Here is a 72,089-nt window from a genome sequence, read left to right as displayed (position 1 = left end):
TCTGTAGTCACTCACGTTGTCACTAGTGAACCCCCCCCCCCCCCCTGTAAATTTATTAGGAGCAGATTTGTTACAGAGGCTCAGGGCCAGTATAGAATATCTAGAAGATGGGACAGTGCAGCTGACAGGACACTGGGGAGAGGAAGAATTATGTCTTATTGCCTCGTGTGATCTTAACCCTTGGGGTGAATGGCCGTCGTCTCAAGTGTTATATCTGTCCCCATCAGAGGTGGAGACACTCCTTAGCGTGATACCAGTCAGCTTATGGGCATCTGGTCCTACGGATGTAGCAGTTCTTCCAGTCCCACCAGTGAATGTAAGTCTCAAACCTGGCCACCCACTCCCACAGAAGACACAATACCCTTTGAGCATGGCTCAGTCAGAAGCCATTTCTGCTAGTGTTCAGGATTTTCTGCGGGCAGGAATCCTCACTGAAATAGTGTCCCCATGTAATACCCCATTGTACCCAGTCAAAAAGAAGACGGATAAGGGGGAACCAGTCCAATATCGTATGGTACATGATCTTAGAGCTGTTAATACTGCTATTGTATTTAATAACCCGATTGTGCCAAATCCCCAGACCTTGTTGGCCCAAATTCCTCACAATGCCACACATTTTACTGTGATTGATTTGGCAAATGCTTTCTTTTCTGTGCCATTACATCCTGACTGCTGGTACTTGTTTTCCTTCACCCATTTCAGCAAACGTAAAAAGTATGCATGGAAGGTGCTCCCACAAGGCACCTAGAATTCCCCCAGCATGTATACGGCTGCAATGGGCCTAGTTCTTGAAGATTGGGATCTCGCCCCCGATGTGCTCCTTCTTCAAAATATAGTTGATCTTTTATTATGTTGTCCCAATCAAGATCAGTGGATCCAAACATCCCTGTCATTACTGCAGTTTTTGACGACAAGAGGCTGCAAGGTTTCACAAGCGACACTTCATTGTACCACGGTGATATTTTTGGGCCACTGTGTGTCACAAGGGATTAGACACCTAACACCTGAAAAGGTGCAAGTAGTTTCAAGAATATCCCCACCACAAACTTTTAGTGCCCTACGTACCTTTTTAGGGCTAGTATCATATTGTCGACCCTGGGTCTGCAATGCTTCCGCTCTTATGCAACCACTTTATGATTGTCTCAAATCTGAACCTTTTTTCTCTCACAGGAGAGGCACTGGACAATTTTTATTCTTTTAAAATAGCCATACAAATAACTCCAGATTATGCCAAACCCTTCAGGCTTTATTGCACTTAATTACAAGGACATGCCAGCGCTGTCCTTACACAGTCACATGGTCAATAACATCGTCTTGTTGCCTACTACTCTGTCAGACTGGACCTGGTAGCAAGAAGGGCCCATCTTGTGTCAGGGCAATAGTAGCAGTGCAGGCAGTACTGGACAAGGCAGCAGATCTTGTACTCCACCACCCTGTGACTGTTTATGCCCCCCATGACATTTCAGCAGTACTTACACAGGTTCAGCCGAAACAAACGTCTACTTCTCGACATCTGAGATTACAATGTGCTTTGCTTCTTCCTGAGCAGATGACCATCCAGAGATGTACCACCCTGAATCCAGCTACCTTACTGCCTCTGGAGCAAGGGGGAGAAGATACAGGTATTTGGTCTAAATTTCTTCCTTCCATGGAAGATCATGATTGCATGGCTCTTATGTCCCAGGAGACTGTGGGCTTTTCACATGTCAAGGATTCACCATTACATAACCCTGACTTTATTCTCTCTGTGGATGGTTCAAGGTACTTTGAGGATGGTAATTTCCATACAGGATATGCAGTAGTAGATACACATGTCAGCACAGGAAGTCGAGGCACTACCATCACACATGTCAGCACTACCATCACACATGTCAGCACAGGAAGCCAAGTTGAGAAGCCTGTAGGTTAGCAAAAGATAAGACAGCTAACATATATAAGGACTCAAGGTATGCTTTTCGGGATTGCTCATGATTATGGTCCTATATGGAAAGCTAGAGCATTCCTCACGTCAGCAGGCACACCTATCAAAAACTCAGACCTGGTAAAAGTCTTAATGGAAGCCCTAATGGAACCTACTCAGGTAGCCATCATAAAAATAAAAGCACACACTAAGGTGAACAGCATGGAAACCAAGGGTAATGACTTAGCAGATAGAGCAGCCAAAGAAGCAGCCAAAACATCTGCCCCCTGTGCTACCACAATGATTGTACTACACCCGGAGGACGTGCGTGACTTTGTTAACCATAAAATGTTACAAGTTCCACAGAAACAAGCCAGCCCAGAGGAACAGCGGACATGGCAGGAAAAAGGCGCCATCCAAAGAAGAGATGGGTTATGGACTTTGAAAGACAGGCTCTGCCTACCCAGAACGTTACACCCTATGATGGCCCAGGTAACTCACGGTAAGACACATCAGTCAAAAACAGCCATGAGCGACTTGGTAAATAGACATTGGTTCGCTCCTGGTTTCAACTTGATAGCCTCAAAATACACCCAGGGATGTATGATATGCGCTCACAATAATGTGGGAAGAACTGTAAAAGTACCTTAGAAACAGACCCCAAGACCTTTGTATCCTTTTCAGAGACTACAGATCGATTACATCCAATAACCAAAGGTTGGAATTTATGAGTACATACTTGAGCGCATTGACTTGTTTTCAGGTTGGCCAGAAGCTTTCCCATTGGCCAAAGCGACTGCAATATCCACTGCCAAGAAAATAATAGCTGAAGTGGTATTCCGGTATGGAGTACCCGAGGTATTGAGTGTAACAGAGGTTCTCACGTTACAGGAGAGGTAATGACTCAGATCATGACACCTTTAGGAATAGATCAAGCATTCCATACACCAGACCATCCACAAAGTAGTGGGAAGGTCCAGAGGTTAAATGGGACTCTAAAATTAAAAATCCAAAAGGCAATGGTGGAAACCGGGAAACCATGGCCCGAGTGTTTACCATTAGCCCTCTTTTCGGTGAGATATATACCCAACAAAAGGACAGGGTTGAGTCCCTATGAAGTTTTATTTGGCACGGTTCCTAGGCTAGGATATTATTTTCCACAGTTGCTCCAAATGCAGTATGGTAGGTTAACCGATTATGTACAAACTTTACATGGGCACCTCACTAAAATACATTCTCCAGTTTTCTCTTCCATTCCAGATCCAGACAATTGTGAAGGCTTCATAAGCTTCAGCCTGGAGAGTGAGTTGTGATAAAGAGACACGTGAGGAAAAGTCTTGACCCCAGATACGATGGTCCTTTCCAGGTGTTGCTAATCACAAGTACCTCGGTGAAACTTGAAGGAAAACCCATTTTTCTTCTCTTTTTAATGTGATCCTAAAATTATTGGTTACCATGGAATTTTCAGTTTCTCCAGGAACTTTCCCAAATGATACAGCATCTGTCACAGTCTCCAGTACAGATAAAGTGTTCTTAAGCACGTCCACAGATGGAAGAGGTATTTCAGCTGCAAATCTGTCCAAGTCTTTATGTTTTCGTCTTCGCTTGTTTTTGCTTGCTCTTCTGATCTAGGAATACAGAAAAATGCAACAGGGTTATTTGTGATATTATCCCCAATGTGAAGTGAAATATCAAAGATGATGTTTTCTGTATAAAAAAACTGCACAAACCACTCTGCCTCCGATGTTTGGTCAACTTCAAAACAAAATATCCCACTTGTTGTTTTCTGAACATCTGGTGAAACCCAAATATCAAAAACGGGAGGTATATTCTTTCTTTTCATAATAACATCAACTTGAGTAGGATTTAAATTCATTAACCTTCCTGTATCATCTGGAGCTACCATATAAAACCCAGTTATCACCACATCAATATCTCTCCATTTTTTAACCACGGCAGAGGATCCTCCAGGAATTCATAAAACGCGTATGTTACAATAGCATCAACAGGTACAGTCGATTCATTATCATGTAATTTTAGGAAAAAAGATGGGAACGTATTCTCTGTTTTTCTATGTGAGCCAGAAAGATCCCACTTTTCTTCTCGTTTTAATGGTGATCCTAAAATTATTGGTTACCATGGAAGTTTCCGTTTCTCCAGGAACTTTCCCAAATGTCACAGCATCTGTCACAGTCTCCAGTACAGATAAAGTGTTCTTAAGCACGTCCACAGATGGAAGAGGTATTTCAGCTGCAAATCTGTCCAAGTCTTTATGTTTTCGTCTTCGCTTGTTTTTGCTTGCTCTTCTGATCTAGGAATACAGAAAAATGCAACAGGGTTATTTGTGATATTATCCCCAATGTGAAGTAAAATATCAAAGATTATGTTTTCTGTATTCAACTTATGTATTAATGAGATAGAGGATGGGATTAATAGCACTAATTCTATTTTTGCAGATGACACCAAGCTATGTAGTAATGTTCAGTCTACGGAAGATGTTCGTGAATTGCAAGCGGATTTAAACAAACTAAGTGTTTGGGCATCCAGTTGGCAAATGAAGTTTAATGTAGATAAATGTAAAGTTATGCATCTGGGTACCAACAAACTGCATGCATCATATGTCCTAGGGGGAGCTACACTGGGGGAGTCACTTGTTGAGAATGATCTGGGTGTACTTGTAAATCATAAAATAAATAACAGCATGCAGTGTCAATCAGCTGCTTCAAAGGCCAGCAGGATATTGTCGTGTATTAACAGAGGCATGGACTCGCGGGACAGGGATGTAATATTGCCACTTTACAAAGCATTAGTGAGGCCTCATCTAGAATATGCAGTTCAGGGCTCCACTTCATAGAAAGGATGCCCTGGAGTTGGAAAAACTACAAAGAAGAGCAACGAAGCTAATAAGGGGCATGGAGAATTTAAGTTATGAGGAAAGATTAAAAGAATTAAACCTATTTAGCCTTGAATAAAGACGACTAAGGGGGGACATGATTAATTTATATAAATATATGAATGGCACATACAAAAAATATGGTGAAATCCCGTTCCATGTAAAACCCCCTCAAAAAACAAGGGGGCACTCCCTCCGTCTGGAGAAAAAAAGGTTCAACCTGCAGAGGCGACAAGCCTTCTTTACTGTAAGAACTGTGAATCTATGGAATAGTCACCGCAGGAGCCGTCACAGCAGGGACAGTAGATGGCTTTAATAAAGGGTTAGATAATTTCCTAGAACAAAAAAATATTAGCTCCTATGTGTAGAAATTTTTCCCGACCCTTGGTGATGGGCATGTGTCTTTTTTCAGCCGTACTAACTATGTATAAAAAAAACTGCACAAACCACTCTGCCTCCGATGTTTGGTCAACTTCAAAACAAAATATTCCACTTGTTGTTTTCTGAACATCTGGTGAAACCCAAATATAAAAAACGGGAGGTATATTCTTTCTTTTCATAATAACATCAACTTGAGTAGGATGTAAATTCATTAACCTTCCTGTATCATCTGGAGCTACCATATAAAACCCAGTTATCACAGTATCAATATCTCTTCCATTTTTTAACCACGGCAGAGGATCCTCCAGGAATTCATAAAAAGCATATGTCACAATAGCATCAACAGGTACAGTCGATTCATTATCATGGAATTTAGGAAAAAAGATGGGAACGTTTTCTCTGTTTTTCTATGTGAGCCAGAAAGATCCCACTTTTCTTCTCTTTTTAATGGTGATCCTAAAATTATTGGTTACCATGGAAGTTTCCGTTTCTCCAGGAACTTTCCCAAATGTCACAGCATCTGTCACAGTCTCCAGTACAGATAAAGTGTTCTTAACCCCTTCCCGCTCCTGGACGTACTATTAGGTCATGGTAGCTGTATCGTTCGCGCTCTATTACCTAATAGTACGTCACGGGAGTGACGGCCGTTTCGGCCGTCCTCCCGGCACATACAGGAGTTGTGATAGCTGCTGCCTCGTACAGCAGCTGCCGCAGCTTCTACAGCTGGGACCGATCGCGGTATCCCCGCTGATTAACCCCTTAAAAGCCGCGTTCAATAGGGATCACAGCTTTTTAGGGGTTAAGCTACCATCGCTGGCCTGCTACACGAGCAGGCCGGCGATGGTGACTTTGGCAACCGGACACCTAACAATGGCGTCCGGCTATGCCATCGACGGAAGCCTAGTGGGTCCTGACAAAGTCAGGACCCACTACGCTTGCTGTCAGTGAGTAGTTGACAGCTCTAATACACTGCACTACGCATGTAGTGCAGTGTATTAGAATAGCGATCAGAGCCTCCTGCCCTCAAGTCCCCTAGTGGGACAAAGTAATAAAGTAAAAAAAAGATGTGTAAAAATAAGAAAATAAACGTTTTAAAAGTGATAAAAGTAAAAATCACCCCTTTTCCCTTATCAGTCCTTTATTATTATTAAAAATATATAAACAAACAAATAAACTACATAATTGGTATCGCCGCGTCCGTAACGGCCTGAACTACAAAATTATTTCGTTATTTATCCCGTGTGGTGAACGCCGTTAAACACAATAATAATAAACCGTACCACAATCACAATTGGTTGGTCACTTCACCTCCCAAAAAATGGATTAAAAAGAGATCAAAAAGTCGCATGTACCTAAAAATGGTAATGATTGAAACTACAGTTTGTTAAGCAAAAAATAAGCCCTCGCACGACTTTCTTGATGGAAAAATAAAAAAGTTCTGGCTCTTAGAATAAGGTAACACAAAAAAAAAGATTTTTTACAACAAGTATTTTATTGTGCAAACGCCATAAGACATACAAAAACTATAAACATCTGGTATCACCGTAATCGTTTCGCCCCGCAGAATAAAGTGAATGTGTCATTTATAGCGCACGGTGAACGCTGTAAAAAAAATAGACTAAAAAAAAATAGTAGAATTGCTGTTTTTTAGTCACGACGCCACTTAAAAATAGAATAAAAACTGATCAAAATGTCGCATGCACCCCAAGAAAACTGCAATGAATTCCTCAAGGTGTCTAGTTTCCAAAATCGGGTCACTTTTGGGGGGTTTCCACTGTTTTGGCACCACAAGACCTGTTCAAAACGGACATGGTGTCTAATAAAAAGGAGGGCTCAAAATCCTCTAGGTGCTCCTTTGCTTGAGGCCGGTGCTTCAGTCCATTACCGCACTAGGGCCACAAGTGGGATATTTCTCTAAACTGCAGAATCTGGGCAATAAGTATTGAGTTGCGTTTCTCTGATAAATCCTTTTGTGTTATAAAAAAAATGGTATAAAAAGGATTTTCTGACAAAAAAAAAAAGTTAATTTCACCTCTACTTTGCTCTAAATTCCCGTGAAACACCTAAAGGGTTCATAAACTTTCTAAATGCTGTTGTGAATACTTTGATGGGTCTAGTTTCTAAAATGGGGTGTTTCATAGGGGTTTCTAATATATGGGCCCCTCAAAGCAACTCCAGAACTGAACTGGAACCTAAAAAAATTAATAAATTAGGCAATGCTTCGCTTCTTACATTATACTGATAAAGAGCCGTGCCCACCCCGAGATGACCCCAGTTTTGACCGTTTTTATAAACGGAGACCTCCTATTAGATCGTTTCAGTGCCCGGTTTTCCCAAGCATACACCCCCGAGAATTGTATTTCTATTTATGAGTCCTTGGTAAATTTTAAAGGGAGGCTTCAATTCCGCCAGTACCTGCCGGGTAAGAGGGCAAGGTATTGCGTGACGATGTATAAGCTGTGCGAGAGTGCATCAGGGTATACCTACAAATTTAGGATATATGAAGGGAAGGACACCAGTGCTCAGCCCCCAGAATGCCCCCCCCTTACTCGGAGTTAATGCAAATATTGTGTGGGATTTGGTGCACCCACTGCTGGACCAGGGTTACCACCTCTACCTGGATAATTTTTATACCAGCGTCCCACTCTTCAACTGCCTCGCTGCCAGAAGTATTGCGGCATGCGGCACTGCTAGAAGAGATCTAAGAGGCCTCCCTAAGACTCTGCTTGGGCAAACAAGTAGGGGTGAGAGCAAGGCACATTCTAGCAGCAACATATTGTGTGTCACGTACAAGGACAAGAGAGATGCCACACCCATGTACCTGTACGAGGTACCAGTACAGAGACCCCCAAACCAGACTGCATCATGGACTACAATAGGTACATGGGAGGGGTGGACTGAAGCCCTACAGCGCCATGCGGTGTGGTATAAGAAGCAGGCCGGGCACATCATACAGATGGCATTGTACAATGCGTATGTGCTACGTCAATTTACAGGCCAGAGGGGAACATTCCTGGAATTTCAAGAGGTGGTTATCAAGAACCTAATCTTTAGGGACCAAGAAGGGGGGTCACCCAGTACTTCTGGAAGCGAGGCCACACGCATCGTACCAGGGCAACACTTTCCAGGAGAAGTTCCCCAAACTGGCAAGAAGGGAAAAAGTCAAAAGAGGTGCAAAGTCTGCTATAAGAGGGGGATAAGGGAGGACACAATATATCAATGTGACACGTGTCCCGAAAAACCAGAGCTCTGTATGAAAGTGTTTTAAAATGTATCATACATCCCTTGATTTTTAATCTAACCCAGTTTTACTTACCCTGATGCCCTCCGCACAGCTTACCCCCCTCATCTTTCCCTTCTGAGCCCTGCTGCGTGCCCAGGCAGCTGATAACAGCCACATTGAGGGTATTGCCGTACCCGTGAGAACCCACATTACAGTTTATGGGGTATATGTCTGCGGTCAAATTGCTCACTACACCTCTAGATGAATGCCTTAAGGGTGTAGTTTTTAAAACGGGGTTACTTCTTGCGGGATTCAACTGTACCGGTACCTCATGGGCTTCTGCATACATGACAGCACCAGAAAATCTGCAGTAGGCCAAATGGTGGCCCTTTCCTTCTGAGCCCTCCCATGGGCCCAAACGGCAGTTTATCACCAAAAATGGGGTATTGCTGCACTCAGGACAAATTGGGCAACAAAATTGAGTATTTTATTTCTTGAGAAAATAAGAACTTTTGAGCAAAAACTACATAATATTGGAAAAAATATATATTTTTTTAATTCCCAGCCCAATTCAAATAAGTTCTGTGAAGAAACTATGGGGTCTAAATGGTCACATTACCCATAAATGAATTCCTTGAGGGGTGTAGTTTGCAAAATAGGGTCACTTCTGGTGGGTTTCCATTGCTTTGATACCTCTGGGGCTCTGCAAATGCGACATGGCACCCGAAAACCAATCCAGCAAAATCTGGACTCCAACAAACACATAGCGCTCCTTTCCTTCTGAGCCCTCCCATGGGCCCAAACGGCAGTTTATCACCACAAATGGGTAGTGACACACTAAGGACAAATTGGGCAACAAAATGGGGTATTTTGGTCCCTGTGAAAATAAGAAATTTTGATCACAAATGACATCTTATTGGAAAAAATTTCATTTTTTTAATTTCACAGCCCAATTCAAATAGGTGCTGTGAAAAAACTGCGGTCAAAATGATAACAACAACCATAAATTAATTCCTTATGGGGTGTAGTTTCCAAAATGGGGTCACTATTGGGGGATTCCTACTGTTTTTGCACCTCAACACCTCTTCAAACCTGGCATGCTGCAATATATTCTAATAAAAAAAAAGGCCTCAAAATGCACTAGGTGCTTCTTTGCTTCTAGGGCTTGTGTTTTAGTCCACGAGCACACTAGAGCCACATGTGGGACATTTATAAAAACTGCAGAATCTGGACAATACATATTTAGTAGTATTTCTCTGGTAAAACCTTCTGTGTTACAGAAAAAAAATTTGAATAAAATTGAAATTCAGCAAGAAAAATGAAATTTGCAAATTTCACCTCCACTTTGCTTTAATTCCTGTGAAATGCCTGAAGGGTTAAAAAACTTTCTAAATGCTGTTTTGAATACTTTGAGGGGTCTAGTTTTTTAAAATAGAGTGTTTTATCGGGGTTTCCAATACATAGGCCCCTCAAAGTCACTTCAGAACCGAACAGGTACCTTAAAAAAAGGCTTTTGAAATTTTCTTAAAAATATGAGAAATTGCTGTTCATGTTTCTTGTAACGTCCAAGAAAAATAAAAGAATGTTCAAAAAACGATGCCAATCTAAAGTAGACATATGGGAAATGTGAACTAGTAACTATTTTGGGTGGTATAACCGTCTGTTTTACAAGCAGATGCATTTCAATTCTGAAAAATGCTATTTTTTCAAAATTTTCTCTAAATTTTGAAATTTCTCACCAATAAACACTGAATATATCGACCAAATTTTACCACGAACATGAAGCCCAATGTGTCACAAGAAAACAATCTCAGAATCGCTTGAATAGGTTTAAGCATTCCAAAGTTATTACCACATAAAGTTAAATATGTCAGATTTGAAAAACGGGCTCCGAGCCTTAAGGCCAAAACTAGGCTGCGTCCTTAAGGGGTTAAGCACGAACACAGATGGAAGAGGTATTTCAGCTGCAAATCTGTCCAAGTCTTTATGTTTTCGTCTTCGCTTGTTTTTGCTTGCTCTTCTGATTTAGGAATACGGAAAAATGCAACAGGGTTATTTGTGATATTATCCCCAATGTGAAGTGAAATATCAAAGATGATGTTTTCTGCATAAAAAAACTGCACAAACCACTCTGCCTCCGATGTTTGGTCAACTTCAAAACAAAATATTCCACTTGTTGTTTTCTGAACATCTGGTGAAACCCAAATATCAAAAACGGGAGGTATATTCTTTCTTTTCATAATAACATCAACTTGAGTAGGATGTAAATTCATTAACCTTCCTGTATCATCTGGAGCTACCATATAAAACCCAGTTATCACCACATCAATATCTCTCCATTTTTTAACCACGGCAGAGGATCCTCCAGGAATTCATAAAACGCATATGTCACAATAGCATCAACAGGTACAGTCGATTCATTATCATGTAATTTTAGGAAAAAAGATGGGAACGTATTCTCTGTTTTTCTATGTGAGCCAGAAAGATCCCATTTTTCTTCTCTTTTTAATGTGATCCTAAAATTATTGGTTACCATGGAAGTTTCCGTTTCTCCAGGAACTTTCCCAAATGATACAGCATCTGTCACAGTCTCCAGTACAGATAAAGTGTTCTTAAAGAGGCTCTGTCACCAGATTTTGCAGCCCCTATCTTCTATACACAACGCCCAGCTAGTAAAAGTAGTAAACACGCCCCGATGTACACACATAATACACGCCCAGTTGTACTTTTACTTTTCAACACGCCCAGTTGTACTTTTGCAAGCCTCATTTGCATAAATACGAAAATGGTCATAACTTGGCCAAAAATGCTCGTTTTTTAAAAATAAAAACGTTACTGTAATCTACATTGCAGCGCCTATCTGCTGCAATAGCAGATAGGGGTTGCAAAATCTGGTGACAGAGCCTCTTTAACTTCTCACTCTCTACGGAACCAATGATTCCTTTCCTATACTTGGTTAAGGCGACACTAACTTCTCTTAACTTTGTCAATGCAATGTGTTGAGATTTTGTATTCACTTCTTTGGCCTCTTCTGTAAGTTGGCTGATACTTGTGATTATTTGGTTGACAGCCATGATATTTGTGATCATTATACTAGATGACATGTTCAGAAGACTTTCTCTCAATTCACTTCTCTTATCCATCAAAGCTTGTACAAAGGTGTCGGTCTTAAAACTGTTTAAAACAGAGGCTATCATGTATATAAAATGCCCTGTTTTTAAAAAGTCTCCAGTGTCAAGAAAAAATCTCATTGTGGGGTCATGGGCATGGGAAATAAGCTCTTGAATGGATGATTCTTCTGGCTGATCCTCATATGAATTGACCACAGTTACACTTAGGGCTATTTGTGTGTATGAAGAAAGAGCATCGGACACTTGAACATATACGGTCAAAATATAGGAATTATCAGGAGCTCCGATTGGCAGCAACAATGGTTACGTGGAACTGTTATAGCCATCATAAATAATTACACCTAATGAGTTTTGCTGCAATGAACTTATGTAACTTACTTTATCTAAAGCTGTTAGAACTTTATAACGTAACGGTAAATTTTTGCCGAGAATCCTTTACAACTAACAATGAATTTAGTCTGCAAAGCGATGCCAATAGACGGCTCAATATTACAGCTGCCAGCTTTTGGAGGGGAATTAACATAAAATGTGTATTTATAAACCGATGGTGCACCAGTCCAAGTCGTAACTGTTAGATCAAGACTATACCACATATCTGCAATATCTATAAATGCTGAAGCCATGAAGGACATGTAGGCAATAGACCTTCCAGTAGTGGTCTTTGCCTTCCAGTCAAAGCTCAATTCTGTTGAACTCTGACGTATAAACCATTCATACTGGGGCCGGCTTGTTTTACTACAATCAGTACATTTTCCTGACAAAGAAAATCGTTCTGTTGGAAGTAAAATTCTACGGCAATTCTCTATACATTTAACACTGACAGCAGGTGGAGACCCGGGAGCAATGAAAATGGTCTGATCAATATAGGCTGTCCTGTTTGCTTTACTAACAGACAGTCTAAAATGGTAATGTCTGTTGCCTTGTAAGGTTTCAGGCTCCACAGACTGGCTGACAGCACTCGGGTTCACCCATAATAAGCTTATTTGTTCTGACTGACAGCTTTCTCCTGTACTTAGAGTCATAGTCTGGTAATCAGATGCAGTTTTTGAGCAATACCATGAAAATGTCAGCCCTTCAAATGGATCTAGTGAATCTGTGTCATATGAAGAATGCCCGTCAAGAGCCCACTTTTCACTGAAGCCAACAGTCCTATAAGAGATCCCTGAAATGACAGCTATCAAGTCACTCTCCCTTACCTCCACAACAACAGAATCCGTATTGGCACGTGAGGACTCTTCATCATCATCAGCAGTAGCAATGTCAATGGAGACGTTAAAAACATAAAACCCATAATTTAAAGTAAACTTTGGAATTTCAATATTGTTTTGATTTACTGCTAATACTTGTGGCAATTGTAAATAGTTATCCCAGACTGGTGTGTCAGATTCTGAGGAAACGCTATAGATTCTCCACAAGATATTTACCCCTTGCATGGCAGAGCAATTTACTTGTATGGCTACAAAAATGGAAAGATGTGCTCCTCTTGTTGACACTATAATTGCTGGATGTGCAGGTCTTTCTATGTGGAATTCATCTATCTGACAGAAGACTTTGTAGCAGTATACCGAGGTCTCTAATACTTTACTGTCATGTCTGCCATACACAGCTTTTAGGACAACAGGCTTCACTCCACTTCTAGTAAAGTTCACCTTGGCTACAAAGCCTGCATAATACCTGGGGTTGAATGGTAGGACAATGCCTGGTATGAATGATGCTGCATTGGAAACCTTATCTGTATAGGTGTATTTTGTATTTCTAAACAGGTGGCTTTTTTTAGACCCATATAGTTCTAGTATAAAGGTCCATTCACACTGTAAAGATGGATGTTGAAATGGTATAAACCAAACTATGTATATGGATGTATACAGTGATGAAGATCCACTACTGAACAGATGAACCTCCAGACCCGTATAATTTAAAGACTTATACAAAAAGTTTTTTCTGTTTAACCCCTTAATGACGTGGCCTACCTTGGGCCTTAAGGCCCATAAGCCCATTTTTCATATCTGACATGTGTCACTTTATGGGGTAATAACTCTAAAATGCTTATACCTATCCAAGCGATTCTGATACTCTTTTTTCGTGACACATTGGACTTTATGTTAGTGGTAACATTTGGTAAATATATTCTGTCTTTATTTATGAAAAATAGCAAAATGTACAGAAAATTTGGAAAAATTAGATTAAAGAATTAGAAAAATTAGATAAAAGACAGATAGTAATACCATGCAAAATAGGTACTAGTTAACATTTCCCATGTCTACTTTATGTTTTCATAATTTTTTTGAACATTCTTTTATTTTTCTAGGACGTTACAAGGCTTAGAACATAAGCAACAATTTCTCATATTTTGTATACAATTTCAGAAGCCTTTTTTTTAGGTACCAGTTCAGTTCTGAAGTGGTTTTGAGTGTCTTGTATATTAGAAACCCCCATAAAACACCTCATTTTAAAAACTAAACCACTCAAAGTATTCAGAACAGCATTCAGAACGTTTCTTAACCCTTTCGGTGTTTCAGAGTAATTTAAAGCAAAGTAGAGGTGAGATTTACAAATTTCTAGGCTTTCCTAGATGGCATAGCCGTAGGCCACTGTAAGAATGTTTCTGTATCCACAAATTTGAACTGGAAGAAATGTCAAAACGGCAGTGTAAAAATACGCCTTGTCGGAACAGAACACAGTTTTTCCCAACATCATTGGGCAGATGTTTGGAGGCGTTCTGCTTTCGATTTTTCGGCCGTTAATAGCCCGAAAAACTGCCAAAATAAGCCGTGTGAACATACAATAACACTGCATGGTTACACACACATAGTAATGTATGTATCTTCCAAGATTATAAAATGCCTATTACTGTATCCTCCATTAATGTAAAGGGACTTAATTGTCCTTACAAATGACATCTCATGTGGAAAGAAGCCATAGCGTTAAAGTTTGATATCTTATTTACTCAGGAGATTTATTTCCATAGCGAGAAAACTCCTAAATGCACACATCCTAAATTCCCACATATACACCTGGCTTTTTTATCTAGTAAAAAAAGAGGGGTTATCATTGCCATAAAATCTGATGTAACACTTTACAACGTTCCATTCCGGACAAACAAGGGAGGTAGCTTATGTTACTGTGCGAAATCAATCATGTTAAATTTACCCTAGTCAATGTATATGCCCCAAATACGAAACAACATGAATTCCTGGCCAAGGTGTTCGCGAAGATTAGGAAGGTGTCAGAGGGCTTTGTCTTGATAGGTAGTGACTTTAATGACGTCATGTTTCCTTATCTAGACTCCTCGGTCAGGACTAGGCTCTCTTCATCTATTCATGGATTAATAGTCAAAGAAGGTTATCTGGATATGTGGAGATGCTTGCATGGTAACGAAAAATACTTCAAGTTTTTTTCGCTTAGACATATGTCATACTCCAGAATAGATATGTTTTTGAAAGGACGGCATGACCTTATTAAAGCCTCCAAGGCCAAGATAAGTTTAATTACTTGGTCGGACCATGCGCCTAATTCGATAAATATTTCAGATGCCCTCGACATTTCTCTGGCGCCTTGATGATGCCATTTTTACTCATTCTAAATACCAAATTGGCACCAATCTAAATGCCTACTTTGACTTGAACTTGCAGTCCACACCGAATATTTTTTGGGTTTGGGGCGTACACAAAGCCTATATGATGGGTTTATTCTTGCAAGCAGCGGCCCATATTAAAAAAACTCGTAACCTGGAATCCACATCATAAAATTGCAGATTTAGAACAACTGAAAAAACAATCCCACATGCAATACCTCTGAAGAACTTCAGTCATTGCGCTCTGAGCTTCGCCTTATCCTAATGAATGCACATGACCTGTTGTTAAAAAGATAAAGGTTAAACTTCTATGCCCATAACAACAAGCGAGGGAAGTCTCTTGATAAACAAATAAATATATATACGTTAAAGGTAATTGATGGAGATTGGCAGGTTTAGAGCTATTTTACTTGTACCCAAGTTGCCGGATCTGGTACTGTGTTTCCTAAATACAAATAATCTACCAGAACACGCGCAAGTCGTAGGATCATACATAATCTTAGCAGCCAGAAGCGCAATTGCCAGAACTTGGAAAGACACAAAAGCTCCATTCCTTAATGAGATCTGGGCTTCTGTCAACATGGCCTTTACAATGGAATTGCAGTGTGCAGCGTACACTTTACCTTTTGGGAAAGTGAGAAAGAGTTGGGGTTCTTGGAACTCAGAATTTCTAACGTCAAAGGCCCTGATGTGATCTGCTAATCGTCAATTTTGTTAATTTATATTTGCTTATTATACTTTGTAAGTTGCTTGGTTGATACGCTGGAACATCGGCATGCTCGGCCTCAAGACTCTACTATTTTACAACCGGATCAATAATAAAATCTGCGGTAAATATGTCTATTTTTTGTCTCCCTCATTTTTCCCCTTTTGGATTACACAACAGAACCAATGCACCTCTGGACTACTTGGTTATGGTACATTCGCTCTTATGTTATTGATTACCGCGTGTGATAACGATTCTGACAAATTAGTTTAGCATTCTAACTAGCTGTTTTCTACTTACCTACAGTGTGCACTTTGTGTTCAGTGCACTTTTCAGTATGTTCTTTTATACTGTTGTACAAATTGTTTTCTGTACAATGTTTTGTATTTTTATATTTTACTATAAATCCAATAAAAATCATTAAAAAAACAACAAAAACATACTGCCCTGGAACATCTTTCATCCATCAAAGTCGGTGTAAACAAAGACTTCTAAATGCTTCCCTCCAGGCGCAGAGAGCAGGTGGAGTATCTCAACATTTCAGTGTTCCTCCTTTAGGGCAATATAAATATTCATTGCGCTGTGACATCTGAAAAAGAAAAAAAAACAGCACCCAAGCGTAAATTAAGACAAAATTAGTAGCGAAAGTACAACATACATGAAGGAAAGAAAAGAAAAACCGACAAAGAAATAGGGAAGGGTGGGTGAGAACTACCAGCTCCTACTAAGGGTAATGGGTGATTCACCCAAATGATGTAGTTTATATAATATCAGCCCCTCCTTTCAAACACTTACTGAGCAATCCAACGTCCTTGCAAAAGCCCGCTATTTTGTTAAACTTTATCTGACCCCTCTGTAGTCCCATGCACTTTCAATAACCCTTTCAGTGCATACCAAGAATGAATCTTGAAGGTTCATGGTCAAAGCAACAATACCTTTGGTGTAAAAATATTATTCTGCTTCCACTGGAGAATCAGAAGGACCTACAAACAAAAATTCATCCAAATAATAAATAATGGAATCAAAACCAGATTCGTAGCCAACCATCCCCTCCAAAAATCAACTGCAGACCTCAAAATAATTACAGGAAATAGAACAGCCCATAGGCAGACACATATCAAAGTAAAAACCGTTGTCGGATTTGGCCTACAAAGCTCCTGCGCCCGCTCGTGCACCAAATGCAAAGCCGCGTCAAAAGAAGTATAAGAAACCGCCGATTCCTCCTTTAAGATGCCATCATTGACTGGCCCCCGGCCTGGAAAAGACAAATGTTGAATCATTCGAAATTTACCCACCTCATTTTTTGGGACCAAGCCAAGGGGGGAAACCCTCAAATTCAGAAATGGCTCAGAAAAAGGACCAGCCATGCGGTCCAACTCAACTTTCTTACAAATCTTCTCTTAAGCAACAGACATATTATAACGAACAGGCAGCAAATTTCCACTTAACAACAATAATGGAGGCTTATGTGGAATGTGAAAACCATTACGAAAGAGCTCTGTCTCCCACCTACTGGAATTATGAACGACCCAACGCTCCATCGCAAGCACGCTCACCTGTGTACTCGGACACATTGGAGACACCCACCTTCGCATGCTTTTTACTGAAACAACGCAAAGCGGAATGAGCTCCTCCACAAATGGAACACTCATGACGGAACTTGCACATGTCAAAGAAACGACAGTTCTTATAAAGCCAGCATGCGCCGATGGGTCGTTTGTCCGACACTCCACTGGCCCTAGGGGCAGGTGAAGGTGCGGGCGGTACCTAGAAAGGAACGCGAAGGCCAGGGGCGTAACTAGGAAAGACTGGGCCCCATAGCAAACTTTTGACTGGGGCCCCCCCTCTGCTGGGTATCACACACCCCCCCCTTGTAGATAGTGCCTCCCTATAGATTCCACCACACAGCGCCCCCTATAGATAGCACCATACACAGCCCCCTGTAGATAACGCCATACAGCCCCCTCTGTAGATAACGCCATACAGCCCTCTCTGTAGATAACGCCATACAGCCCTCTCTGTAGATAACACCATACAGACCCCCTCTGTAGATAACGCCATATAGCCCCCCCCCCAAAAAAAAACGGCCTATAGTGTGTCCTACAAAAGACATGTATACCCTCTCCACAGGATAGGGGATACATGTGTGATCGCTGGCAGCAATAAGGAGAACGTGGGACCGAAAGTCCCACAAAGTTCTCCATGACGAACCTCGGACTTCCTCATGCTGCAGGCCCCATATAAGTCGCTACGGCTGCTATAGCGGTAGTTACGCCACTGCGTATAGGTTTGTACGGCGTAAAACTACAGCTCCCAGCATGGCCGGAACAATGGTAAGGATATGCTGGGAGATGCGGTTTCACAAAAAAAATCATACCACCCATCATCTCGCTGCAGATCATACAGTGACTACAATACTGATTAGAGGCAGAATAAACATTTACATTAAGTGACTCACCGGTGACGTCTCAGATTCTAGTTCTTTTCTTCTCCCTCCGGTTCAGACATCTATGATGGATTTCTCCCGGCCATGACCCATTTCTGCAGTTTTCCGTTTAGATGTCTTCAGCTTCTCACTTTTAAAACATTTCTGCACCTATAAACAAAGTAAAAATTCTCAACACATCTAAATATAACTGTCACACACACACACCGTGCCCCCTGTAGATAGTGACCTACATAGAAGCCCCTGTAGATAGTGCCCACATATGGACTCCAGAGCTGTAAGGCAATAGTTCTAACCACTAAGCCACCGTGCTGCCCTACATATAGCTTCCCCTATAGTTAGTGCTCCACGTATAGCCCACCTCTGTATGTAGTGTCCCACATATAGCCCACCCCTGTAGACTGTGCACTACATATAGACCCCCCTGTAGATAGTGGCCCACATCCCCACATACAGACCTCCCCTGTAGCTAGTGCCCCACATATAGACCCCCCCCCTGTATATAGTGCCCACATATAGACCCCCCTGTATATAATGGCCCACATATAGACCCCCTGTATATAATGGCCCACATATAGAGCCCCCTGTATATAGTTGCCCACACCCCCACATATAGACTCCCCTGTAGCTACTGCCCCACATATAGACCCCCCCTGTATATAATGGCCCACATATAGAGCCCCCCTGTATATAAAGGCCCACATATAGAGCCCCCTGTAGCTACTGCCCCACATATAGACCCCCCTGTAGCTACTGCCCCACATATAGACCCCCCCCTGTATATAATGGCCCACATATAGAGCCCCCTGTATATAGTGGCCCACACCCCCACATATAGACCCCCCTGTAGCTACCGCCCCACATATAGACCCCCCTATATATAATAGCCCACATATAGATGACCCTCCCTGTAGATAGACCCCCCACTCTAGATAATGCCATTCACATTTGTATGAGGAAAAAAATATATAAACTTGACATACTCACATGATCCCGTTCCCACGCTGTTCACTGGCGATGCAGACATGCTCTGTTCTCATAACAGCTGCTAGCGGCGCCACCGGGCATTTGGGTGGGCGTGTCGGCTGGCGGCACGGGCCCCCTCAAGCTCCGGTCTACCGCGGTAGTTACGCCACTGGCGAAGGCCTCTGAGCCAAAATCAGCTGAATCCATACATCAGCTGCCTTTGATGCCCAACCGATGTCAGGCCCCAAAGCCAAGCTCCGTCGGAACTCTTCATCATAATGCCACCAAGCTTAACCTCCGTGCAGCTTGTGAACACTAAAGATCGTATGCAAATACACGAAAAGTTCTGTTCCTTTTTCTGGAAAGCTTTGACACAGCACATGAGCCAAATGGCAAAATCCTGCATCCAATTACTAAACATCTTAGCTACCTTAGCTTTCTTGTCGCTACCACGTTTAAATGAGCCGTCTTTGTAGATAGTCACGCGTTCCACAGAGACATAAATTAAGACAAAAGGAATAGCGAAAGTACAACATACATGAAGGAAAGAAAAGAAAAAAACAATATTTTGTTAAACTTTATCTGACCCCTCTGTAGTCTCATGCACATTCAGTAACCCTTTCAGTGCATACCAAGAATGAATCTGTAAGGTTTATGTTCAAAGCAACAATACCTTTGGTGTAAAAAAATTTCCCCATTGACTTTTCTTTTATTCTGCTTCCTCTGGAGAATCAGGAGGACCTACAAACTAAAATTCATTAAAATCATGTATAATGGAATCAAAACCAGATTCGTAGCGAACCATTTACTCCAAAAATGAACTATAGACCACAAAATAATTACAGGAAATAGAACAGCCCATAGGCAGACACATATCAAAGTAAAAACCATTCTTCAAAAAACAACCCAACAGATGAAAACACTTTCATGAACTGGCAGAAAACGGAACAAATATTCATGCCGGATTTGGCCAACAAAGCTCCTGCGCCCTCTCGCTGTACCAATCGCAAATCTGTGTCAAAAATATAAGAAACCGCCGATTCCTCTTTCGAGATACCATCAGGTATCTGTGGAAACTGAAGGAGGAGGACATTTATTTCACGTTCATTCCCCAGGAGAAAAATGTGACAAAACCTTCCTTCAGTGGGACAATATAATCCATTACATCAACCAGCAGGAACCTGTGAGTCAAGATCTTATCCACTGAATTACTGGGGTTTTGTAGGTTTAGTGATGGAAAAGGAGAAATTGATGGCACAGAACAAAGAGACTTGTAGTAGGACATTCTGGTGAAGTCTAATGGAGATTGAAGGCTTTCTCCTGTATCTTGGACATAACGTTTCCTGCACCTCAGCCGCTCATGCTTCACTAATAATAATAATAATAATAATAGTAATAACATGCATTTCTACAGCAGGTATATATTCTACAGGAGAAATGAGCGGCCCCTGCCCGTTAGCGCTTACAATCTAGAGATGCCGGATTGTGGGGTTCCTTGTATGTCAGCGAATAGGAACTAACGTCTTTATTCATTGTCTTTCACAGTTTCATCTTGATGACATATTATCTGCAGATACAAGGTATGCTATTTATTTATTTCACTCTCATCATTTTATTTTATGTCTTCTTTAAGTTTTGTGCTGGAACATGTAGACCCCACAGGTTATATTATATTAAAAAAATTAGGCCCTAGAGGCTGAGTCTGGACAAGTTACAATTTTCTAAAATTACAACATAATATAAATTTAAACCCCAAGTAAGAGAAATAAGGTAACAGAAATTTCAGATTTTCCGCAGCATAATACAGGTATTATAATACAGGTATACGTCGTATTTACACAATGTGTGAACTGGCTCTAACCCCCGCCCTGCCGTTCCCTTGAAAAATGTTCTTACATCAAATTGGTCCTCGGTGCAAAAAAGGTTGAGGGCCACTGCTATAACATACAATAATTCACATAACTTATCATTTATCCTTTTTTGCACTTCACAGGTCAAAGCTTTGGAAATTAGAAGAAAAGATCCATAATATTGATCCTGAATGTCAGTCGTCTTTTATCGTGTGTATGGTGTCTGTACATCAAGCTCTTATAGAAAGTGTGACTGCAGTTATTCCGTCTTCTCCTAGATGTGTGAACAGAAGGAGCTACAAGACGAAGTAATATACAGGAGTTTAGTATCGGAACCTGATTACATTACACAACCCGTGTAATAGAGGGGGTTACTGATTAAGGAGTCTGAATTTATTTTGTCCATATGACTTCCTAAATCAGAAATGTGCATTGGTGAGTACATCGTACTCTACAGAAGAGTACACAGGGGTCATGTATAAAATTAATGCAGAGGAAAAAGACAATGCTGCCGCTCATGGAAACCAATCATATCTCTGTTTTCATATTTTAACTTCAATAGTACAATGGAAGCTTAAATTTGATGGTCGTCATAAGCAAAATCAGCTGTTCCTACCTACAATTGTTTATATACATTATTCCTGTATCCTTCTGGGCAGCCCACAATATTTACTAAAATATTACTGGAGCTCGTCATCACTCAGCGATAGTGATGTACACCGCACCCCACCATACACGTAACCTGTGTGTACAAAAATTCCAGGATTTAGGCATGATGAGGTAAAAAATGCAATAGGCCCTCAAAACCACAGCATTCACAAACAGTTGTGTAAATGGGTATCATAAATATCCATTCACTGCACAAAAAATTAACCAACACTGCAAAGTGTGAACGAGCATAGTTTATATATTGTAGGTATATAAAGGTATTGCAGGTACTTTGTGTTGCGGCTTTATAATTGTGTTATTTTGTTTTAGGGGGCTGGCTACGAATGAGTGATGATGTCAGATATTGGTGGAAAGTTGCTAAATCTAAAATCTCTGGAAAGAAAGTCACTCAAGCAAAAAGTAGAGAGAGCAAAGAAAGATCAGAAAGCATTAAAGAACCCTCCTCTTCTACATCATCTCAACCAGAGAGCTCAGACCCAGAGCCCACCATGCAGGATGACCTTACAAAGCTAGTCCTGAAAGAGGTAGAAGATCCTAAGGAAAACATCAACTTATTACGTTCTGAGGAGCAGGACCTGAGAGAGAGGATCATAGAAGTGCAGAATGGACAGATTGTGAGACCACTCTCAAATCTCAGGTTAACATATGACAATGATTATACAACAACTTGGAGACTATCTGGCTGGTGGGAAAAGATCAGCCTATTAGGCTATGTTCACACGGAGTATTTTGCAGGAGGAATTTCCTCCAGCAAAATCAGTTCAGGTTTTACCTGAGCGATTTTTTACAAGTGGACGCGGTTTTTGACGCGGTTTTTGAAGCGGTTTTTTAAAGACATCCCGCAGGAAAAGGCTGTACTTCCCAAGAGGGAAAAAACTCCTCCCAGTCTTCACAATCGACAGTGTTGTTGGAGAAACAGAACAGCTATGGACCAAAATGAAGAGCAGCGAAGCAGTGTGGCATTACCACAGCCACGAGTAAAGGTGAGGAGGCGTGAGATGCGCCTCCTCATGAGGGTGTATAATCCACAATCCCCTGGTGCTAACACTTGGCCTGAGCTGTCTTAGTCTAGTTCAGTTCAGCTCACGATACACACTGCGGCTGACAGCTGCCAGCTTCTCAATTGTTGCTGCACGACTTTGTCTGCAGCGTGTCCCGCTGTGGATTACTGAACAGCTGGGGCAATTTCTCCCTTCTATCACCACGTCTTGCCTTGACGGTGGTGACTCTTAGTGCGGTCCTCCCGGGACTGATATACCATTCACCCACGGGAATAGACTGCAGGTCCGCTGCGGGGTGGCTGTGGGGTCTCGGCAATTTGAGTCCTCACTGCCCCGCTCACAAACTCAGCTCACACACTGGGTTATATCTGCAGACCGCCTCTCAGCTGACAGCTGAGCGCCGTCACTGGACCTATTCACAACCGCTCTCACAACGGAGTCGACCTGGAGGACGGTCTCTACTTGCCGCCTCTGAGCTGACACCTGAGGGCGGCAGCAGCACACAACACAGCCGCTCCCCACGCTGCTGCTCTATGAGCAAGAGCACCGGCGTGAGGGTGCGTTTGTTTCATTAACGGCTCACTAAAACTGCAGCAATAACGCAAGGTGTGCATTTGGCAGAGATCACATCTGCTCACCATATTACCATTTGCTGCAGGGCCAATTTGAATTGAATTAAACAACTTTGCTGCCTTTCATCGCAACAGTGCAGCAAAGACAATTTGAGCCTGCCATCCAGCATAACCTAGCCTCCTGCGACTGACACAATGCTACATACATCAGCGCATTGACTCCACTCTATCCCACCTGCAGCTTCAATTATTACCCACAGCTCAGAGATTTGTGGACGACAACGGAGCAATAGTGACAGTTTAATCACTCAACACATTACCACACTATACCATTCTAGGCCAAGGGTATGTGAGTTTGGGGGTCACTCGCACATACCAGTTTGCACAACAGGACTTTTAACAATTTTAATGCAGATCAATAAAAGTTATATATTAATTCATCTCTAGACCACATCTTTCCTCTTCCCCCTACCCCCTACTCAATTTAGCTCAATACGGTGGTGTACACCAATGTGGTCCTCCTGACCTAATTTCACCCTGTGAGACAGGTGATCTTCACCAATCAGTGTTGCAGCTTTATAATTGTGTTATTTTGTTTTAGGGGATTGGCTACGAATGAGTGATGATATCAGATATTGGTGGAAAGTTTCTAAATATAAAATCTCTGGAAAGAAAGTCACTCAAGAAAAAAGTAGAGAGAGCAAAGAAAGATCAGAAAACATTAAAGAACCCTCCTCTTCTAGCCCCTACCCGATGTGGCAGATATTATTTTCAATCTGCGCACGTTAACTGGCCGTAGGGCTGACCCCTCTGCCGCTGTGCCGCACGCCCCACCTCCTGCCTCTGCACCCTCACTGCAGGCCGAACCGTATTTTTCACCCTGGTCACATGGACAACCCTCTGGTTCCTCCTACCGTCCCTACCCCAATGTCCCAAACCCTTTGCCCACCCCATACTCTTCCGCTCTCCCACCTCTTCAGATTCATCCTCCCACCTCTGCGGCATGCATGCCTTCTACCTCCTCCTCTGCCCCCTCCTCGTATCCCCAATTGAGCCCCCCGCGCTACCATACCTTGCATTAGGTTTTTGTTTTGTCTTGTTCGTGATTGTACCAGTGATCGCATTTATGGGCCAAGTTCATCACTGAATGTTCTCAGGGCGTCTAGTTGAGATGTGTAGACGTGGCATAAAAGTTAAGTTAAATTTATAACTCTGCCTTGTGTCTTTCTCTTTTTTTATGTGTGGGCGCCAAAATGGGGAAGGGCATCAAGGGAACATCCGACTCACTTTTCAGACATGTGTTTTCGCAAATACACACACTTAGGGCCAATCAGAATAATCGTGTTTTTTTTTGGCCAAGGGAAGCACATCCAACAGACAATTTAGCAATCCATAGGAGTATCATTGACAGAATAGCCTACTGTTTGGACATGAGACGGATTACTGCTGGGTAGGCTGCACACCAGCAACCCAGGAGTATTGCAAAGGCACGGCCCCTTCAGATGTCACGAAAAAATAAGAGAACATATCTCGAACTGGTACACCACGACTGGCCTACCCAACAGAACCTCAGGGGCAGTGACAATGAAAGATTCTCTCCAAAATATATACCTTATTAGTTCGCGAAAAATAAGTGCTAAATGACCTTTGGTTGCTCTTACACCAACCAAAGGGTCAACCCACAGTCGGACACGGCCTCTTTATTGAGCCTGCGTGAACAAAAGGAGAGAGAAATTCCAGAAACATGTTACTATCTCATTAGCAGACAAAAACATATACTTTGGCCTTGGACGTGTGTAGGTGCCAAAATATTACTTACACGTTGCCATTGCCAACGAAGGACAATGCTCACTATGGTGCGCAGCCCCCGATTCAAATTTTGCAGCCGTAATTGAAGTGGTCGCTCCTGAAGTTAAGCCATTGTCCAACACTTCGGACTAGTAGACTTCGCCAGGCAGATTCACTTCTCCTTCTGGCCACACTTATACATGCCATGGGTGTGTCCAGCACGTGCTCAAAGGAAATGACCTCACAAATGAGGTCAGTGCCTAATTGGGAAGACTTGTTTGGGAAATCCGCAACGCAATCCGCAGCACTTTGGCAAAATCTGCACAGAAATCCGCAATGCGGATTATGTGCGGCATTAATGCGGACACTTGCGAAGAAAATCCGCCACGTGGGGGCATGCCCTAAAGAAAACATCAACCTATTACGTTCTGAGGAGCAGGACCTGAGAGAGAGGATCATAGACGTGCAGAATGGACAGATTGTGAGACCACGCTCAAATCTCAGGTTAATATTTGTCAATAATAATACAACAAATGGAGACTATCTGGCTGGTGGGAGAAGATCAGCAAATAATTGTGCTTTATCGGAGGGTTACAAAATTAGACCCTTCCATCCGCTTTTAACCCCTTAATAACCGCCTATACGTGTTTTCACGGCAGCCATTAAGGGTACTTATGCCAGAGCGCGGCCTTTTCACAGCTAGTCCTGAAAGAGGTGGATGATCCTAAAGAAAACATCAACCTATTACGTTCTGAGGAGCAGGACCTGAGAGAGAGGATCATAGAAGTGCAGAATGGACAGATTGTGAGACCACGCTCAAATCTCAGGTTAATATTTGGCAATAATAATACAAAAAATGGAGACTATCTGGCTGGTGGGAGAAGATCAGCAAATAATTGTGCTTTATCGGAGGGTTACAAAATTAGACCCTTCCATCCGCTTTTAACCCCTTAATAACAGCCTATACGTGTTTTCACGGCGGCCATTAAGGGTACTTATGCCAGAGTGTGGCCTTTTCAAAGCTAGTCCTGAAAGAGGTAGATGATCCTAAGGCTGGGTTCACACGTGGCGGAATTTCACTTGAATTCCGCTGCGGACACTCCGCAGCGTTAATCCGCAGCGGAGCCGTTTCTCCATTGACTTCCACTTTTATTTAGCAGTGTTCGTTTAGACGATGCGTAAAATTCCGCTGGTATGTGTGACTTTATCAGAGAATAACTCTGTGAAAGTTTTGAATATCCAACTAATTCTGACATTGTTTTTTCGTCACATGTTGTACTTTATTTTAGTGGTAAAAGTAGACTGATACGATTTGCAGAAATAACTTAAAAAATAGAAAAATTGAAGAAATTTTGTAAAAATTATCATTTTTCCCTATTTTTAACTGCAATATGTCACATATGTACACACATACTGTACAATATTTTTTATTAAATATATATTTCCATCTCTACTCTATTTTGGCAGCACTTTTGAAAAAAAAAAATAATTTTGAGCAATTTAGAAGACTTACAAGTTAAGTAATAATTTTATAAATTTTGTAGTACATTTTGTTTTCCTGCACCAAGCCAGGTTTTCATAGGCTCATAGGTGTCAGAATGGTGGAAACCCCCACAAGTGACCCCATTTTGAAAACTAGACCCCTTAAGGTATTTATTAAGGGGTGTTGTAAGTATTTTGACCCCACAGTTTTTTTGTAATAATTCATGCAAAGCAGGCATAAAAAAATATAATTTAACTTTTTTCATAAAAGTATCACATTGAAGACCGATTTCTGTGTAAAGCGACCATAAGAATGAAGAAACGATAGAAACTCCCCATAAACGACCCCATTTAGAAAACTAGACCCCTTAAGGTATTTATCTAGGGGTGTAGTGAGTATTTTGACCCCACAGTTTTTTGCTAAATTTAATGCATAGCAGGTGAAAAAAAATAAAAAATCACTTTTTTCATAAAAGTATCACTTTGAAGACCGATTTCTGTGTAAAGCGACCATAAGAATGAAGAAACACACCCCAAAATCTATCACCCTGTTTCTCCTGTTTTCAAAAATGCCCCCATTGTGACTCTAATGCATTGCCTGGACACACAGCAGGGTTGAAAGGAAGGGAGCACCCAGAGGCTTTCAGGACTCATATTTTGCTTGAAAATGTTTTAGGCCCTACTGTATATTTGGAGAGGTTTTGAACTACCAGAACGATAGAAACTCCCCATAAACGACCCCATTTAGAAAACTAGACCCCCTAAGGTATTTATCTAGGGGTGTAGTGAGTATTTTGACCCCACAGTTTTTTGCTAAATTGAATGCATAGCAGGTGAAAAAAAATAAAAAATCACTTTTTTCATAAAAGTATCACTTTGAAGACTGATTTCTGTGTAAAGCGACCATAAGAATGAAGAAACACACCCCAAAATCTATCACCCTGTTTCTCCTGTTTTCAAAAATGCCCCCATTGTGACCCTAATGCGTAGCCTGGACACACGGCAGGACCCGAAAGGGAGGGAGCACCCGGAGGCTTTCAGGACTCATATTTTGCTTGAAAATGTTTTAGGCCCCACTGTACATTTGGAGAGGTTTTGAACTCCCAGAACGATAGAAACTCCCCATAAACGACCCCATTTAGAAAACTAGACCCCTTAAGGTATTTATCTAGGGGTGTAGTAAGTATTTTGACCCCACAGTTTTTTGCTAAATTTAATGCATAGCAGGTGAAAAAAAATAAAAAATCACTTTTTTCATAAAAATATCACTTTGAAGACCGATTTCTGTGTAAAGCGACCATAAGAATGAAGAAACACACCCCAAAATCTATCACCCTGTTTCTCCTGTTTTCAAAAATGCCCCCATTGTGACCCTAATGCGTTGCCTGGACACACGGCACGGCCCGAAAGGGAGGGAGCACCCGGAGGCTTTCAGGACTCATATTTTGCTTGAAAATGTTTTAGGCCCCACTGTACATTTGGGGAGGTTTTGAACTCCCAGAACGATAGAAACTCCCCATAAACGACCCCATTTAGAAAACTAGACCCCTTAAGGTATTTATCTAGGGGTGTAGTGAGTATTTTGACCCCACAGATTTTTGCTAAATTTAATGCATAGCAGGTGAAAAAAAATAAAAAATCACTTTTTTCATAAAAGTATCACTTTGAAGACCGATTTCTGTGTAAAGCGACCATAAGAATGAAGAAACACACCCCAAAATCTATCACCCTGTTTCTCCTGTTTTCAAAAATGCTCCCATTGTGACTCTAATGCATTGCCTGGACACACAGCAGGGTTGAAAGGAAGGGAGCACCCAGAGGCTTTCAGGACTCATATTTTGCTTGAAAATGTTTTAGGCCCTACTGTATATTTGGAGAGGTTTTGAACTACCAGAACGATAGAAACTCCCCATAAACGACCCCATTTAGAAAACTAGACCCCCTAAGGTATTTATCTAGGGGTGTAGTGAGTATTTTGACCCCACAGTTTTTTGCTAAATTTAATGCATAGCAGGTGAAAAAAAATAAAAAATCACTTTTTTCATAAAAGTATCACTTTGAAGACCGATTTCTGTGTAAAGCGACCATAAGAATGAAGAAACACACCCCAAAATCTATCACCCTGTTTCTCCTGTTTTCAAAAATGCCCCCATTGTGACTCTAATGCATTGCCTGGACACACAGCAGGGTTGAAAGGAAGGGAGCACCCAGAGGCTTTCAGGACTCATATTTTGCTTGAAAATGTTTTAGGCCCTACTGTATATTTGGAGAGGTTTTGAACTACCAGAACGATAGAAACTCCCCATAAACGACCCCATTTAGAAAACTAGACCCCCTAAGGTATTTATCTAGGGGTGTAGTGAGTATTTTGACCCCACAGTTTTTTGCTAAATTTAATGCATAGCAGGTGAAAAAAAATAAAAAATCACTTTTTTCATAAAAGTATCACTTTGAAGACTGATTTCTGTGTAAAGCGACCATAAGAATGAAGAAACACACCCCAAAATCTATCACCCTGTTTCTCCTGTTTTCAAAAATGCCCCCATTGTGACCCTAATGCGTAGCCTGGACACACGGCAGGACCCGAAAGGGAGGGAGCACCCGGAGGCTTTCAGGACTCATATTTTGCTTGAAAATGTTTTAGGCCCCACTGTACATTTGGAGAGGTTTTGAACTCCCAGAACGATAGAAACTCCCCATAAACGACCCCATTTAGAAAACTAGACCCCTTAAGGTATTTATCTAGGGGTGTAGTAAGTATTTTGACCCCACAGTTTTTTGCTAAATTTAATGCATAGCAGGTGAAAAAAAATAAAAAATCACTTTTTTCATAAAAATATCACTTTGAAGACCGATTTCTGTGTAAAGCGACCATAAGATTGAAGAAACACACCCCAAAATCTATCACCCTGTTTCTCCTGTTTTCAAAAATGCCCCCATTGTGACCCTAATGCGTTGCCTGGACACACGGCAGGGCCCGAAAGGGAGGGAGCACCCGGAGGCTTTCAGGACTCATATTTTGCTTGAAAATGTTTTAGGCCCCACTGTACATTTGGGGAGGTTTTGAACTCCCAGAACGATAGAAACTCCCCATAAACGACCCCATTTAGAAAACTAGACCCCTTAAGGTATTTATCTAGGGGTGTAGTGAGTATTTTGACCCCACAGATTTTTGCTAAATTTAATGCATAGCAGGTGAAAAAAAATAAAAAATCACTTTTTTCATAAAAGTATCACTTTGAAGACCGATTTCTGTGTAAAGCGACCATAAGAATGAAGAAACACACCCCAAAATCTATCACCCTGTTTCTCCTGTTTTCAAAATGCCCCCATTGTGACCCTAATGCGTTGCCTGGACACACGGCAGGGCCCGAAAGGGAGGGAGCACCCGGAGGCTTTCAGGACTCATATTTTGCTTGAAAATGTTTTAGGCCCCACTGTACATTTGTAGAGGTTTTGAACTACCAGAACGATAGAAACTCCCCATAAACGACCCCATTTAGAAAACTAGACCCCTTAAGGTATTTATCTAGGGGTGTAGTGAGTATTTTGACCCCACAGTTTTTTGCTAAATTTAATGCATAGCAGGTGAAAAAAAATAAAAAATCACTTTTTTCATAAAAGTATCACTTTGAAGACTGATTTCTGTGTAAAGCGACCATAAGAATGAAGAAACACACCCCAAAATCTATCACCCCGTTTCTCCTGTTTTCAAAAATACTCTCATTGTTGACCCAATCTGCTTATTAGATGTGTGGTTGGGCCAAAAAGAGAGGGAGCACCCTTTGGCTTTCAGGGCACAATTGAATAAATTCTAGGCCCCATATCATGCATTTAGAGGCATTGAGCAGCCTGAACAAAAAAAAAAAAAACATGCAGAAATGACCCCATTTTAAAAACTAAACCCCTAAAGGTATTCATCTAGTGGTGTAGTGGGCATGCGGACCAAAAAATTTTTAAAGGAGGAAATAATGGGTATCATTTCAGACACTATGGGTATATAATGTTTTCTTCAAGCTTTTATTACGTTTCCACATGAAATAGAGGAGACGTGGTAGAAGGTTATTTTGTTAGAAATCTGCCACATTAATAAATTTGTGCGGCACAGAATAGAAGTGAAGCCGTGTATTCATAACGGATACATGTCGCTATAGACGTATTTGCCTGTACTTATGACTATGTCTTGCTGAAGAAGCAGTTGGTGCCATTATGATGTCATTGTGGACAGAATTCTGCCCTAATATAAAATCAGTCAGAGAGGAAAAAATAAACTGTACTGGAGTGACGGGCAATATCTTCAAACAAATGGAGGAAAATGTATCCAACTATGTTGCAAACTCGAGTCTGTTCACTAGATAGAAGAACACCTGCAGGGCTGTCAAGACAAGGTTTTTTTTTTCAGTGACTGGTTGTACAATGTCTCTTTAGCTCCATCAATCCTTATGAGGGACGAATGTGCCAAGTGACGCGGTACACCCTAACAGGCCCCTGCCCGGCAAGGTAGGAACCGCTATGTGCACAAAACAACCAATCACCTACAGAATATATAAAAGGACAGTGTCCAAAACCATCTATAGGAACAGTAAAGGATCACTAATCCCCAAAATGATGTCAGTATTTCCAGAAGAACCGTAACAAAGCCCATGGTGTATTGATAAGGAACAGCTCAATTATTAGAGATCCTCCAAATAAAAAAAAAGATCATGCCCGTATCACGGTACAGAATTAGGAATGTAACAGCTGTATGTGGCAGGACATAGTCATAAGAACAGTCAAAATAAAAAAATTGTGGATGTGGGATTTTGTACTGGACAATTAATTCCAGCACTTGATCACCCACAAATAAATAAAAAAAATCATAAGGGGTAAAATTAGTTTCACGGTCTGAAAAAAATGTGCTCTACAACCTCTCCCACAAGAAATAATCCCTACTTGGAAAGCCCACGAACTAAAAAGAAAATATAAAGAAATTGACTCCCTAAAAAGGCCCCCAACCCATTTTTTTTTTTTTGTGTTAAATTCTAGTAATTTGCAACCGTGTGAAAGGTTTCGAAACAGGGGTAGTTACAAAGGGCTGGTTTTGATGGACACATGGGGCAATAAAAGCGGGTATCCCTCCTCCTGCCATGCTTGCTACATACCCGACACCTTTTTTGGGGATATTTTTGGGTCTCAGTGGAGGGAATAGGGTGTAAAAAGTGGCGCTCTGAAAGCCTGCGCACATCCTCAGATTCGCAGGATTGTGCCGGTATAGTGGACTCAAAAAGGAGATGCTCAATGACCTTCTCCTGAAATTGAAGGAAAGTGAGCGTTCCTTGGGCTTTTTTGAAAGTAACAAAACTGTTATAGGTAGCAACCTGGATGAGGTAGATTGCTACCTTTTTGTACCAGGCCTTATTTTTGCGCTTCACCAGGTAAGGCTGAAGCACCTGGTCGGAAAGGTCTACACCCCCCATAAATTTGTTGTAGTCTGTTACACAGACAGGTTTCTGCTTTGCAGTGGTAGCCCCCCTCTCCGTAATTGCCACAGTGGTGTCCGTGTGTACGGTGGACAGCATGTAGACATCCTTCTTGTCGGCCCACTTCACTGCAAGCAATTCCTGACTTGCAAGGGCCATGGATGTTCCTTTTCCCAAACGCCTGGACACCAACTGTTGTGGGAGTCCCACTCTGTTCTTCCGTACTGTCCCACAGGCCCCTGTATTTGCAGCATGGAGGGCTTTATAAAGGGCAACGCTGGTATAAAAATTGTCTGTATAGACGTGGTACCCCTTTGTGCAGAAATGGCTCCATTAGGTTCCACACAATTTTGCCAGAGGTGCCAATAGTTTCTGGGCAGCCTGGGGTATAAATTTGGCAGTCCCTGCCTTTATAGATTTTGAAACCGCAGGTGTAACCCGTTGTGCTCTCGCACACTTTGTACAATTTCACCCCATATCTGGCTCGTTTGGAAGGGATGAATTGACGAAAGGAAAGACGCCCTTTGAAGCTCATGAGCGATTCATCTACTGACAAATTTTTGTCAGGGGTGTACAACTTTAGAAATAAATCACTTAGAAGGGTGATTAATGGCCTTAATTTATTAAGCCGATCATAGGCTGGGTCACTTCTTGGGGGGACTTGGGAATTATCAGTAAAATGCATGAATCGCATTAGGGCCTCATAGCGGTTTCTGGACATCACTGCTGCAAATACAGGGGTAGCGTGGACAGCACTACAAGTCCAGTAGGACCGGACAGAGGGTTTTTTAACCAAACCCATATTGAGGGTAATGCCTAAATTTTTTTTTATTTCTGGGACACTTGTGGGGCTCCACATTCTGGAGTACATAGACGCAGGCTTTTGTAGAACAAACTGCCTAGCATACAGATTAGTCTGCTGGACTATCAAGTCTAGGACAGTATCACATATAAATAAATTAAAAAAATTATAGGGGGTAAAATTTTGGACGTCGACACTAATTCCTGGGGTCGCTTCAAATTGGGGTACTTTGGGGGAAAATGATAGTGCAGGATCCCACATCACGGGAGGGACTGCAACACTCGGCCCTGCACTTGACAACTGACACCCTACAGCGACTGGCGTATCCACCACCATAGGACTATGGGGTTCAGCGGTGGAATTAGAATCGTCACTGTCACTGTCTGGAACAAATTCTGAAGCGGTGTCTGTTTCGCTTTCAGAAGTGTCGGAACATAGCAAGGCGTAGGCTTGCTCCGCGCTGTACATACGCTAAGACATATTTATAGATGTGTATGTATATATATATATATATATATATATATATGCCCTATAAGTCCTAACCCTAAAGTAAACCTAAAATCCTAAAAACGACACAAATTATTATTTTATTTTTTTTATATATATTTTTTTTTTATATATTTTTTTTTTATATATAACAGACGTAAAATTAATTCTAAACGGCCCTAAACACGAACGCTAAACTAGCCCTAACCCTAAAGTAGGGCTAAACTAACGCTAAACTAGCACTAACGCTAAGCTAGAACTAACGCTAAACTAGCACTAACGCTAAACTAGCGCTGACGCTAATCTAGCGCTGACGCTAATATAGATTTGATATATTATATATATATATATATATGTATGTATAAGAACGATGATTTTTTATCACTTTTTTTCTTTCTTCACAGCACAGGACTTAGACTGATTTCTCTCTCCTCTCAGAACAACTACAATGGGAGGAGAGAGAAACACAGCCCATGTCCTGGCTGTGTTTTGAAAATAACTGTCAGTGATCTCTGTGATAGGTTTTATCACAGAGATCACCTGATCAGGGACCAGTCACAACGGTCCCTGATTGTTGCTGTGCCAGATGACGACACAGGTATGACATGCAAAGCGCACTCGGGCGCCATTTTGGGGGGGGGGGGAATCGGACCGTGGGGGGGGGATCGGACCGGGGGGGAATCGGACATGAAGGGGAATCGGACGGGGGGGGATCGGACGTGGGAGGGGGGGGGGACGCACTATTTACCCGTTCTCTCTCCTCTCTAAGGAGTTATTCCATGAGAGGAGAGAGAAATGGCGATTATCTGCCGCTTTAGCGTGAACGCCGTGAAATAGCGATTCACGGCGATCACGTGACCAGAGACCACTCGTTATGGTCTCTGGTCGTTGCCCCGAACTCTCAGCTACCTCCGGTAGCTGAGAGAACGGAGCCCCGATCTTTAATTTCGGCGCTACTTTAGGCTAATGCGATCACGTTAAAAGGCGTCGCATTAGCCTAAAGCCCATTAGTGAGGAACGTAAAAAGGCATACTGTTGGTCACTAAGGGGTTAAGGGTACTTATGCCAGAGCGCGGCCTTTTCAAAGCTAGCCCTGAAAAGAGGTGGATGATCCTAAAGAAAACATCAACCTATTACGTTCTGAGGAGCAGGACCTGAGAGAGAGGATCATAGAAGTGCAGAATGGACAGATTGTGAGACCACTCTCAAATCTCAGGTTAATATTTGGCAATAATAATACAACAAATGGAGACTATCTGGCTGGTGGGAGAAGATCAGCAAATAATTGTGCTTTATCGGAGGGTTACAAAATTAGACCCTTCCATCCGCCGCTTTCAACCCCTTAATAACCGCCTATACGTGTTTTCACGGCGGCCATTAAGGGTACTTATGCCAGAGCGTGGCCTTTTCAAAGCTAGTCCTGAAAGAGGTAGATGATCCTAAAGAAAACATCAACCTATTACGTTCTGAGGAGCAGGACCTGAGAGAGAGGATCATAGAAGTGCAGAATGGACAGATTGTGAGACCACTCTCAAATTAATATTTGGCAATAATAATACAACAAATGGAGACTATCTGGCTGGTGGGAGAAGATCAGCAAATAATTGTGCTTTATCGGAGGGTTACCAAATTAGACCCTTCCATCCGCTTTTAACCTCTTAATAACCGCCTATACGTGTTTTCACGGCGGCCATTAAGGGTACTTATGCCTGAGCGTGGCCTTTTCAAAGCTAGTCCTGAAAGAGGTGGATGATCCTAAAGAAAACATCAACCTATTACGTTCAGAGGAGCAGGACCTGAGAGAGAGGATCATAGAAGTGCAGAATGGACAGATTGTGAGACCACTCTCAAATCTCAGGTTAATATTTGGCAATAATAATACAACAAATGGAGACTATCTGGCTGGTGGGAGAAGATCAGCAAATAATTGTGCTTTATCGGAGGGTTACAAAATTAGACCCTTCCATCCGCCGCTTTTAACCCCTTAATAACCGCCTATACGTGTTTTCATGGCGGCCATTAAGGGTACTTATGCCAGAGCGTGGCCTTTTCAAAGCTAGTCCTGAAAGAGGTAGATGATCCTAAAGAAAACATCAACCTATTACGTTCTGAGGAGCAGGACCTGAGAGAGAGGATCATAGAAGTGCAGAATGGACAGATTGTGAGACCACTCTCAAATCTCAGGTTAATATTTGGCAATAATAATACAACAAATGGAGACTATCTGGCTGGTGGGAGAAGATCAGCAAATAATTGTGCTTTATCGGAGGGTTACAAAATTAGACCCTTCCATCCGCTTTTAACCCCTTAATAGCCGCCTATACGTGTTTTCACGGCGGCCATTAAGGGTACTTATGCCAGAGCGCGGCCTTTTCAAAGCTAGTCCTGAAAGAGGTAGATGATCCTAAAGAAAACATCAACCTATTACGTTCTGAGGAGCAGGACCTGAGAGAGAGGATCATAGAAGTGCAGAATGGACAGATTGTGAGACCACGCTCAAATCTCGGGTTAACATATGACAATGATTATACAACAACTTGGAGACTATCTGGCTGGTGGGAAAAGATCAGCAAATAATTGTGCTTTATCGGAGGGTTACAAAATTAGACCCTTCCATCCGCTTTTAACCCTTAATAACCGCCTATACGTGTTTTCACGGCGGCCATTAAGGGTACTTATGCCAGAGCGTGGCCTTTTCAAAGCTAGTCCTGAAAGAGGTGGATGATACTAAAGAAAACATCAACCTATTACGTTCTGAGGAGCAGGACCTGAGAGAGAGGACCATAGAAGTGCAGAATGGACAGATTGTGAGACCACTCTCAGGTTAATATTTGGCAATAATAATACAACAAATGGAGACTATCTGGCTGGTGGGAGAAGATCAGCAAATAATTGTGCTTTATCGGAGGGTTACCAAATTAGACCCTTCCATCCGCTTTTAACCTCTTAATAACCGCCTATACGTGTTTTCACGGCGGCCATTAAGGGTACTTATGCCTGAGCGTGGCCTTTTCAAAGCTAGTCCTGAAAGAGGTGGATGATCCTAAAGAAAACATCAACCTATTACGTTCTGAGGAGCAGGACCTGAGAGAGAGGATCATAGAAGTGCAGAATGGACAGATTGTGAGACCACTCTCAAATCTCAGGTTAATATTTGGCAATAATAATACAACAAATGGAGACTATCTGGCTGGTGGGAGAAGATCAGCAAATAATTGTGCTTTATCGGAGGGTTACAAAATTAGACCCTTCCATCCGCCGCTTTTAACCCCTTAATAACCGCCTATACGTGTTTTCACGGCGGCCATTAAGGGTACTTATGCCAGAGCGCGGCCTTTTCAAAGCTAGTCCTGAAAGAGGTAGATGATCCTAAAGAAAACATCAACCTATTACGTTCTGAGGAGCAGGACCTGAGAGAGAGGATCATAGAAGTGCAGAATGGACAGATTGTGAGACCACTCTCAAATCTCAGGTTAATATTTGGCAATAATAATACAACAAATGGAGACTATCTGGCTGGTGGGAGAAGATCAGCAAATAATTGTGCTTTATCGGAGGGTTACAAAATTAGACCCTTCCATCCGCTTTTAACCCCTTAATAACCGCCTATACGTGTTTTCACGGCGGCCATTAAGGGTACTTATGCCAGAGCGCGGCCTTTTCAAAGCTAGTCCTGAAAGAGGTAGATGATCCTAAAGAAAACATCAACCTATTACGTTCTGAGGAGCAGGACCTGAGAGAGAGGATCATAGAAGTGCAGAATGGACAGATTGTGAGACCACTCTCAAATCTCAGGTTAATATTTGGCAATAATAATACAACAAATGGAGACTATCTGGCTGGTGGGAGAAGATCAGCAAATAATTGTGCTTTATCGGAGGGTTACAAAATTAGACCCTTCCATCCGCTTTTAACCTCTTAATAACCGCCTATACGTGTTTTCACGGCGGCCATTAAGGGTACTTATGCCTGAGCGTGGCCTTTTCAAAGCTAGTCCTGAAAGAGGTGGATGATCCTAAAGAAAACATCAACCTATTACGTTCAGAGGAGCAGGACCTGAGAGAGAGGATCATAGAAGTGCAGAATGGACAGATTGTGAGACCACTCTCAAATCTCAGGTTAATATTTGGCAATAATAATACAACAAATGGAGACTATCTGGCTGGTGGGAGAAGATCAGCAAATAATTGTGCTTTATCGGAGGGTTACAAAATTAGACCCTTCCATCCGCCGCTTTTAACCCCTTAATAACCGCCTATACGTGTTTTCATGGCGGCCATTAAGGGTACTTATGCCAGAGCGCAGCCTTTTCAAAGCTAGTCCTGAAAGAGGTAGATGATCCTAAAGAAAACATCAACCTATTACGTTCTGAGGAGCAGGACCTGAGAGAGAGGATCATAGAAGTGCAGAATGGACAGATTGTGAGACCACTCTCAAATCTCAGGTTAATATTTGGCAATAATAATACAACAAATGGAGACTATCTGGCTGGTGGGAGAAGAGCAGCAAATAATTGTGCTTTATCGGAGGGTTACAAAATTAGACCCTTCCATCCGCTTTTAACCCCTTAATAACCGCCTATACGTGTTTTCATGGCGGCCATTAAGGGTACTTATGCCAGAGCGCGGCCTTTTCAAAGCTAGTCCTGAAAGAGGTAGATGATCCTAAAGAAAACATCAACCTATTACGTTCTGAGGAGCAGGACCTGAGAGAGAGGATCATAGAAGTGCAGAATGGACAGATTGTGAGACCACTCTCAAATCTCAGGTTAATATTTGGCAATAATAATACAACAAATGGAGACTATCTGGCTGGTGGGAGAAGATCAGCAAATAATTGTGCTTTATCGGAGGGTTACAAAATTAGACCCTTCCATCCGCCGCTTTTAACCCCTTAATAACCGCCTATACGTGTTTTCATGGCGGCCATTAAGGGTACTTATGCCAGAGCGTGGCCTTTTCAAAGCTAGTCCTGAAAGAGGTAGATGATCCTAAAGAAAACATCAACCTATTACGTTCTGAGGAGCAGGACCTGAGAGAGAGGACCATAGAAGTGCAGAATGGACAGATTGTGAGACCACTCTCAAATCTCAGGTTAATATTTGGCAATAATAATACAACAAATGGAGACTATCTGGCTGGTGGGAGAAGATCAGCAAATAATTGTGCTTTATCGGAGGGTTACAAAATTAGACCCTTCCATCCGCTTTTAACCCCTTAATAACCGCCTATACGTGTTTTCACGGCGGCCATTAAGGGTACTTATGCCGGAGCGCAGCCTTTTCAAAGCTAGTCCTGAAAGAGGTAAATGATCCTAAAGAAAACATCAACCTATTACGTTCTGAGGAGCAGGACCTGAGAGAGAGGATCATAGAAGTGCAGAATGGACAGATTGTGAGACCACTCTCAAATCTCTGGTTAATATTTGGCAATAATAATACAACAAATGGAGACTATCTGGCTGGTGGGAGAAGATCAGCAAATAATTGTGCTTTATCGGAGGGTTACAAAATTAGACCCTTCCATCCGCTTTTAACCCCTTAATAACCGCCTATACGTGTTTTCAAGGCTCCCATTAAGGGTACTTATGCCAGAGCGTGGCCTTTTCAAAGCTAGTCTGAAAGAGGTGGATGATCCTAAAGAAAACATCAACCTATTACGTTCTGAGGAGCAGGACCTGAGAGAGAGGATCATAGAAGTGCAGAATGGACCGATTGTGAGACCACTCTCAAATCTCAGGTTAATATTTGGCAATAATAATACAACAAATGGAGACTATCTGGCTGGTGGGAAAAGATCAGCAAATAATTGTGCTTTATCGGAGGGTTACAAAATTAGACCCTTCCATCCGCTTTTAACCTGCACTGCACTGCACTGGTTGCCCATCCCCTTCCGAATAAAATTCAAACTTATTACTCTCACCCACAAAGCTCTCCACAGTGCTGCACCTCCTTACGTCTCCTCCCTCATCTCTGTCTACCACCCTACTCTGGCTCTACGTTCTGCCAACGACCTTAGATTAAAATCCTCCATAATCCGAACCTCCCACTGCCGTCTCCAGGATTTCTCTCGTGCTGCACCCGTCCTCTGGAATGTGCTACCCCAGACAATCAGATTAATTCCCAATATCCACAGTTTTAAACGTGCCCTGAAAACACATCTATTTAGACAGGCCTATAAAATTCCCTAATCTGACTCCTTTTCATGGCCCTCCATTTAGATTAGTCATCAGAATAAGATTCAGTCACACTCCTTCTCTTCTTGTCCGTCATACACGGATACTGGCTGGTGACCGGCTCATGCAGCTTTATGTTACCACCGCATGTGTATAAAAATGGCCGGACCATTGTACAGAACAAACACTATTACACTTTGTGTCTCCCTTATGTCCTCATAGATTGTAAGCTCTTGCGAGCAGGGTCCTCACTCCCCAGGTTTGAATTGTAAATGAACTTTGTCACTATGTAATGTCTGATATGTTCCCTCTACATTGTAAAGTGCTGCGTAATATGTTGGCGCTATATAAATAAAGATTATTATTATTATTATTATTATTAACCCCTTAATAACCGCCTATACGTGTTTTCACGGCGGCCATTAAGGGTACTTATGCCTGAGCGTGGCCTTTTCAAAGCTAGTCCTGAAAGAGGTGGATGATCCTAAAGAAAACATCAACCTATTACGTTCAGAGGAGCAGGACCTGAGAGAGAGGATCATAGAAGTGCAGAATGGACAGATTGTGAGACCACTCTCAAATCTCAGGTTAATATTTGGCAATAATAATACAACAAATGGAGACTATCTGGCTGGTGGGAGAAGATCAGCAAATAATTGTGCTTTATCGGAGGGTTACAAAATTAGACCCTTCCATCCGCCGCTTTTAACCCCTTAATAACCGCCTATACGTGTTTTCATGGCGGCCATTAAGGGTACTTATGCCAGAGCGTGGCCTTTTCAAAGCTAGTCCTGAAAGAGGTAGATGATCCTAAAGAAAACATCAACCTATTACGTTCTGAGGAGCAGGACCTGAGAGAGAGGATCATAGAAGTGCAGAATGGACAGATTGTGAGACCACTCTCAAATCTCAGGTTAATATTTGGCAATAATAATACAACAAATGGAGACTATCTGGCTGGTGGGAGAAGATCAGCAAATAATTGTGCTTTATCGGAGGGTTACAAAATTAGACCCTTCCATCCGCTTTTAACCCCTTAATAGCCGCCTATACGTGTTTTCACGGCGGCCATTAAGGGTACTTATGCCAGAGCGCGGCCTTTTCAAAGCTAGTCCTGAAAGAGGTAGATGATCCTAAAGAAAACATCAACCTATTACGTTCTGAGGAGCAGGACCTGAGAGAGAGGATCATAGAAGTGCAGAATGGACAGATTGTGAGACCACGCTCAAATCTCGGGTTAACATATGACAATGATTATACAACAACTTGGAGACTATCTGGCTGGTGGGAAAAGATCAGCAAATAATTGTGCTTTATCGGAGGGTTACAAAATTAGACCCTTCCATCCGCTTTTAACCCTTAATAACCGCCTATACGTGTTTTCACGGCGGCCATTAAGGGTACTTATGCCAGAGCGTGGCCTTTTCAAAGCTAGTCCTGAAAGAGGTGGATGATACTAAAGAAAACATCAACCTATTACGTTCTGAGGAGCAGGACCTGAGAGAGAGGACCATAGAAGTGCAGAATGGACAGATTGTGAGACCACTCTCAGGTTAATATTTGGCAATAATAATACAACAAATGGAGACTATCTGGCTGGTGGGAGAAGATCAGCAAATAATTGTGCTTTATCGGAGGGTTACCAAATTAGACCCTTCCATCCGCTTTTAACCTCTTAATAACCGCCTATACGTGTTTTCACGGCGGCCATTAAGGGTACTTATGCCTGAGCGTGGCCTTTTCAAAGCTAGTCCTGAAAGAGGTGGATGATCCTAAAGAAAACATCAACCTATTACGTTCTGAGGAGCAGGACCTGAGAGAGAGGATCATAGAAGTGCAGAATGGACAGATTGTGAGACCACTCTCAAATCTCAGGTTAATATTTGGCAATAATAATACAACAAATGGAGACTATCTGGCTGGTGGGAGAAGATCAGCAAATAATTGTGCTTTATCGGAGGGTTACAAAATTAGACCCTTCCATCCGCCGCTTTTAACCCCTTAATAACCGCCTATACGTGTTTTCACGGCGGCCATTAAGGGTACTTATGCCAGAGCGCGGCCTTTTCAAAGCTAGTCCTGAAAGAGGTAGATGATCCTAAAGAAAACATCAACCTATTACGTTCTGAGGAGCAGGACCTGAGAGAGAGGATCATAGAAGTGCAGAATGGACAGATTGTGAGACCACTCTCAAATCTCAGGTTAATATTTGGCAATAATAATACAACAAATGGAGACTATCTGGCTGGTGGGAGAAGATCAGCAAATAATTGTGCTTTATCGGAGGGTTACAAAATTAGACCCTTCCATCCGCTTTTAACCCCTTAATAACCGCCTATACGTGTTTTCACGGCGGCCATTAAGGGTACTTATGCCAGAGCGCGGCCTTTTCAAAGCTAGTCCTGAAAGAGGTAGATGATCCTAAAGAAAACATCAACCTATTACGTTCTGAGGAGCAGGACCTGAGAGAGAGGATCATAGAAGTGCAGAATGGACAGATTGTGAGACCACTCTCAAATCTCAGGTTAATATTTGGCAATAATAATACAACAAATGGAGACTATCTGGCTGGTGGGAGAAGATCAGCAAATAATTGTGCTTTATCGGAGGGTTACAAAATTAGACCCTTCCATCCGCTTTTAACCTCTTAATAACCGCCTATACGTGTTTTCACGGCGGCCATTAAGGGTACTTATGCCTGAGCGTGGCCTTTTCAAAGCTAGTCCTGAAAGAGGTGGATGATCCTAAAGAAAACATCAACCTATTACGTTCAGAGGAGCAGGACCTGAGAGAGAGGATCATAGAAGTGCAGAATGGACAGATTGTGAGACCACTCTCAAATCTCAGGTTAATATTTGGCAATAATAATACAACAAATGGAGACTATCTGGCTGGTGGGAGAAGATCAGCAAATAATTGTGCTTTATCGGAGGGTTACAAAATTAGACCCTTCCATCCGCCGCTTTTAACCCCTTAATAACCGCCTATACGTGTTTTCATGGCGGCCATTAAGGGTACTTATGCCAGAGCGCAGCCTTTTCAAAGCTAGTCCTGAAAGAGGTAGATGATCCTAAAGAAAACATCAACCTATTACGTTCTGAGGAGCAGGACCTGAGAGAGAGGATCATAGAAGTGCAGAATGGACAGATTGTGAGACCACTCTCAAATCTCAGGTTAATATTTGGCAATAATAATACAACAAATGGAGACTATCTGGCTGGTGGGAGAAGAGCAGCAAATAATTGTGCTTTATCGGAGGGTTACAAAATTAGACCCTTCCATCCGCTTTTAACCCCTTAATAACCGCCTATACGTGTTTTCATGGCGGCCATTAAGGGTACTTATGCCAGAGCGCGGCCTTTTCAAAGCTAGTCCTGAAAGAGGTAGATGATCCTAAAGAAAACATCAACCTATTACGTTCTGAGGAGCAGGACCTGAGAGAGAGGATCATAGAAGTGCAGAATGGACAGATTGTGAGACCACTCTCAAATCTCAGGTTAATATTTGGCAATAATAATACAACAAATGGAGACTATCTGGCTGGTGGGAGAAGATCAGCAAATAATTGTGCTTTATCGGAGGGTTACAAAATTAGACCCTTCCATCCGCCGCTTTTAACCCCTTAATAACCGCCTATACGTGTTTTCATGGCGGCCATTAAGGGTACTTATGCCAGAGCGTGGCCTTTTCAAAGCTAGTCCTGAAAGAGGTAGATGATCCTAAAGAAAACATCAACCTATTACGTTCTGAGGAGCAGGACCTGAGAGAGAGGACCATAGAAGTGCAGAATGGACAGATTGTGAGACCACTCTCAAATCTCAGGTTAATATTTGGCAATAATAATACAACAAATGGAGACTATCTGGCTGGTGGGAGAAGATCAGCAAATAATTGTGCTTTATCGGAGGGTTACAAAATTAGACCCTTCCATCCGCTTTTAACCCCTTAATAACCGCCTATACGTGTTTTCACGGCGGCCATTAAGGGTACTTATGCCGGAGCGCAGCCTTTTCAAAGCTAGTCCTGAAAGAGGTAAATGATCCTAAAGAAAACATCAACCTATTACGTTCTGAGGAGCAGGACCTGAGAGAGAGGATCATAGAAGTGCAGAATGGACAGATTGTGAGACCACTCTCAAATCTCTGGTTAATATTTGGCAATAATAATACAACAAATGGAGACTATCTGGCTGGTGGGAGAAGATCAGCAAATAATTGTGCTTTATCGGAGGGTTACAAAATTAGACCCTTCCATCCGCTTTTAACCCCTTAATAACCGCCTATACGTGTTTTCAAGGCTCCCATTAAGGGTACTTATGCCAGAGCGTGGCCTTTTCAAAGCTAGTCTGAAAGAGGTGGATGATCCTAAAGAAAACATCAACCTATTACGTTCTGAGGAGCAGGACCTGAGAGAGAGGATCATAGAAGTGCAGAATGGACCGATTGTGAGACCACTCTCAAATCTCAGGTTAATATTTGGCAATAATAATACAACAAATGGAGACTATCTGGCTGGTGGGAAAAGATCAGCAAATAATTGTGCTTTATCGGAGGGTTACAAAATTAGACCCTTCCATCCGCTTTTAACCTGCACTGCACTGCACTGGTTGCCCATCCCCTTCCGAATAAAATTCAAACTTATTACTCTCACCCACAAAGCTCTCCACAGTGCTGCACCTCCTTACGTCTCCTCCCTCATCTCTGTCTACCACCCTACTCTGGCTCTACGTTCTGCCAACGACCTTAGATTAAAATCCTCCATAATCCGAACCTCCCACTGCCGTCTCCAGGATTTCTCTCGTGCTGCACCCGTCCTCTGGAATGTGCTACCCCAGACAATCAGATTAATTCCCAATATCCACAGTTTTAAACGTGCCCTGAAAACACATCTATTTAGACAGGCCTATAAAATTCCCTAATCTGACTCCTTTTCATGGCCCTCCATTTAGATTAGTCATCAGAATAAGATTCAGTCACACTCCTTCTCTTCTTGTCCGTCATACACGGATACTGGCTGGTGACCGGCTCATGCAGCTTTATGTTACCACCGCATGTGTATAAAAATGGCCGGACCATTGTACAGAACAAACACTATTACACTTTGTGTCTCCCTTATGTCCTCATAGATTGTAAGCTCTTGCGAGCAGGGTCCTCACTCCCCAGGTTTGAATTGTAAATGAACTTTGTCACTATGTAATGTCTGATATGTTCCCTCTACATTGTAAAGTGCTGCGTAATATGTTGGCGCTATATAAATAAAGATTATTATTATTATTATTATTATTAACCCCTTAATAACCGCCTATACGTGTTTTCACGGCGGCCATTAAGGGTACTTATGCCTGAGCGTGGCCTTTTCAAAGCTAGTCCTGAAAGAGGTGGATGATCCTAAAGAAAACATCAACCTATTACGTTCTGAGGAGCAGGACCTGAGAGAGAGGATCATAGAAGTGCAGAATGGACAGATTGTGAGACCACTCTCAAATCTCAGGTTAATATTTGGCAATAATAAGGGTATGTTCACACGGCCTATTTACGGACGTAATTCAGGCGTTTTACGCGTTGAATTACGGCCGAAATTACGTTTTGAATGCGTTGACAAACATCTGCCCTTTGAAAGCAATGGGCTGACGCTTGTCTGTTCACACGAGGCGTAAATTTACGCGCCGCTGTCAAATAACGGCGCGTAAATAGACGCCCGCGTCAAAGAAGTGACCTGTCACTTCTTGGGGCGTATTCGACGCGCCGTATTCCCATTGAAGCCAATGTTACTCTGCTGAAAAGTGTTTCAGGCGTTTGGACGCCCATTGTGCGCGTAATTTGTGGCGTTACGGATGGAATTACGCTCCGAATTACGCCCCAACCTTCAAAAGCCCTCCCCCAAGGGGTGTTGCCAATGCAGCCATTTTCCAAGGCCATTTTAGGCATTTGGAAGCTAGGTAATAAAAACCAAAGATTTGACTGCTTCAGCATGGCACCCCCCACGTACAGGAGGATGCACATCGACGTGGATGCCCTCATCTCCGAAGTAAGTACCAAATGATAGGCATAATGTTGCTTGGATTGGGTTTAAGAGGGGGGGGGGATTTCCTTGTACACTGAAGACACTATGCAGGTGCAACCATGTGTCTAGGCCCTGTTTTCTCATTTTCTGTCATGTGTTTTGTGAATCTGTGTATCTTTATATACATGGCCACAATCTACACATACCCAATGCAATGTATGTACTGTTGAACTTGTCTTCTGGAACATGCCATTTGGGTAGCAACAACTGCACATGCAATTGCGCACAGACCTCACAGCGCGTGTGTAGCTGTTTTTAACTAACAAACTGTCCACTCTCTCTGTTTGAAACTCCTCAATGTTAAAGCTGGCCACATTGCTTTCTTGTCGTTTGCTCTGTGTAGGCACATTTTTTCCGCAATGTGCGCGGCATATTTGTATCTCATTTATGGTGTGTTGAAGGTGTGCCGCACATGTGCTCTTTATGTGTGATTTTGCCATTTTCACTTGCGGATGGTTGCTGTGTGTTTGGAGCACAGCAATGGGTCCCCACCACACAATCCCTCCTGGCTTGCATTTCCTTGCATGTACAACCCCCGCGGGTAGCATTACGCACTTTACTTGATGAAGTAACCACCGTACTTAGATTAGCAGTGAAATTTGTCATGTGATTTTTGGATTCAACAAAAAGATTACCATGTGTGTGTTGTTATTTTCTGGCACTGCATAAACTAAGCCATCTGTCAAAGGTAATGCACGTTCCTTACAGTTTGATTTGTCATTTCTGTTTGGTTTTAATTTGCCTTGGTATGTTGTTAAGGTGGAGTCTCGCACCAATCTATGGAATAAGCAGGTGCCAGGGTATTCCAATCGGGCCCTGAGACAGGACTCCTGGGAGGAGATATGCGTGGCGCTGTACCCCGACTGGGTGAGGCAGCCCCCATAAGGAGCAGGGCGAAATTGGTGAGTGTTTGTCATGTGTCCATGTAGGTCAATAGAATCATGATGTTTTGTGTTTATACAGGGAAATGGTGTGTCTCGGCCCAGCAATGTTTTTCTGATGACAGGCGTAAAGGAGCAAGTACATTTTCACATCTAAAATACACACATCTTAGCTGTGTTTGTTTAAACCCACACGTAACTTTATTTATAAAATACAGACCAAGGGTACATTGACTTGAAAGGAATAATGTGATCTTGGGGTCCTGAGTTCCAGTTGCCTATTTGTTGCAGAGAAAGACCTCCAGACCCGCTGGAAAAGTGTCCGGGACAGGTTCATGCGGGACATGAAGAAAGCTGAGAGGAGTGGCTCATCTCCGGCACACGGGTCACAATGTCCGTACCACGAGCAGCTGCTGTTCCTCCTGCCCAACAGGGCACTCCGCCAGTAAGTTTTTCCATCCATTTGTAAACCACTACGTGTTGTTTAATGGTGTATTGCAGCGCATTGGTAGGCATAGTGGTTGAGGGCTAGGTATTGTTCAGCAATTTTAAAAGAAAGGATGAGAGACATGTGTGCTGCCCAAATACATCATATTCTCCTTTAACGTTATCAGATCCTCGGGCAATGTTCGGCCGCCGACGGAGGAGGATACCCCTGCACTACAGGACCAGCAGCTGAGGGACAGGGATCCAACTCCTTCCACCTCTCGGCAGGCACCTGCGGAAGCGGAGCACGAATCGGCATCAGAGGCGGAACCTTGTGCCTTCTCTCCGTCCTCCGAAGTGGCCGATCGAAACCCTGCCCCACCTGCTGCCACCCAGATGCCAGTTGCCAGCCCAACCCCTCTGCCACCCCCCATCCACTCTCCTCCCACACGACACCGATCTCGGAGGGCCCTCTGGACAATTGAACGGCAACTGGAAGTTAAGTCCAACGCCAGGTCCTTTATCCGGAGGGTCGACGGCGATGACGAGTACGATTTCTTTGGCTACGCCGTTGCATCTCGCTGCCGCCAGTTGCAACGCCATGTTTGCCACTCTTACATGGCCTACACTCTAGCCGCGGGGGCAGCCTTTGAGATCGCAGCCCCACTCCCACCCCTGGAGGAGCTGGTATTCAACCTCCATCGGGCCACTGGCGTGAGGGAGCCATCGGCCACAATGCCCCTGAGCCCACGACCCGTCAGTGTCTCCACCCAGATGGAGACACCACAGCCCCCACCCTCCTCAGCCATTCCCTCTGCTGCATCCCAGGTCATGGAACCTAGGTTCCCTTACCCACCCTCCCAATACGCCACCAGTGGCTTTAGCCAGATGTATACCCAACATTTCCCACCCCATTATCCTGCCCCTTCAAATTATGACTCTCCTCCCCATTTCACCCAAATGTAGCCCCTTCCCTTGTGTTGTGTACCACTCATGTTATGAGTTCATGTTTTGAAGGATTTTCATGTTCCAAAATTTTGTTGCCATGATTGAAGGAGCATTTGAGGCAATGATGTAATTGCTCAATATGTAACCTAGCCGGAAAGTAAAAGATTTCTGTAGTTTTATTGGCTGGAACTTTTTAATATCACAACCCACAACATTGGTATAAACACAAACGGACACATGGAAAAAGCAAGACAACTAACATTATCTTCAGAGTTGACAACACACATATTTGTAGGTGCTCGGATATCTCCACCATTACTGCAGATTGTCACTACCAACAGTTGGCAGGTTCCAGGCGTTTGAACGTGCCTTCCCCCATGCCACATTGCTCCAACACACATAGTGTCTCATAAGAGGGGTGGATGTCTGATCCGTATCCCCAATTTTCAGGGCAAAATCCAAAACATGTTCTTTCGACTACTCCGGGATGGGCTGCTGCTCACTGCGGCTGGAATCCTGCCAGGACACTGCACCTTCGGGACTCATGAAGTAGTCAGTGAAGGCATCTCTCACCTGTACTCCACGGTTGGATGGTCTGCCTAAATTCCAGTGGATGTGGGGGTCACGGAAAGCTGTCTGTGTCTCCACCTCCACGTCACCATGCTCCTGATCCCGAACATAGTTGTGAAGAACACAGGCAGCTTTAATGACCCCATCAACTGTGGACGCATCCAACTGAAGTGCACAGGTAAAGACCCTCCACTTACTAACCATGATCCCAAAGGTGCACTCCACGAAGCGTCGTGCCCGGCTCAGCCTCTCATTGAAGACTCTCTTCCGGGCATCTAGTCTCCTCCGTGGGTATGGGCGCAGCAGGTTCTGCATCAGTGGAAAAGCCTCATCCGATACCAGAACGAAGGGGACTGGGTGCGTGGTACCAGGAAGAGGTTGGGGAGGAGGTAGAGTTACCTGATCTGTCAGTATGTGTCTCCCTAAATTTGATGTCAGTAGCGCCCGGGAGTCCCCAGTGCTTCCATATGCGCCGACGTCAATAGCAACAAACTTGTACGATGCATCAGCCACCGCCATCAGGACCACTGAAAAATACTTCTTGTAGTTGAAGTAATGTGATCCTGACCGAGGTGGCTGCTGCACACGTACGTGCTTACCGTCGACGGCGCCTATGCAATTGGGGAAATTGGCCACAGATTGAAAGCCTGCTGCTACCTGCAACCAAATCTCACGAGTCGGACTGGGCATCGCAATGGGCTGCAAATACTGCCAGATCACCCGGCATGTGCACCTGACAATTCCACTGATGGTGGATTTGCCAGCACGGAATTGCAGGTGCAGGGATGAATAACTCTCCCCTGTTGCAAGAAATCTGGAAAAAAAACCTAATTAGACAAAGCTCCTTACAAGGTACAACAACATGACATTACTCTAGCAAACACATTAGTAAACCACACATGAGTTGCCAGGCCAGTCCTAACCTAAATCCAGCACAATGTGGAAAACAAGCCCTCAAACATATACAAACACACCGCAACGTGATCAGCAGCCTCTCAACAGATGGAATGGACGTCCGCATAGTGGTATCCTGCCTCGTAAGGTGGGGCCCTAGAATTTCAGCCAGCCTGTCAAAAGCCGGGATTGACATCCGCACAAATGCATAGAACTTTTCTGGAAACCTGTTGAGACAGACACAATATAAAATACATCCTGAGACGCAAAAGGGAACAACATAGAGAACTAAGGTTGCGTTACAAAGAGAGTTTTAAAAAGTCAAATACTATAACATAGCATGTGCAACATAAACTCCTGATTGATGACAACATGACCCACATGTAGGCACCAGCTGTATTCCACAGAAAAGGACATATCAATGTACGCAGGTTTACATAAATTAGAGGTCAACTAGAGGCCCAACATATGTAGACTCAGAGACAGTGGTGTAAGTGAACAAATTAGGCCTAACTGGATACACATGTGAGGTTGTAATGAGAAACGCTGTCTGCTGCAGCAATTGCAGGCTCATGCAACACACCTGGCCGCACAATTGTACCTCAAACGAGCATTAGCAAGGGAGGTTTGGGGAAATATATCATCTATGTACTGGTATAAAAAACAACGCTAAACAAACTCACCCTCTTAGCTCCTCATAAAGCTGCCCAATATGTCCCCTTTCAGTGCGCAACACATTTATGGGGTGCACCCAATATCTGCGCCGACTTTCATGTGCCTGGGAAACAAAGTGTGACCATATGGTCCATTAGAATATGCAACAGCGTATATTTTGAACTCATTTGGAACACAATCCATTCTTGCCCCAACCTACCTGACGAATCCTTCTTCGGCGCATAACGTTCAGCAAAATGTGCATCAACAGGCCCATATGGCGGCGCCGCACTCTTATGCGCCTTTCTCTATGTTGTTCGCCCTGCTGGTCAAGCTGGGATGGCCCTGGTAAGATGCTTGAATTCATTTTCCACCCACAAACAACCAGTAATTGAAAAAGGGAAGTTGGGGATGTGGGTGGCGCATTTTTATAGGCCTGGAATACAAGCACAGCCCCTAGTGGGTTGGATTTGGCCTACGCATGGAGCATGCCAAAAAAAACGCTTAGTTTTCCGCGCGTAAATTATGCCTGAATTAACGTTGCGTAAACGCGCACAAAAACGTGCCAAATGACGGCCCGAAAAAAAACGCACGGAATTACGCCTCGAAGACGACTGAAATTCCAAGGCGGATTCTGGCAATTACGCTCTGTAAATTACGGACGTTTTTTACGCTGTCGTGTGAACATACCCTAAGGCCTCATTCCCACGACAGGGTTTCCCGTCCGGGTGCCGGCCGTTCATAAATCGGCTGGCACCCGGCTGCATTAGGAATAATAGACCCCTAATGGGGCTATTCACACGACCGATTTTTTGACGGCCTGGAAAACCGGCTGTCAAAAAATAGGACATGCTCTATCTTCGGCCGGGTGCCCGGCCGCCTGGCCCCCATAGAAGTCTCCCGATGTGATGGCCGGGTTTTCCGGCGCTTGCGCTCTATCTCCTCCTCCTCACAGCGCAGACTGCATGTGAGGAGGAGGAGTTGATGCCATTCTGACGAATGGCTGTGCGCTGTACACTGTGTGGCAGGGCCGGGGTGTACAGCAGGTGGAGGGAGCGCTGCGCTGGCTCCCTTCCCCTGCTTGTTTTAAATGCGCCCTGGCCCGGCGACACCTTTGATGGAGCCGCTAGCAGCTGCTGCTACTGCGGCTGCTACTACTGCAGCGACGCCACTATAGCAGAGCAGGGAGGTATATCCCCGCTCTGCTATGTGCTAGCCGCACTTTAGCTCCTTGAAGGAGCGGAATCCCCGTGTTTTCGGGGATTCCGCTCCTGGACAGAGCGCTTGATGTCTCTGTCCATATCTGGGCAGTGACATCAGGGGAAACTCCTGAAGCGGAATCCCCGAACACATGGGGATTCCCCTTCAGGAGTTGCCGCTGATGTCACTGTCCAGATCTGCCCGGCCCGGATGCAAAACTTTATGCAAACCGGCCGGGCAGAATGGCCGATTTTACCGGCCGGCACTCGGGCTCGGGCGCGACCCGGTCGTGTGAATCCCGCATTAGTCTTTGATTATAAGAAAATAATGAACATGTTACAAAAAGTACACATATTTAGTATCACCGCATTCGTAACAACTCCAACTATAAAACTATAATATTATTTTTCGTCGCACGATGAACACCGCAAAAAAAAAAAGTAAAAAAACAATGCCAGAATCACGATTTTTTTGGTCACCACCCCTCTGAAAATATACAATAAAAAGTCATCAAAAAGTCGCATGTACGCCAAAATAGTACCAATAAAAACTACAACCTGTCCCGCAAAAAACATGCGCTTACACAGCTTTTTTGACTAAAAAATAAAAAGTTATGGGTCTCAGAATATGATGACACAAAAAATAAATTATTTTATAAATAAGTGATTTTATTGCCTAAACGCTGCAAAACATAAAAAAAGATATACATATGGTATCGCCGTAATTGTACCGACCCGCAGAATAAAGTAAAATATTAATTTATAGCCCAGGTTGTACGCCGTAAAAAAAAAGAATAAAAAACATTGTCAGATTTGATGATTTTTGGCCACCTTGCTTACCAAAACATGGAATAAAAAGTGATCAAAAAAAATCGCATGTACCTCAAAATGGTGCCAATGAAAACTACAGCTTGTCCCACAACAAATAATCCCTCACACAGCTCCGGTGGAGAAAAAATAAAGAAGTTCTGGCTCTCAGAATATGGCGATGCAAAATGTGCAGAGTGTTCCAAAAGAAGATAAGATCGGGCACCATTTATCAGTGCGACGCTGGCCACATATCTGCGGATTATTATTTATTTACCCCATTATTATGCCCTGATGTACTCCGCACAGATTACATATACCCTGATGTTCTCCGCACAGATTACATATGCCCCCACATTATAAACTGAAAATACCAGCAAAACGGCAAACAGAACTACTGTCAGGTCCGTATTTCAGGGTGTCTTCCTTCCCCCTGTTATTTCACACCGAATAACCACCTCTGTAAATTGAAAGCTGAAGGCATGCCTGGAAAGAATTAAACCAGCCAGAGATGTTGGTACACAGCTTTTCCCAGATCAGCCAGGAAGAGAACTGAACTTTATTCAGAACAAAGAAACACAGAAAAAGACACATGCCTCCTCCCTAGAGATGTGGGAGTGCCCAAGCCCCCACCGGCTTCTCAGCTGCAAGTTCTTCTGTACACTCCTCTTGCATTCCAGGGGCGGTGTCTTCCATAGGTGTGTCCGACATGAACAAAGAACTTATTATATATCAGTATATTACGCAAAGAACTGAAATGTATATACATATGTGTGAGGATAATATTTTTGCAAACAATATACATGGTAATGATCCCTGACACTACTACCAAGCTAAATCTGCGCTTCAAATGCCGCTCCCTCCCTTCTGAGCCCGACAGCGTGCCCTAACAGCAGTTTACGTCCACAGATATGGCATCACCAGACCCGGGAGAACCCGGTTAATATTAGAGGTATTTGTCTTCAGTGGCACAAACTGGGCATAACATATAGTGCACTAAAATGGCATATCAGTGGAAAATTGCAATTTTCAGTCCGCACCATCCGTTACGCATTAACAACTTAATAGCATGTCATGGTGTGGGGGGTGATGTATGGAGCAGGGTCACGCGCTGAGCCCGCTCCATACGCTGCGGGTGTCAGCTGTGTACATGGCCGGCCTTAGCTATGTTCGACCAGTGCGGTCGCACAGGGCGCGAGCCGCCACACGGCAAGAGGGGCGCCAGCGGGTTTGTGTATCCCCGCACCGTTGCAACTACCAGCGGGGATACACACACTAACTGCAGTCGCACCCTGGCGCTTCTTCACTTAGTGGCTACCGCTGTAGCAGCCATAGCGGCTGCTAGCGGTGACACCGGGCATGAGGGCGGTGGCGCCGCTAGCAGTTGCTGTGGCTGCTATAGCGGTAGCGACGGCACTATAGCAGAGCAGGGAGATATCTCCCTGCTCTGCTGTCTACTAGCGCCACTGTAGCTCCCTTCAGCTACAGCGGCGCTAGTAGACAGCAGAGCAGGGAGATACCTCCCTTGCTCTGCTATAGTGCCCCCCCTGTAGATATCAACCCCCCCCCCCGCCCCTTCCAGGATAGCGCCACCGTAGCTCCCTGAAGGAGCTGAATCCCTGTGTGGCTGGGGATTCCGGTCCTGGAGCAATGCTTGATGCCTCTGTCCATATATGGACAGTGACATCAGGGAAAACTCCTGAAGCGGAATCCCCGGTCACAGCATTGCAGACTCTATGATCGGGGATTCCACTCCAGGAGAAGCCAATGACGTCATGGACACAGACGTCAGGAGCTTCTCCTGGAGTGGAATCGACGGTCATAGCGTCTGCAACGCTGTGGACGGGGATTCCGCCTCAGGAGTTTTCCCTGATGTCACTGTCCATATATGGACAGAGGCATCAAGCAGCGCTCCAGGACCGGAATCCTCGGCCACACAGGGATTCCGCTCCTTCAGGGAGCTACAGTGGCGCTATCTATACTGGAAGGGGGGGTTGCTATCTATAGGGGGCACTATAGCAGAGCAGGGAGGTATTTCGCTGCTCTGCTGTCTACTAACGCCACAGTAGCTCCCTGAAGGAGCTGAATCCCTGTGTGGCCGGGGATTCCGGTCCTGGAGCGCTGCTTGATGCCTCTGTCCATATATGGACAGTGACATCAGGGAAAACTCCTGAAGCGGAATCCCCGGTCACAGCATTGCAGACTCTATGACCGGGGATTCCACTCCAGGAGAAGCCAATGACGTCATGGACATAGACGACAGGAGCTTCTCCTGGAGTGGAATTGACGGTCATAGCGTCTGCGATGCTGTGGACGGGGATTCCGCCTCAGGAGTTTTCCCTGATGTCACTGTCCATATATGGACAGAGGCATCAAGCAGCGCTCCAGGACCGGAATCCCCGGCCACACGGGGATTCCACCCCTTCAGGGAGCTACAGTGGCGCTATCTTTACTGAAGGGGGGGGGGGTTGCAATCTACAGGTGGGCTGTGTGGCACTACCTACAAAGGACAACTGTACAGGAGCACATAAAATACCCAGCTTTCCCGGGTATAAAAAAAAAGTGTGGAAATAAACTAAGATATAACTTTTATTTAATCTAGCTAAAAGGATTAATCCTTTACTCAGACTAAATAAAAGTTATAACTTAGTTTATTTCCACACATTTATTTGATAGCTGGGAAAGCTGGGTATTTTGTGTGCTCCAGCACAGTTGTCCTTTTTTGAATGTCTATTGCCCGCCAGATATCGGTCATTTCGTAGTCCTTGCACTACCTACAAGGGGGCTGTGGGCTGTGTGGCACTACCTACCAGGGGGCTGTGTGGCTCTACCAACCTGTGGGCTGTGTGGCACTACCAACCAGTGGGCTGTGTGGCACTACCAACCAGGGAGCTGTGGGCTGTGTGACACTACCAACCAGGGGGCTGTGGGGCACTACCAACCAGGGGGCTGTGGGCACTACCAACCAGGGGGCTGTGTGGCACTCCCCACAGGGGGCTGCGTGGCACTCCCCACAGGGGGCTGCGCGGCACTCCCTACAGGGGGCTGCACGGCACTCCCTACAGGGGGCTGCACGGCACTCCCTACAGGGGGCTGTGTGGCACACTCTACAGGGGGCTGTGTGACGCTATCTACAAGGGGGCTGTGTGGCGCTATCTACAAGGGGGCTGTGTGGCGCTATCTACAAGGGGGCTGTGTGGCGCTATCTACAAGGGGGCTGTGTGGCGCTACCTACAAGGGGGCTGTGTGGCGCAACCCACAACGCGGCTGTCTGGCGCTACCCACAAGGGGGCTCTGTGGTGCTACCCACAAGGGGGCTGTGTGGTGCTACCCACAAGGGGCTGTGTGGCGCTACCTACAAGGGGGCTGTCTGGCGCTACCCACAAGGGGCTGTGTGGTGCTACCTTCAAGGGGCTGTGTGGCGCTACCTACAAGGGGCTGTGTGGCGCTACCTACAGGCGGAATCTGTGAGTGGGGGTCTGATGGTCATTTTACTGAGTGGTGGGCTGATGGTCTTCAAGTGGTTTCCACCTCTGACCTCCAATTGAAATTAATAGGAGGCAGAAGATAAGTGCGGCGCTTGTTTGGAGCTTTTTTTTCCTGCGTCTTTTGCAATTGCTTCAACAGCTTAAGAAAAAACACAAAAAAAGGGCACACAACGCTGTCAGTTGCTGAAGGAATTTTGAGGCAGATTTTTTTTGCCTTACAAAAAAGTCTGTGAACATGCCCTACGAGTGGAGTGCTTGTTCTTAGCCGTTTTCTGTCTTTCTCAAAACAATTTTTGGTAGGGGGGGCCCTGAGGAAATTTTGTTTTTCCGGTGCTGCCTCGAGTCCAAAAAGGTTGGGAAACTCTGTACTAGGGTCCCGTCATGGAGCAGCTCAGTTCGTCATGGGAACGGGGCCTAGGTGAGTACAATTTTTGTTTGGGGGCACTGTCTACAAGGGGGAGGTGCGGGGACTATATGGCACGATCTACAAGGGGGAGGTGGGGGACTGTATGGCACTGTCTACAAGGGGGAGGTGTGGGGGCTGTATGGCACTGTCTACAAGGGGGAGGTGTGGGGGGCTGTATGGCACGATCTACAAAAAGGAGGTGGGGGATTATGGCACTGTCTACAGTGAGGCTATATGGCAAAATCTACAGGGGGGCAAAATCTACAGGGGGGCATTATACTGTGTGGGGGCCACTAAGCGGACATTATACTGTGTAGGGGTACTACAGGGGGCATAATACTGTGGGCACAATAAGAGGACAAAATACTGTGTCCTTGAAGGGGTTGTAAAATATTATATTATTAAATATTATTATTATACTGTATGGGGGCACTAAAGGGGCATTATAATTTTTTTATGGGGCATTTTTTTAAAATTATGGGGTGGGGCGCCGAAATTACATTAGTATTGCACTGTATTGTACCAGCTATCTACTGATTGCTGGTTCAAGTCCCCTAAGGGGACTAATAAAATGTGTAAAAATAAAAGTAAATTATTATTAGTGAAAAAAATTAAATAAATATTCAAAGTCCAAACAAAAAAACCCTTTTCACATTTTTTCTCTAAAGTAATGTAAAAAATTACACAAAATTGGTATGGCTGTGTCTGTAAAAGTCCAAACTATTATAATATACCATTATTTAACTCGCACGATGAACGTCGTGAAAAATAAAGAATTTAAAACTGCAAAATCTCTGTTTTTTGGTCACCTTGGCTCTACCAAAAAAATGTCATAAATAGTGCTCAAAAAGTTGTATGTACCACAAAATGGTACCAATAAAAACTACAGCTCGTTTCGCAAAAAAAATAGCCCTCACACCGCTCTATTGACAGAAAAATAGTTATGGCTCTTGGAAAGCAGGGAGGGAAAAACGAAAAAGAAAAAGCAAAAATGGATCAGTCCGGAAATGGTTAATTACTTTCTAATGAAAAAAACATTTATGACCACATGTGGGGTATTGCCGTACTTGGGAGAAATTGCTTTACAAATGTTGGGGTGCTTTTTCCTCCTTTATCCTTTGTGAAATTGAAAAAATTCAACATTTTAGTGGAAATAATGCTGATATTCATTTTCACGGCCTAATTCTAATAAATTCTGCAAAAGACCTGTGGGGTCTAAATTCTCACTTAACCCCTAGATCAATCCTTAAGCGGTGCAGTTTCCCAAATAGGGTCACTTTTGTGTGGTTTCCACTGTTTTGGTCTTTCAGGGACTTTGCAAATTCTACATGACACCTGTAAACCATTTCAGCTAAATTTGAGCTCTAAAAGCCAAATAGCACTCCTTCCCTAAGTCATATGGCATATTTACGTAATCGGGAGAAATTGTTTTACAAATGTTGGGGTGCTTTTTCTCCTTTATTCCTTGTAAAAATTAAAAATGTCTAAGTTTTTTCAGAAAAAAAGTAGATTTTTACCTTTACAGACTAATTCCAAAGAATTCAGCAAAACAACAGTGGGGTCAAAATGCTAACATTACCCCTAGCAAAATTCCTTGAGGGGTGTAGTTTCCAAAATGGGGTAAGTTTTGGTGGGTTTCCACTGTTTTGGTCCCTCCAGTGCATTGCAAACGTGACACGGCACTGAAAACTATTCCAGCAAAATCAGAAATCCAAATGGTGCTCCTTCCCTTCTGAGCCCTGCTGTGGGTCCAAACAGCAGTTTATTACCACATATGGGGTATTGCTATAATCGGGAGAAATTGCTTTACATATGTTGGGGTGTTTTTTCTCCTTTATTCCTTGTAAAAATGTTACCTTTTTTTTTTTTTTTTTTTTTTTTAAAGTAAGATTTTTATCTTCACATACTAATTCAAATAAATTTAGCAAAAAAAACAAAAAACTGTGGGTTCAAAATGCTAACTATACCTTTAGATAAATTCCTTGATGGGTGTAGTTTCCAAAATGGGGTCATTTTTAGGGGGTCATTTTTTTTTAACTCGTTTTATTGAACTCCAAGCTTGCAATAAACAATATACGATGTTACAGCAAATCAAACAATAGTACGTGGAAATTTAACACATATCATTCCATACATTTTCATACATTACATATTACAGATTATACCGTACATCCTAGCCTTACATGTTCAGAAAATATCCAAGTTTAATCATAGTTTATTCTGTTATACCTATATTTAGTAAAGATCGGTCTGAACATATTTACCCAATATAACATTACATCCTTAATTTCTTTCTCTCTCCCTTCCACTCCCTGGATTCTACTGCATTAAAGAGTGCATTCTCCCTCTCGTTCCCAAGGTTTCTGATGTTGCGAGCCAGCCATCCCAAATCTTCCCAAACCTCTGTTCACATTTCCTATTTCTGTATACAACTTTCTCAAACGGTATGACAGTATTAACTAGTGATTTCCATTGCTCGACCGTGGGGGCTTTATCCTCCATCCATCTCAGGGCTATAGCCTTCCGAGCCAGAAATAGAGTTTCCCTGAGAAACACCCGTATATGAAATGTCCATCTTTCCTCCTGCAGCAAACCCAACAAACATACTTCCGGAGTTTTGGGTATGGGCACCATAACAATGCTATTTAATACCTCCAATATCTCATCCCAGAATATGCTAACACAGGGACAGCTCCATATGAGATGCATGAAGTCAGCCCCAGAGGAATGGCATCTATGGCATTCAGAATTTGGCATCCTGCCCATGCGATGTAAAGTAGTTGGTGTAAGGTAGCACTGGTGTAAAATGTACAGTTGAGTCATTCTATTATTAACAGATGGAGATACCAGCAAAGGAGACTCCAGCGCCTCCATCCAGTCCTCCTCTGACATACCGGGGATAACCTCCTGCCATGCCATCTGCACAGATAGCGTTTGCATCTCAATTTTTACGTTTAGGAGATGGGTGTATAGTGCTGAGATGATGCCCTTGGGTCCCTGTGTCTTAAGCACTCCTATCAGCGGGAATTTTGAAATAGACGGGGATTGCATTTTGAACTGTGCGGTCAGCGCATGTCTTAATTGCAGATACCTGCAAAACTGGGTGCGATTTAATCCAAATTTCTCCATCATCTGGGTAAATGATAGCAACATCATACACATCCCCCATACACTGGACTCCATTTCCCTTCCAATACTCAGATCCCTACAACATGTGTAAATGTGAGAACATGAGATTATCCCACAGCGGCGTTCCTTCCTCCATAGCCCCAAAGCTACACATCAATTTTGCTGCCTTCCACACCTGATGTGCTAGTCTGTGAAGCAGAAGCAGGTTGCCTCTAAACAAAGCTGGAATCTCCAACACCGGCCACATGACTGAAACGCCCAGCCCCTGTCCCAAAGCATAATCGGAAAAGGATTCCTCCCCCTTGCTGATCCACTCCTTCAAGTATCGCAATTGACCACTCAAAAAATAGATGTAGAAATCAGGTAGTGCCATGCCCCCCCTATCCCATGGACGCTGTAGCTTAGTCTGTGCAATCTTCCTTCGAGATGTCCCCCAAACAAAGCTAGCCGTAAGAGAGTGTAACCTATCAAAGAAATATCTCGGAATGGGTCCATTCGCATGTTCCAGTAAATACAATCCTTTTGGTAAAAGGATCATCTTTACTAAGTTCACCCGTCCCGCCACGGACAACAGCAGCGTTTTCCATGCCATAAATTTTTCTATAAAAAGGGTCTCCAATGGGTATATATTTTTGTCATGAGACTCCGCTGGAAGCTTAGTGATGTGAATGCCTAGATATTTAAAACTCTTAACTACCGGCAGGTTATAATATATATCTGGCCAATCCACTTCCCACAAAGGCATCAGTGCCGATTTAGCCCAATTTATCAGCAGACCCGAATACTGTCCAAAACAATTCACAATGTCAATAGCCCTTGGTAGAGTTTCGTGTACCTCGGACATATATAGAACCATATCGTCTGCATATAATCCTATCCTACTCTCCCTATTGCCAATATTCATGCCCCTGAATATATGGTCCTGGCGTATGCGAAGGGCCAAGGGCTCTATGGCTAGTGCAAAGAGAAGAGGAGATAGTGGACATCCCTGCCTAGTGCCCCTGCTCAAATCAAATAAAGTCGTACCCACCCCGTTAACTAACAAATTCGCCCTAGGATGTTTGTATAAGATAGATATCCATTTGGAGAATTCAGGCTCGCACCCAAATTTAGTAAGAACTGCGTGTAAGTATCTCCATTCCACCGAGTCAAAGGCCTTTGTCGCGTTGAGAGATGCCAACGCCCATTGCCTATTCAACTGCCTCCCTACTTGTGAAACCGCCTGAGCCCTTCAAATATTCCCAGACGTGGACCTCCCCGGGATAAAGCCAGATTGGTCTTCATGTATAATTGAGGTTATAATATGGTTAAGTCTGTTCGCTAAAATTTTAGTTAATATCTTGTAGTCTAGATTGAGCAGGGAGATAGGTCTGTAAGATCCACACTCCAAAGCATCCTTGTCCGGCTTCAGCAAAATAATAATGGTAGCTTCATATAAAGAAGTAGGCAATTCCCCCATTTCAAAGGCTGTCGTATACATCTGGAGCAATTCAGGACCAATGATATCCAAATATCGGGAATACACTTCCAGCGGGATCCCATCAGGCCCTGGCGCCTTCCCACTATTTAGATCCTTCACAGCCGTCTGTAATTCTTCCAGATTGATAGCCCCATCCAAATAATCCCTATGTTCCCTTGATATCTGCGGAAATGCTATCCCCTCCAGATATTCCTTCAATGACTCCTCCGAGTAATCACATTGGGATGTATATAAATCCATATAGAATCTACGGAACCGGTCCCCTATCTGCTCAGCGTCATGAATAATTTGACGCCCCTCATCTAAAATTTCCAGAATAGCAGGAGAGGATTGATTAGAATGTACTATATGTGACAATAATCTACCAGACTTATTGCCTAATTCAAAGGCATTTTGTTTAAGGAAGAACAACTTCCGGCCACTTCTCCTTGAGATGTATCTGATACAATCTGCCCGCCTGCTGCCATTGCAATCTGTTCTCATCAGTCAGCTCCTCTATAAATATCTGTTCCCTGTCCTTCCATTTCCCTGCCAATCTATCTTCCTCCACCCTGGATGTTTTTTTAATAAAGGAGATAGTGGACCGCAAACAGCCCCTCAAGTATGCCTTAAATGTGTCCCACTTCAAAAGGGCGCCAGTCTCCTCGCCATGGATTTAAAAAAATTGGGTTAACTGATCAGGAATTCGGTCGTTTGTCCCTATCAGCGACAACCAGAATGGATGGACCCTCCAATTGAGTTTGCTAGCCTGTCTATCATATAAACGAAACGTCACTTGTAATGGCGCATGATCCGAGGCACTAGGAGGGGCATATTCAACCTCAGTCACCCTGGGTCCCAGTGAAACTGATCCGAACACATAGTCTATTCTAGACAGTGCCCCCCTGGCAGGAGTAAAACATGAAAATTCAATAGATTGAGGATGTCTCAGTCTCCACATCTCCACCCATCCCATCTCGTCCGTCATGCTTGCAGATTGGAGGTTGAAGTCAATTCCCCAGCCCCACCCCGAGGTACAAATTTATCAAGGGACGGATTCAACAGAAGATTAAAATCTCCCATACATATTACCTTAGCGTCAGGGTAGCTGGAAACAAAGTGAACTGCTGACTGTATTATGGACAAATTTGCTGGGGGTGGATTATATATCCCTATTATCACAAATGGAACACAATTAATATATGCATGGGTAAATACGTATCTCCCCTCTGTGTCTCGCACCGTCTGCGTGGCATTCCACCTTACCGATTTATGAACTAGAATTGAGACCCCCACGAGAATACGTCGTGTGCCACGAGTGCTCCGCCCATTGAACCCATGGTTTTTTTAAACGATGTGCTGTATCAGCCACTAGATGCGTCTCCTGGAGGCACAGAATATGCGGCCCAAATTCCCTCACATGTTGAAACACCGCTATTCTCTTACGAGGAGTGCCCATGCCTCTAATATTCCAGGACATAACTTTCAAATCAGCCATGCACGCCTACCTGCACATGTTTGACCAGGAGTCCCCCCCATATCCCCTGTGTATGATGAAATCTATATATCTTTAGCATATATCTCGTATATTGCCGAATACATCTAGCAAGCATTGTAACTTTCATCCAACAAAACATAACTTCCCCCTGTGGGGACTTCCATGAGATGGTTCCCCTCCCATGGGTAATCTTATCAGCAACCTGTAAAGGCTTAAATGTAGCTGTTATTTAATGGCTGACTGTTTCGGGGTATCTGTGCATACAATAAAGATGGTACTTTTAACCTGCACAGAAATAAAGCAACTATATTAGCCCAAGTTACCCCCGCTATTCCCCATCAGACCTCTTCATACGTTCAGCCAGAGACACCAGACAGTCCATAGGATACAAGGATGAGTCGGCCACCCCATGTCATGGCTTCAGGAATTCAAATCAGAATGTCTTGGCTCAGTCACCAATCTGCCAGTCCGTTCACCAAGAAGAAAAGCCGTACTGCATACCTGGACCTCCGGTATCTCGGCCAACCTGACGAGTCACACGTGGCTATTTTCAATCTCGACGGTCGCCTGGTCGCATAGATAGCCATTCCTCTGCTTCTCTCGGATCTCCAAAGAAAACCGCCATTCCTCCATCAGTAATGCGTAAGCGAGCCGGATAAGCCATGGAATAGGATATATTCAGATCCTGCATCACCGCAATAAATGTGGCGCGCTTTTTTTGTAACTCCGCCGAAAAATCTGGAAACAACATCACTTTGGAATTCTCGTACTGGATATTGGGAAGTAAACGAGCCATCTGCAGAATCTGATCCCGATGCTTCCAATTGAGTAAACGAGCTAATAAGGGTCTTGGTGGCATGCCTGGCTGCGGCGGTCGTGCAGGTACTCTGTGTGCGCGTTCCACCGCGAATGCTGCTGAGAATTGCGCCTCAGGGAAGGTAGTGCGGAACCATCTCTCAATAAAGGTGCCAGGTGTTGTTCCCTTTACTCGTTCCGGCAAGCCAATAATGCGGACATTATTCCTGCGGGAGCGGTTTTCCAGATCATCACATTTCTGCTGCCACATCTCCACTTTAGCCTCCACCGCCGACAATCTTGCAGGAATGCGTATATTAGTATCTTCAATGGCAGAGATCCTTTGCTCTGTGTCCTTCACCCGCTCCCTTAACTTCTGCACATCATGGCGTACCAGTCCCAGATCAACCCTCACTTCCTCTATCTTCCCTGTCAGCGAAGTCGTGGATACAGTAATGGCCTGCAGCAGTTGTTCATATACCTGCTGCAGGGTCATCTCCGCCGCAGGCTCCGTCTCCTCATGTTGCGCCGTGCTAGAGCTCTGGCCTCGTGGTAGCCGGGATCTCTGTGCCTGGGATGCTGCGGCGCCATTTTGAGAACTGTCCCGGGCAAAGTCCTTCACTTTCTCCGCCGCCGATGTACCTTTCGCGGGACCCATCGGTGCCATGACTCAGTGCCACTTCGTGAGTCTGTCAAGAGGTCTGTCGGTCTCAGGATTTTGTCAGGATCACAGGTATAACGGGTTACCGGCCGGAGCTCTCACTCAGTGCGACCGCTCATTTTGCCTGCTGGCTACGCCCCCCTTTTAGGGGGTCTTTACTGTTTTGGCAACACAAGACTTATTCAAACCTTACATGGTGCCTAAAATATATTCTAATTAAAGGAGGCCCCAAAATCCACTAGGTGCTTCTTTGCTTCTGAGGTCTGTGTTTCAGTCCAGTAGCACTCTAGGGCCACATGTGGGATATTTCTAAAAACTACAGAATCTGAGAAATAAATATTGAGTTGCATTTCTCAAGGTAAAACCTTCTGTGGTACAGAATTTTTTTTATTACAAATGAATTTTGGCAAAAAAAAATGAAATTTGTAAATTTCACCTCTACATTACTTTAATTCCTGTGAAACGCCTAAAGGGTTAAAACACTTTCTGAATTCTGTTTTGAATACTTTGAGGGATGCAGTTTTCAAAATGGGGTGTTTTATGGGGACTTTCTAATATATAAGGCCCTCAAAGCCACTTCAGAACTGAACTGGTCCCTGAAAAAATAGCCTTTTGAAATTTTCTTGAAAATATGAGAAATTGCTGCTAAAGTTCTAAGCCTTGTAACGTCTTAAAAAAATAAAAGAATGTTCAAAAAACTATGCAAACATAAATTAGACATATGGGAAATGTAAACTAGTAGTTATTTTGTGTGGTATTACTATCTGTTTTACAAGCAGATACATTTATATTTAGAAAAATGCTAATTTTTGAAAATGTCTACAAATCTTGGTGTATTTTACAAATAAATATTGAATTTTTCTACCAATTTTTTTCACTAACATAAAGTACAATATGTCACGAGAAAACAGTCTCAGGATTACTTGGATAGGTAAAAGCATTCCGAAGTTATTACCACATAAAGTGACGCATGTCATATTTGAAAAATCGGCTTTGTCATGAAGGCCAAAACTGGCTGTGTCCTGAAGGGGTGAGAGTATGTGCACACGACAACGGCAATTATGTCTGAAATTACGGAGCTGTTTTCAGGAGAAAACAGCGCCTGCATTTCAGACGTAATTGCATGTACTCGCGTTTTTCGCGGTGTCTTTTACGGACGTAATTGGAGCTGTTCTTCATTGGAAAACGGCTCAAATTACGCCCCAAGAAGTGTCCTGCACTTCTTTGACGCAGGCATAATTTTACGTGCCGTCTTTTGACAGCAACGCGTAAAATGACAGCTCGTCTGCACAGAATATCGTAAGACCCATTGCAAGCAAGCAAGCAATGGGCAGATGTTTGCCGACGTATTGAAGCCGTCTTTTCAAGCGTAATTCGAGGCGTAAAACGCCTCCATTACGCCTGAAAAATGGTCGTGTGCCCTTAAGGAACCTCGAAAAAACCTACTTTTTACAATTAAAAATTGCAAAGCAGGAATAACAATCAAAAGTCCCTCAGTACTGCCACTGACATCCCCTTTATTTGGACTGCTGGCACGTGCCAGTAATGGTCCGTACTTAGCAATTAATTTCTTATCTCACCGTGCAGTGTATTATTGTACATTTATATATTGTCACATTATCCTTATGACACCGTTATGGGCTACAAAATATTCCCTTTATGTGACAGTGTTTGCTGTGGTGCATGCTCCATACCTGGCAATTCATGTTATATCTTCTGCGCATGTCCAGGCGCCGCCGCTACGTTGATATCAGTGTCTGATGTAATGCTGTACATTCTTATATACAGCGGCTTGTGCTATAACAGCCTGTGTGCTGATGTTCTTATGCAATTGATACCCCAATGTGACCAGCATTACAGGTGTGTAACTATGATATTCTGCTCTAAATTGTAACGATCCACATTTAAATACTATTCTATGTGTGTAAGAAACCCCCTCGGACGAAGCATTCCTTGCAAAATACACTTGATTTCTTGGTGCCCTGTAAGCTATATACCATTGCTACTTTATTTGCTTTACTACTTGGTTGTTTCTACATCATTAGGCCTTATTCTCACGAATGTGTTATACGTCCGTGATATGCGCGTGATTTTCGTGTGATTTTCACGTGCGTCGCACGGACCTATGTTAGTGAATGGGGCCGTTCAGACTGTCAGGGATTTTCACGCAGCGTAAAACTCACGACATGTCCTATACTTGTGCGTTTTTCGCGCATCACGCACCCATTGAAGTCAATGGGTGCGTGAAAATCACGCACGGCACATGGTAGCACTTCCGTGTGCCATGCGTTTTTCACGCAACACTTGCTAATTTCATGTAAATCAGTAAGAAAACTTGTAGAAACAAGCACAAACCAGGAAGTGCTTTTGAAGCTGTTTGGGCCATTGAGACTTTCACAGAAACAATTGCAGCCATGCCTCGGGCATTTGATGTTGAAAAACTGATCTGCCTTGTGCAGGAGAGGCCCGAATTGTGGGACACTCTCTGTGAAGCGTACCACGACCGGAGTCAAAAAGATGTGGCGTGGAACCGTATTGCACAGACGCTGTTCACCCAGCAATGGGACAAAAGCAGCACACGAGAAAGGAAAAAAATAGGTAAGTACATTTGATTATAGATGTCATATAACTGTGTTTCTACAGTGTGTCCCAGTGCTAACAATTCCCAAATGACAAACGTATAGTGTGTGTCACTGTATAATTAGCTTGTGTAAGGTATGCCGCTGTGTAACCATATTGTAATGTTTTGAAGGGTATATTTGTGTGTTTGTAAGTAATTATTGACCTATTTGTTTGTTTCACCTCGTTCAGTTGATGATGTGAAAACACACTGGCGAAGTACCCGTGATCAATTTTGCCGCGAGTATGGGGCCAGAGGCAAAAGCGGAGATGGGGCATCAAAAAAACGAAAGTACATGTATATGAAACAATTGATGTTTTAAAAAGACATCTTGGAGATGAGACGGTAAATTATAATTGTGTAGCTTGGACAAGTGACTGTTTTTGCATGTCATACAGTAAAATGACGTTGTTTGTCCCTTGGTGAAATCGTGCAAATAATTATACATTTCCATTCTAGAACCAGTGACAATATGGCGGACTCGGAAGAGGAGGCTGCCCAGGAAGAGGCACAGGCAATTGACAACACCAATACCCTCCTGCCATTAACACCGGAGCCGACAGGTTCACGAACCGGTCGCACATTCTTCATCACAGCCACATGTGCCACCGGAGGAAAATGAGCCTAGGAAACCAACAGCCAGGAGGAGGCGGAGAGAGATTCCAACAGGAAGCCAAGTCGACTCCCGGGTTCTGGAATACTTGCGGCGCTGCGCAGAGGAGGACGGCTGCGACGCATTTGGCCGCACCATTGCCCCCTTACTACGTAAGGTACCAGAGATCCGGATGATGCGGGTCCAGGCGGCCATTATTACACTTATTAAGAGTGCAACTCTACCCAATAATCCACGCCACTGCTTAAACGCTATCGAGCAGTGGCGTGGATTACCGGAGAATACTATCGGGTACAGTGCACCAACCCATGGTCCTTCCCATCCTGGCACCCCCAGTGCACGCCACCATCCCTTCAGGCCAATGTCCTCCTGGTCCTTTTGCGTCTCGGGACAGACAATTCCAGGCCTACCCCAGACCAGTCGAGAGCTATCTGCCCCCTGCAAGCCATATGTACCACACGCAGCATCAGCACCACTATGCTGTTGTTGAACATACTCAGCAGGCCCGTGGACAGCATAGTGGTGCTGAAATGTACAGCTCTGCATCCCCGCCACAGCATTACCAGGACTTGTAAATTAGACATTGTGTGCACCTTGTTCGTTGCAATTTCTCCTTCTGTGTGGGACATTTTTGTTTGCATCACGTTGATGCTACTGTTTTCATTTGTGTAATGCATTTTATTACTTTTGGTTTATTGGTACCATAATATAAAGTTATGTTTTGTTGGTGCCAATGAGTGTGTGTCTTAATTTTTAATCCTGCTGGTTCAAAATGTTTTGCAATGATGTTGTTGTTTAAGGTTTTACAACGGTTTACACTGCACAACATTGTTGGCCAACATCATTGAGGTATTAGTTGATCTGTTGGTTTTTGCCTTTATTCCAAAGACATTTCAATCAGGCCGAGCAGTGCTATAATATTTCAAGCACAAAGGACTATTGTCATAGTATTTGAAAACATTGCTTTCGCCAATGTTTAACAAATACAATGGACTATTTGGTTGCAAAATACAATGTCTAAACACCAAAATATATAAGCTCGCAACCCACGTCAAGGGTCCTCATGTATTGTGAGTCCCTACACTACAACCCCACAAAAAAAAATTATTTCTTATCACAAATGACATATTTTTCACCCACAAATAACTGTGCCACCCTTAAATAGAATTGTGCTGATATGGTACTGCTCCAGCAGGGCTCTCAAAATATTCAGCAAATATTTTGCGCACTCTGAGTCCAGATGTTTGTGCCCTCCCTTGTGGATTTGGCCGCACAATGGCTGGTGTGCTTGCATTCGTTTCGATACTGTATATTCAGCATCAAAAGTTGCATCATATATGCGTGTAATATTATGCAAAACAACACAGGCTTGTATGACACGAGTAACTTTATGCGGTGTCATTTGCATGCTAGTGAGAAATACCCTCCACTTGTTGGACATAATGCCAAAAGCACAATCCACACATCTTCGCGCTCTGCTTAGCCGGTAATTGAAGATGCGCCTCGCACATCCAAGCCCCATCTAGCAAATGGACGCATTACATGGCTTGTCAGGCCAATACCCTCATCTGCCACGATTAAATATGGAATCGGTGGTCCGCTTGAGCCAGGGAGGATGGTAGGTTCAGGCACAGCAAGTTGATTGGTCATAAGCCGTTGTCCCATTCTGGAGGCCCTAAATATGCGTGCATCAGCACAGCTTCCATACGACCCAATGTCTACTATTGTATAGCAATAATTACTGTCCGCCAAGGCAAACAAGACGATGGAAAAATATTGCTTGTATTCACTGTTTATATTGTAGGTATCCTTGTTAGTTTTCCCTAAGATGTATACTTAATTTCTCACTGATTTAGAACTATAGAGATATAAAGTAATTTCAGATAGCGATGTTACTGTGTTTGGTTCATGAATTATATCTGCATATAATGATAGACGATGCAGGTATGATAATATTTGCTACTAGTGCTTATGCACTTAGTACATTGGCACTATCAACTCAATAGCTTGGTAGATGAACGAGATATATGCTCAGAATATGCCAGTTGCTTATCTAGTCTACATTTAATTGGATCTTGGTATAGTATTATTTTTATTTATATATTGTTTTTTTATTTTTTATATATATATATATTTATAGTTTTTTGTTTTTTATTATTTTTGTTATTATTTTTATTGTTATTCTTCTTTTATCCGGACTAGAGTTGAAACTGTATAGGCACTTATGCTAGCGGGGATAAATCGCCCCGTTAGTATGCTTGCTTTTACGTTGTCAGTGCAATTAGGAGGTGTGCTCCCTATTTGCTACATTTGGGCTAAGTTCGTGTCAGCCTGATCAGTATTTTCTGGAGCACAATTGATAGTGCAGCTACTGACTGATAGCCCTATTAAGAGCTGTTATCTCGTTCAAGTCACCAAGTTGTAAGCCCTACGCGTTTCATTATTTTTAATAGTATCTGCCGTAATTCTTCAGGGGCCTGCAGATTTAAACTTTCTGATAGTCAAAGCGTACAATGTGTAGGAGGCATGAATTCATGCCTTAACGTGGGTCCAGATTGTTAGCCGCAGTTGGCATCAGAACACTCCGACTTATAAAGTGAAGTGTCCACCCCTCGTGTCATATCTCAGCCTATAGGAAGGCTCAGCGTATTTAGCATGCCTCACCCCCTTACTTGGGGGCTCGTCAATATTAGCCAATCTTAGTAGCCGGCTAAGCCAGTTTCTCCGGTGTGACATATGAGGAGACGATTGGCCTGACGAGTTGCACTGTGAACAGTGCAATGGTACCTACTCAGATTTAATGGAGAGGCTACAGTTTAATTGGGGAGCCCCCCTTGTGAGGGGTTATATTAGTCAATCAGGTAGACTTAACAATACCTACCCAAGGTTTTTACGAGATGAACGGACTATAATAAATATACATCCAGGCAGTTGGAGGTCTTTGAAATAGATCAGTACACATGTCATATATATATATACAGTGAAGGAAATAAGTATTTGATCCCTTGCTGATTTTGTAAGTTTGCCCACTGTCAAATACATAAGCAGTCTAGAATTTTTAGGCTAGGTTAATTTTACCAGTGAGAGATAGATTATATAAAAAAAAAACAGAAAATCACATTGTCAAAATTATATATATTTATTTGCATTGTGCACAGAGAAATAAGTATTTGATCCCTTTGGCAAACAAGACTTAATACTTGGTGGCAAAACCCTTGTTGGCAAGCACAGCGGTCAGGCGTTATTTGTAGTTGATGATGAGGTTTGCACACATGTTAGATGGAATTTTGGCCCACTCCTCTTTGCAGATCATCTGTAAATCATTAAGATTTCAAGGCTTTCGCTTGGCAACTCGGATCTTCAGCTCCCTCCATAAGTTTTCGATGGGATTAAGGTCTGGAGACTGGCTAGACCACTCCATGACCTTAATGTGCTTCTTTTTGAGCCACTCCTTTGTTGCCTTGGCTGTATGTTTCGGGTCATTGTCGTGCTGGAAGACCCAGCCACGAGACATTTATAATGTCCTGGTGGAGGGAAGGAGGTTGTCACTCAGGATTTGACGGTACATGGCTCCATCCATTCTCCCATTGATGCGGTGAAGTAGTCCTGTGCCCTTAGCAGAGAAACACCCCCAAAACATAATGTTTCCACCTCCATGCTTGACAGTGGGGACGGTGTTCTTTGGGTCATAGGCAGCATTTCTCTTCCTCCAAACACGGCAAGTTGAGTTAATGCCAAAGAGCTCAATTTTAGTCTCATCTGACCACAGCACCTTCTCCCAATCACTCTCAGAATCATCCAGATTTTAATTTGCAAACTTCAGACGGGCCTGTACATGTGCCTTCTTGAGCAGGGGGACCTTGCGGGCACTGCAGGATTTTAATCCATTACGGCGTAATGTGTTACCAATGGTTTTCTTGGTGACTGTGGTCCCAGCTGCCTTGAGATCATTAACAAGTTCCCCCCGTGTAGTTTTCGGCTGAGCTCTCACCTTCCTCAGGATCAAGGATACCCCACGAGGTGAGATTTTGCATGGAGCCCCAGATCGATGTCGATTGACAGTCATTTTGTACTTCTTCCATTTTCTTACTATTGCACCAACAGTTGTTTCCTTCTCACCCAGCGTCTTACTTATGGTTTTGTAGCCCATTCCAGCCTTGTGCAGGTCTATGATCTTGTCCCTGACATCCTTAGAAAGCTCTTTGGTCTTGCCCATGTTTTAGAGGTTAGAGTCAGACTGATTAATTGAGTCTGTGGACAGGAGTCTTTTATACAGGTGACCATTTAAGACAGCTGTCTTTAATGCAGGCACCAAGTTGATTTGGAGCGTGTAACTGGTCTGGAAGAGGCTGAACTCTTAATGGTTAGTAGGGGATCAAATACTTATTTCTCTGTGCACAATGCAAATAAATATATATAATTTTGACTATGTGATTTTCTTATTTTTTTTTAAATATAATCTATCTCTCACTGGTAAAATTAACCTAGCCTAAAAATTCTAGACTGTTCATGTCTTTGACAGTGGACAAACTTACAAAATCAGCAAGGGATCAAATACTTATTTCCTTCACTGTATAAGCTCCATTATTCCCCCCCCCCCCCCTGTACTATATGTAGTAACCATATTTTCTGACGATCTCATACGGAGATTATATGGGTCTAAAACTAGTCCATGAGGTAAACTGTTCTTGTATGTTTATATAAAGCTGGTAAATGACATATGGTCGTTAATTCCCTCAGGACTCAAAGTATGCAGTCTGTAGATCCATCTGCATTCCTTCTGGAGTAAAAGTTTATCCAGATTTCCTCCACGGTTGGATGATCTTATGACGTCTATAATTTGAAATGAAATATCTGCCTCTGTTATTGTGTACCTCTCTAGAATGCCTCGCCAGGCATGTGTCTTCTTTTCGCCGGATATTTCCAATATGATCCAGAACTCTTCTCCTGAATTCCCGAATTGTTTTCCCCACATAATTTTGTGGGCAAGTAAATGTTGCCATATAAACGACCCCTTTGGACTTGTCCTGTATACGCACTCCGAAAGATGTTACTTTTGGCAATGTGATGGCATGCCCTACATGGTCCACATTTAAAGGTCCCCACTGGGGTGTCCGGTAGCCAACCTATCCGTGGGGGATCCTCAGTAAAGTGACTATGGACCAAGCGGTCTTTAAGATTCCTACCTCTTCTAAAAGTAATTAGTGGGTAGGATGCGACCGCTTTATTGAGATCATTATCCGCGGTTAAGATGCCCCAAAATTTCCGAAAAATGCTCCTAATTTAATGATGTCTATCATCATATGTACCTACCACTCTAATCTGATTTTGATTCTCCTCCTTTATGGGTATCTTCAGGACCAATAGATTTGTTCTATTATTAGACAAAGCATTTCGATATGCTTGTCTGAGGGTTTTATCTGGGTATCCCCTAGTTTGGAATCTCTGCCGGAGGTATCTTGATTTACTCATAAA

This window comes from Rhinoderma darwinii, chromosome 5 (genome assembly GCF_050947455.1).
Source record: "Rhinoderma darwinii isolate aRhiDar2 chromosome 5, aRhiDar2.hap1, whole genome shotgun sequence".
NCBI classification, from domain to species: domain Eukaryota; kingdom Metazoa; phylum Chordata; class Amphibia; order Anura; family Rhinodermatidae; genus Rhinoderma; species Rhinoderma darwinii.
The sequence above is the reverse complement of the archived record's forward strand: the minus strand, read 5'-3'. Positions refer to the sequence as shown.